This window comes from Rattus norvegicus, chromosome 14 (assembly GCF_036323735.1).
Source record: "Rattus norvegicus strain BN/NHsdMcwi chromosome 14, GRCr8, whole genome shotgun sequence".
Lineage (NCBI taxonomy): Eukaryota > Metazoa > Chordata > Mammalia > Rodentia > Muridae > Rattus > Rattus norvegicus.
This window is the reverse complement of record NC_086032.1, coordinates 24,637,245-24,709,333: the sequence shown is the minus strand read 5'-3', so window position 1 is coordinate 24,709,333 and position 72,089 is coordinate 24,637,245. Positions and strand designations below refer to the sequence as shown.

The 72,089-nt window shown below is 36.7% G+C and overlaps 1 long non-coding RNA gene across 1 annotated transcript; it reads right to left on the bottom strand.

Moving 5' to 3' along the window:
* Window positions 1-16,896: 16,896 nt before the first annotated feature.
* Window positions 16,897-48,509, bottom strand: LOC120096592 (uncharacterized). Its single transcript, XR_005493216.2, has 3 exons — window positions 48,351-48,509; window positions 20,117-20,179; window positions 16,897-17,686 (listed from the first exon to the last, which is right to left on the bottom strand). It is a non-coding gene; the product is annotated as an uncharacterized LOC120096592 (long non-coding RNA).
* Window positions 48,510-72,089: the final 23,580 nt, after the last annotated feature.

Below are 72,089 nucleotides of genomic sequence, written 5' to 3'. Positions count from 1 at the left end.
AGAGTAGCAACACAAATAATATGTGCTATATATAGCAAATAGACCAGTGGATTAGCTCTCAAGTGGCTCACCATGAAATTATAGTCAAATAAGACGAAGAATATATGAATTGTTTGGATTTAATCATATTCCATTGTACACATATATTAAAACATGTCATTACACCTCATGTATAGACATATAAAACTATGATCTACAAAGCTCAACTATATTTAAAGTCTTTTTTCTGTTTATTATTTCTATGTCATATAAAATAACTCTATGTCATATAAAAGCAATTTTTAGCAATTTTTCATAACTCTTAACTGTAGACAATTTCAGAAAAAAATTTAGTCAGACATTATTCCTGCAATCAAAATACTTATACTGCTTTCTGGGACCATCTGACTTAGAGGGCTCACACCATTATTAAGGGCACTTTGTTTCAGTCTCAGGAGTGTCCAATTTTAATGATAATTAATTTCCATAATACACACTTTTCACGGTGTCTCCAGAAGTGACCTACATTCTGTAATAACTTTGTAAAGATAAGTACAATATTTATTTTATTGTTAAATTTTGTTTTTATATAATTTACTCTTTAGGGTAAAATGTTACTAAATTAACAGCATAATTTATTTTCATATTTCTGGGTACATCTAAAATATAATGGTAAGATCAATTAAAGATATGATGTTTAACTTCTTAGTTCCTCTGTTTAGTTCTGTCTCCATGGCCTACTTATTGGCAAGATTTATTGAAATCACTTTCTATCCCTGTGCTAATGTTAATATGTGATTTTAGAGGTAATGTTTTTCTTTCTTTTATGATGTTGGGTGGCCATGTATTTGGTGCATTAATGTTTAGAATTACAGTATCCTCTAGGAGTGTTTTCCCTTTAATGCGTATGTAGTGTCCTTCACTATTCCTTCAAATTAGCTTTTATGTTCTGTCAGAATTAAAATAACAATGCCTGCTTACTTCCTTTTTCCATATGGTTGGAATACTATTTTTAAACTCGTTACTGTAAAATGTTGTTGGTCATTGATGGCAAGTATGTTTCTCAGTTATAGGAGAAAATAGATTATGTGTTCTCTCTTTCTCTAACTGAAATGATTCCATATTATATTTCTGATCATGGTTTCTAGGGTAAAGGGAAATTTTGTTTTCTAATCATTCTGCTAGTGCATGCAGACGCTTGTGAGGATATGGAGAAAGAGAAAGACTATTCTTTGCTGATGGGAGTTCAAATTGGTACAATTACTATGCAGTTCACCATGAAGCTTCTTCAAAAACCTCAAAATAGGTATACCATAATATTCAGGTGTACTAGTCTTGGGCACCTTCCCAAAGGACTTTGCCTCATACTGCAGTGATATTTACTCACCCATTTTCATAGCTGTTCTGTATATAATAACCAAAAGTTTGAAACAGCCCTCCATATCCAAACCCTGCCTGGAGAAAGCTGGTCTCCCAGGAGTGCTAAGACCACAGGCTCAGAGGCTCACAGGCGCACAAGAGGGACAACTCCAGTCAGAGACAGCAAGACCAACTAACAACTGAGATAACCAGATGACAAAAAATGAAAAATATGCTCTACTCATCCATCAGCTCTACTCAAATTGATGAAATGTATCTTTTACTGTCACCCTCTTCCTTTGGTAACGTGGTTTATGAACCGGAGAGCTATCCGATCTTTAAGTAGCAACATGTCATTGTTGAAATGAGATTACATTTTATCCCATGTTTTAAAGCTAAAGAAAATTTAATATAAGAAAAGAAAAACTAAAGAGTGATTCTGGTCATTGATAAAAGAGTGCCAGTCCCATTGCCTTTTGTTGTTAAGGAAATGAGAAACATCAGTCTCCCTCCCCTTATCCTAACAAGAGTATCTTGTGAAGGCATGAATTGGTATTTTGAAGAGAAATCATATATCTTCTGCTTACAAGCGAGGCCACATACTCCTTAAGCATTTGTCATACACATCCGCTGGGAGACTAATCCTTTGGTGAAAGTTGAAACTCACACTCTGATAAGCAGAGTTTGCAGTTTGGGCCTTGTGAAAATAAATTTGACTTCGCAAATAGCACATTAGTAACTTAATTAACTTTTTAATATAGCTGCATATATTAAAATCTATCAAATTCTGCTGAAAATGGTCAAGATTGCTTAATCAGCTTGTTTTGAATAAGTTCTACTTCAAATTTAACTGTTTTTATACTTTTTCTATGTAGGACTAATGCTAAATATAAATGTATGAATACACAGAAACAACAAAAAAAATAACGATTCCATTGATGTGCTTAACATTTCCCTACATCTCTACTGGAGATCATTTTTTTTCCTTTTTTCTTTTTTTTTTTTTTTTTTCGGAGCTGGGGACTGAACCCAGGGCCTTGCACTTGCTAGGCAAGCGCTCTACCACTGAGCTAAATCCCCAACCCCCTCTACTGGAGATCTTATTTAGGTCTCCAAAGCACTAAGTAATCAAGATCATTGTACTTACCCTTCCAGAGATGGGTATATTTGATACGTGAAGACATGGAGCTTTGCCAGAGTATATGAGAGATATAATTCTGATGCCAAAATAAAAGCACCTAATGATTTGCTCATATTTTTTCACTGACTTTCTTAATAAAATGGTATGTTTGTATTTTCCACTAAATATCCTATTGTTTAAATGAATCTCTTTTAGCTTCTCAAATCCAGATTTATATATTAACTCCTGGGTGTGGCTTAGGAATGCCATGTGGATAATTCTGACTTATTAACATGCCAGTACATTGTAGGGGAGTTTAAACAATACAAATAAAATTTATTGTTAATTAAAATCTTGTCAACAGACAGTTTTGTATTCTGTCACTATTACCATAATGATACTTTTGTTTTAAAGAAAATAAATCTTGACCAGGACAATGACAAATAGGTCATGTATGCTTATTGTATTAGAAAACTGAACACTGGAAGTCATGTTCAGAAGGGACTTTTACATGGTTCCATCCCCAAATGATGAACAAATCTAAGGCCTAAATGAACACCAAATACAAGGGCAATGATTGTAATGGAAGTCAGTTGTTCACATTGTTACATAAATTGCATACTAGGTAGAGGTTAAATGTATTTGTGTGACAATAAAAGAAAAGAGAACAAATATACACCAAAATATCAAAATTACTCATATCTGGCCATATCGGTGGACTTATTTTCTGGTCTATAAAGCATTCTGCTTATTGAGAGGAAGTTATCATCATTTTTAATCATGCTTTTTTTTTTGGCCCTTTGTGATGTAATTTGAAGAGCAAGTATTTGGGATTAGAATTATAAATGTGGGGATTGTTTGATAAGTACAATTCTTGCCACAACATTACAAAGAAGTACACATGAGTGGCAATGCCCAATTGTAATGCCAGTAAACGAGATGTGGAAACAGGCAGACCACTGAGGTTTTCCGGCTCGCCACGCTAGTTGAATTAATAAAGTGATAAATTCTATCTCAAATGAGGTAGCTAACAATTACGGAAGACACCAATTACCCAATAATGGCTAGACAGGATACATGAATGTGTGGCCAGCCTCCAAAATGGCACACATACAGCCACACAAACTATAGATACATTTTCATATTTGTGATATTAAAACTTTATGTGAAAAAATAAATGAATCATTCCGTGTGATTTTAATCATGTACGGGATGCTTGGAGCCAAGAAGCATAGGATGTGCTTGGATGTTACTGGAAAAAAAAATGATTTGGGTCCAATTGGTCCCATAGGTATTTGTTAGAGAGAATGAATGGAAGTGAAATGAATGACTGACTAAGGCAAATAATACATCCTGATACTTTTGGAGGCAGGTATCAAATTGAACCTAAAGTTCATTGATTTGGCAAAGCTTACTGGCAAATGAACTTAACGGATTCACCTGTCTCCTCTCCCTGCCTCTATCTCCAAGATGTTCTGGGATTACGGTGCCACCACCAAGCTCAGCCTCAAGATTTGTCTTATTCTCTATTGTTCTTGCATTTTGTTACTGAATTTGCGGGGACTCCCGCGTTCATTTCTGTGCAATGCCTACAAAAAGTCACTCCTCACTTGTGGTAACTCTATTCCATTTAAATAAAGAAGAACGTAGCATAGTGCAACGGATCGCCTAACGCCCAGCTAGGTATTTACTAGCAGATGTCTTTGGCCATGAAACTCCATTTTACCTCTAGGATTTCTCAAATAACCAAATTCTCTTTCCTAGAATTCAAGGAAAAAAATAATAACGAAAAATAAAGATGATTCCATTATCATTAACTTTCTGCAGGGAAACTGAGTAGATTGGAAAGCTATTCCCCAATATACCTCCTCACTGATACTGACAGCACTGAACCCTGTTCCTCTGTGTAGATTCCCTATTAGGGGCTTCACCTTACAACTTAAATTTCTGATAAAATCTTTGCTCAAAATTATTCTTTATTTCTTACATTGAAATTTTGTATAATGCCTGACATAGGCAGGTATGAAAAAAAAGGGTAAATAGAAATATATAGTCTAACAAAAACACAATTCTTGAATTCATGCTGACTTGGTTTTCGTGTGAAAAAAATCTCCGTTTTGAATTTTAATATATATAAGCAACTGTGAATAAATAAAAAAACTTTTGTTTGTTTTCTGCTTATGTACTATATAAACTTTATAAATCACCCGAAACCCCTCTTTTCTGAAATGGGCTGTGTTGAATTTAATTACTGTTATTATTTCCTGATGTTTCTTATCAGAATATTTCATTTTTATGCCAATTAGAGTATAATTATTAGGATAATGGACTCTACAAAAACCAATTATGCAATGAAACTAGATGGGATTTATCTGAAGTAATTGAGTCTTACAATTTAAGATCAAAATAAGTCAACCAAAGTGAAAATGTTGAATCGTTAAAACCCCTGGGCATCAACAATAAGGTTGATTTTCTCCTCTGCCCCAAATTAAGTTAATATTTTACAATGTCACGTCAGTTGAATTATAGACCCAGTTCAAGATGGCAAGAGTATGTTCTTTCACTAACCATTCAGCCTCAGGCACAGAATGTCTATATAACTTCATCAGACTTTGACATTTGATCAAGACTATACACATAAACATGTGGGAGATCCTCAGTAACACTGCTGCTTATAATTCATGTAGTACATCTGAACCACAAGAGAAAAATACATACTTATAACATATATTTATATTTTAAGTAAGAAATAATGGACACATTCTAAATGTGATATTCCTACTCTTCAAATCAAATGACAAAACTTTGAGTAGTCAAAATACTGTTTTACCTAGATTGACTATGAATACAATTATAGTGAAAAAAGATTTTATATTAAATTTCCCAAGAGGAAGGAGAAAAAAATTTCAGGACAAGTCATGACTAGAGCATCTAAAATGACTATATTAGGAGATTTAAAATGTTAACTTTATATACATGCACATACAAATACATTTATATCTCTAAATAACTGATTCTGATGTTGAAAATATTTTTTTAAACAAAGCCTTAAGAATAGGATTTCTAGATCTGCATCTGGAGGTGATCCTGAGCTACAGTTTGCCATAAACAAATCCCACCAGGAGAGTCCTGATCTCCCAGGAGTGGAGACATACCTGAGAGCATCACTTCTGTTCAAATACCTGGCCCAAGAGGGACCTGCCTATAGCCCTCAGGACACAGGAACCAAAGAACAGCCAGAGACATGATCCTTCAGGTTTCCATCTGGGCCCTGGAATAGACCCTGTGCAACAGCTCTCCACACACAATTCTGCCCAGACCGGGATAGTCTTCTAGGAGTACTGACATGCAGGCTTACAGGAGAGACAAGCCATAGCCCGAGACAGCAAGACCAGCTAAGATTAGAAATAATCAGATGGCAAGAAGCAAGAGCAAGAATAGAAGCAACAGAAACCAAGGCTACTTGGCATCATCAGAATCCAGTTCTCTGACCACAGCAAGCACTGGATACCCCAAAGCATTGGAAAAGCAAGATTCAAATTTAACCTCACAGGGCATGATGATGACAGAGGATTTTAAGGGTATAAATAACTCCTTTAAAGACCTGCATGAGAACACAGGTAAACAGGTAGAAACTTTAAAGAGGAGACTCAAAAATCCCTGAAAGATTTGTAGGAAAACACAACCAAACAGGTGAAGGAGTTCAACAAAATCATTCAGAATCTAAAAATGGAAATAGAAACAATAAAGAAATCACAAAAGTAGACAACCCTAGAGATAGAAAACCTGGGAAAGAAATCAGGAGTCACAGATGCAAGCATCACCAAGAGAATAAAAGAGATAGAAGAGAAAATCTCAGGTTCAGAAGATATCATAGAAAACATTGACAAAATAGTCAAAGAAAATGCAAAATGAAAAGACCTCCTAACCGAAAACATCCAGGAAATCAAGGATACAAAGAAAAGAGCAAACCTAAGGAAAATAGGTATACAAGAGAGTGAAGATTACCAAATTGTAGGGTTAATAAACATCTTCAACAAAATTATTGAACAAAACTTTCCTAATATAAAGAGATGCCCATGAACATATTAGAAGATTACAAAACTCCAAATAGATTGGATCAGAAAAAAATTTCTCCTCCCCACAACAGTCAAAACAACAAATGCACACTGACAAAAAAAGGAATATTAAAAGCAGTAATGTGAAAATGTCATGTAACATATAAAGGCAGACCTATTAGAATTCCACCAAACTTCTCACCATAGATTATGAAACCTAGGAGATCCTGGGCAGACATCATACAGACCCTAACAGAACACAAATGCTAGCCCAGGCTACTATAGCCAGCAAAACTCTCAATTAATATAGCTGGAAAAAACAAGATATTCCATGACAAAACCAAATTTACACAGTATCATTTCACAAATCCAGCTCAAGAAAGGATAATAGATGGAAAACTCCAACACATGGAGGGAAACTACACCCTAGTAAATGCAAGAAAGTAATCTTCTTTCAACTTACTCAAAAGAAGAGGGACACACAAACATAATTCCACCTCTAACAAAAAAATAACAGGAAGCAACAATCACTATTCCTTAATATCTCTTAACATCAATGGAATCAATTCCCGAATAAAAAGACAGACTAACAGACTGGATTCTTAAGGCAACCCAGCATCATGCTGCATACAGGAATCACAGCTCAGTGACAAAGACTGAAACCACCTCAGAGTAAAAGGCTGTGTCAATTTTCCCAAGCAAAGGGTCCCAAGAAACAAGCGGGAGTAGCCATTCTAATATCGAATAAAATCGAATCTCAACCAAAAGTTATTAACAAAAATAAGGAAGGACATTTTATATTCATAAAGGAAAAATCAACCAAGATGAATCCTCAATTCTAAGCATTTATGCTCCATTTGCAAGGGAACCTACATTCATAAAAGGAACTTTACCAAAGCTCAAAGCACATATTACACGTCACAAAATACTAATGAGAGATTTCAACATCCCACTCTCAGCAATGGGCTGATGATGGAAACAGAAACTAAACAGAAACATAGTGAAACTAACATGTTATGAATCAAATTGATTTAACAGATAGGTATACAACACTTCATCCTAAAACAAAGGAACATACATTCTTCTTAGCATGTCATGGTACCTTCTCCAAATTAACCCTATAACTGTTTACAAAACAAGCCTCAACAGATGCAAGAAGATTGAAATAATCCCATGCATCAGATCCCCAAGGACTAAGGCTGGCCTCCAAAAACAACAAAAACAACCGAAAGTCCACATACACATGGAAGCTGAACAATGCTCTTCTCAATGATAACTTGATCAAGGAAAAAATAAAGAAATTCAAGACTTTGTAGAATTTAATGAAAATGATGGCATAACATACCCAAACTTATGGGACACAATCAAAGCAGTGCCAAGAGGAAAACACATAGCTCTGAGTGCCTCATAAAAGAAACTGGAGAGATATTACACTAACAGCTTGACAACACACCTAAAAGCTCTAGAACAAAAATAATCAAATACACCCAAGAGGAGTAGATGGCAGGAAATAATCAACCTCAGGCCTGAAATCAATGAAGTAGAAACAAAAAAGATCTATAGAATGTATCAACAAAAGCAGAAGCTGGTTTTTTTTTAAATCAACAAGATAGAAAAACCCGTAGCCACACTAACCAGAGGGCACAGAGAGTGTATCCAAATTAACAAAGTCAGAAATGAAAAGGGAAACGTAACAACAGAATCTGAGGAAATTCAAAAAATCATCAGATCCTACAACAAAAGCCTATATTCAACAAAACTGGAAAATATGGAGGGAATGTACAATTTTCTAGACAGATACCAGATACCAGATACCAGATACCAGATATCAAAATTAAAACAGGATCAGATAAACCATCTAAAGAGTCCCATAACTCCTAGAGAATTAGAAGCTGTTATTAAAAGTTTCCCAATCAAGTAAGTCCAGCACCAGATGGGTTTAGTGCAGAATTCTTTCAGACCCTTAAAGAATGTCTTCAAACAATTCCACAAAATAGAAACAGAACGAACACTACCTAATTTATGCTAAGAAGCCACAATTATGCTCAAACCTAAACCTAGACCCAATAAAGAGAAAGTACTTCAGACCAATTTACTTTATGAATGTCAAGGGAAAAATACTCAATAAAATTCTAGCAAACTGAATTCAAGAACACATCAAAATGATCATCTATTATGATCAAGTAGGCTTCATCCTAGGGATGCAGAGATGTTTAAAATATACAAAAATCCATCAATGTAATCCACCACATAAACAAACTGAAAGAAAAAATAAAACCACATGATCATCTCATAAGATGCTGAAAAATCATGTGACAAAATTCAATACCCCTTCATGGTAAAAGTCCTGCAAAGATCAGGAATTCGAGGCCAATACCTAAACATACTAAAAGCAATACACAGCAAACCAATAGCCAACACCAAACAAAATGGAGAGAAACTTGAAGCAATCCCATTAAAATCAGTGACTAGACAAGGCTACCTACTCTCTCCTTATCTATTCAACACAGTACTTGGAATTCTAGATAGAGCAATTAGACAATGAAAAGATGTCAAAGGGATACAAATTAGAAAGGAAGAAGTCAAAATATCACTATTTGCAGATGATATAATAGTATACATAATGATCCCAAAAATTCCATCAGAGAACTCCTACACCTGATAAACAACTTCAGCAAAGAGGCTGGATATAAAATTAACTCAAACTAATCACTAGCCTTCCTCCACTTAAATGATAAAGAGGCTGAGAAAGAAATTAGGGAAACAACACCCTTCACAATAGTAGCAAATAATATAAGATAAATAATATAAGATACCTTGATGTGACTCTAACCAAGCAAGTAAAGGATCTGTATGACAAGAACTTCAATCTCAGAAGAAAAAAATCAAAGAAGACCTCAGAAGATAGAAAGATCTCCCATGCTCATGAATTGGGAGGATTAATATAGTAAAAATGGCCATCGTGCTAAAACCAATCTACAAGTTCAATGTAATCTCTATGAAAATTCCCACTCAATTATTCATACAGTTAGAAAGAGCGAATGCAAATGCATTTGGAATAACAAAAAATCCAGGATAGTAAAAACTATTCTCAACAATAATAGAACGTTGGAGGAATCACCAGTCCTGACCTCAAGCTGATTGCAGAGCAATAGTAATAAAAAACTACATAGTATTGGTACAAAGATAGACAGGGTGACCAGTGGAATAGAATTGAAGACCCAGAAATGAACCCACACACCTATGGTCACTTGATCTTTGAAAAAGAAGCTAAAACCATCCAGGGAAAAGAGACAGAATTTTCAACAAATGGTGTTGGTTCAATTGGCAGTCACATGTGGGAGAATGCAAAGTTAATCCATTCTTATCTCCCTGTACAAAGCCCAAGTCCAAGTGAATCAAGGACCTCCATATAAAACCAGATACACTGAAACTAATAAGAGAGAAAGTGGGAAAAAGCCTCAAACACATGGGAACAAGGGAAAATATCCTGAACAGAACTTCAATGGCTTATGCTTAAGAATTGACATTGCAATTCTTCTGTAAGGCAAAGGACACTGTCAATAGGACAAAATGGCAAACAGTAGATTGGGAAAAGATCTTTACCAGTCTTACATCCAATAGAGGGCTTATATCCAAAATATGCAAAGAAATCAAGAAGTTTGACGCCAGAGTACCAAATAACCCTATTAAAAAATGGGATACAGAGCTCAACAGAATTCTCAACTGAGAAATACCAAATGGCTGAGAAGCAGCTAAACAAATGTTCGCCCTTAGCCATCAGTTAAATGCATATCAAAATGACCCTCAGATTCCACCTCCCACCAATCAGAATGGTTAAGACCAAAAATTCAGGTGACAACCGATGCTGGCAGGGATGTCGAGAAATGGAGCACTCTTTCATTGCTGGTGGGATTGCAAACTGGTACAACCACTCTGGAAATAAGTCTGGTCATTCCTCAGTAAATTGTAAATAGTATGTTGAACACCCAGATATACCACTCCTGGGCATATTCCCAAAACATGCTCCAACATATAACAAGGACACATGCTCCACTATGTTCATAGCACCCTTATTTACAATAGCCAGAAGCTGGAAACAACTCAGATGTCCCTCAACAGAGGAATGGATACAGAAAACACAGCACATCTACTCAATGAAGTACTACTCAACTATCAAAAACAATGACTTCATGAAATTCACAGGCAAATGGATGGGACTTGAAAATATCATCCCAAGTAAGGTAACCCAATCACAGAAGAACATACATGCCTTTTGCTCACTGATAAGTATATATTAGAGAAAGAACTTGGAATACCCACTATTCAATTTACAGACCACATGAAGCACAATAGGAAGGAAGAACAAAGTATTGATGCTTCAGTACTACTAAGAAGGAGGAACAAAATTATCAAGGGAAGTAGAGGGTGGGAGGGACTTGGGAGGAAGGAGCAGAGGAAAGAGAGAAAGAGGGGACAGGCTCAAGTATGGGAGAAGATGTAGGAACTGTACAGAGGGTCAGTAAATTGAACAGAAGCATGTAGCAATGGAGGTTGGCAACCTGCGGTAGCAACCAGAAAGTCCAAGATGTTAAGAAAGCAAAACCTCCTAGAACCCCACAGGGATGATATTAGCTGAAATACCTCACAAAGGGGCGGGGGTACCTGTCAAGACCACATCCAGAAGTTAGGAATGGCCTCCGGTTGATGGATCGGGCCACCCACCAAACTCCAAATTTTTAACCTAGAATTGCTCCTGTCTGAAGGAAATATAAGATGAGAGACTGACAGAAAGGCCATCCAGAGACTGCCTGCCCAGAGATCCATCCCATCTGCTGACACTAAACCCAGACACTATTGCTGTTGCTAAGAAGTCGTTGCTTACGTGAGCCTGATACAGCTGTGTCCTAAGAGGCTCTGCCAGATCCTGACCAATACAGGTGAGGTGCTGGAAGCCGACCATCGAACTGATCACAGGGACCCTAATGGAGGAGTTAGGGGAAGGAATGAAGGAGCTGAAGGGTTCTTATCTGTTATCAATGGGAGGGGAGACTCTTGGTCCTGTGAAGGCTTGATGCGCCAGTGTAGAGGAATGTTAAGGCAGAGAGGCAAAAGTGGGTAGATGGGTGGGGGAAGCACCCTCTTAGAAGCAGGTTAAGGGGGGATATAATAGGGGGCTTGCAGAGGTATAACCAGGAAAGGGGTTAACATTTGAAATATAAATAAATAAGAAAATCAAATTTAAAAAAATTCGATTTTTAAATTTATTTTCTAATGCATCTCTTATAATAATTAAGGTTGTAAGTTATTACATGCCCAATCTGTGTTTTAGTCAGTTTTGTAATATTACAATGATATAATCAAAATTGCTAAGTTATGAGGAGAAAGTTGAATGTATTTGGCTTTAACGATAGGAAGGTATAATGCCTACATTGGTTTTGTTCTTATCCATGTCACATATGGCAGAGAATAAATACCGTTGTTAAGATCACATGCTGAAACCAGCACATGGTAGTATACCAAATTAGGAGCAGAGAGAGGATACTCTGATAGCTGGCTTTTATGATAAGCTTTTATAGAGATCAGATTTCAGAAGGCAAATCAAATGGCTCAAGAACTTTCTACTCTGCACCACATACTGGTAACTTCTCCAGTACTGTCCAATAGCACTCCTCCGAGTTCCCCTCTACGTGGCTTCAATCATTCCCAACCTCACCAAGCACCACACATATTAAGTAGTTTTTCTCTACTGTGAAAGGAATTCTTATATCCTATAGTCTGGGGTAACTATTTAAACCCAAACCCAGATTCCCATCTCTCCAATGAGTAACTTACAAAGTAATTAAAGTTTCTGATTTGTGAACTATTTATTGTCAAAGTGATTCAAAAGAACTATAATCTATGTATTCTTATAAGGTGGTTTGTGAAGTTTCTAATGAAGCTTAAAATTTGAATCAGTTAAATCCTAAGAAATTAATTGATTGATCGATTATTTCATTTTTAGGTTATAATTACGTTTTTACTTCCAAACCCTGCCATATACCCCTCCATACTGTATTTCAAATTCATGACCTCTGATTTTACTAATGGTTAAATTGTGATTTCATACATATAGATGTATAATATAAGGATATGTAGTTATTGTTGGATTTTGTTTTTGAATCCTTGACAATGAGACCTCATGGATCTAGTCTGATATTTATAGGACACAAAATAACACAACAAAGTTGTTGTTACTCTGATTTGTATACTCTTTCTGCCACCCTCTCCCCAAATGAACCCAGACACTTGCATGCCTGACATACATCATAGATGTATCAGTTGGGACTTGAAATCACACATTGTCTACTTCTCTGCACTTTGATTGGTTGTAGTTTCTGTAATGATCTATGTTACAAAGAGAAGTTCCTTTGACAAAAACTGACCAACACACTCAGCTGTTGATATGAGATTAAATATTAGGTATTGCGCTAGTTTAGTAAAATGCCACTTGTATGATCTTCAATATCTATGACTTCATTAGCCCCAGTTATTTGGATAAGTTTCCGGTACCAGATGTTGTTCTTCTCTTGCTGAGCCAGCCTTTAGTCCAGTTGTAAAGCTGTTGGTCACCTCCAAGGCACACCATTATTGCAACATTAGGGTTACCATGTCATGGAAGTTGTTGTGAATAGGTGTCCTACCTGAGGAGTCGTATTTTTTTTTGCTTTCCTCCCTTGGACACTTCAATGGCCCTTTCTTGTTCTAGGACAAGTCATCATGAAGGGGGCCTTTCAGGTTAGATCCACATCATTTCCTCTCTGTACTGTATCTGAGATGATGATGGCTTTAGCAATAGCAACTTACCTTCTATCTCTGAGAGGCAATCAAGGCAGCAACAACAGTATATCAAATACTGGAGTTTCTTAGACAACCCTACCCAACAATTTTAAAAGGGGTTTCTTGTGTCTGGTATTGGGACTATTTCTCTTTTTTTCTTACTTTTTTTTTTCTTCTCCAACTTCATTAAATTGGGTATTTCTTACTTACATTTCAATTGTTATTCCCTTTCCCAGTTTTCAGGCCAACATCCCCCTAAACCTTCCCTCCCCTTCTATATGGGTGTTCTCCTCCCCATCCCCCCAATTACTGCCCTCCCCCCAACAATCACGTTCACTAGGGGTTCAGTCTTGGCAGAACAAAGGGCTTCCCCTTCCACTGGTGCTCTTACTAGGCTATTCATTGCTACCTATGAGGTCAGAGTCCAGGGTCAGTCCATGTATAGTCTTTGGGTAGTGACTTAGTCCCTGGAAGCTCTGGTTGGTTGGCATTGTTGTTCATATGGGGTCTCAAGCTCCTTCAAGCTCTTTCAGTCTTTTCTCTGAATCCTTCAACGGGGGTCCCGGCTGTGTTTCTCAGGAGAGATCTACATCCAATACCTGCCAGCCTGCACTTCTTTGCTTCATCCATCTTACCTAGTTTGGTGGCTGTATATGTATGGGCCACATGTGCGGCAGGCTCTGAATGGGCGTTCCTTCAGTCTCTGTTCTAAATTTTGCCTCCCTAACCCCTCCCAAGGGTATTCTTGTTCCCCTTTTAAAGAAGGAGTGAAGCATTCACATTTTGGTCATCCTTGAGTTTCATGTGTTCTGTGCATTTAGGGGACTTTGAGCATTTGGGCTAATATACACTTAACCATGAGTGCATACTATGTGTATTTTTCTGTGATTGGGTTACCTCACTCAGGATGATATTTTCCAGTTCCATCCATTTGCCTATGAATTTCATAAGATCACTCTTTTTGATAGCTGAGTAGTATTCCATTGTGTAGATGTACCACATTTTCTGTATCCATTCCTCTGTTGAAGGGCATCTGGGTTCTTTCCAGCTTCTGGCTATTATAAATAAGGCTGCTATGAACATAGTGGAGCATGTGTCTTTGTTAGTGGAGCATAGTGGGGCATCTTTTGGGTATTTGCCCAAGAGAGGTATAGCTGGGTCCTCAGGTAGTTCAATTTCCAATTTTCTGAGGAACTTCCAGACTGATTTCCAGAATGGTTGTACCAGTCTGCAATCCCACCAACAATGAAGGAGCGTTCCTCTTTCTCCACATCCTCTCCAGCATCTGCTGTTGCCGGAGTTTTTGATCTTAGCCATTCTCACTGGTGTGAGGTGAAATCTCAGGGTTGTTTTGATTTGCATTTCCCTTATGGCTAAAGATGTTGAACATTTCTTTAGGTGTTTCTCAGCCATTCGGCATTCCTCAGCTGTGAATTCTTTGTTTAGCTCTGAACCCCATTTTTAATAGGGTTATTTGTCTCCTTGTGGTCTAACTTCATGAGTTCTTTGTATATTATGGATATGAGCCCTCTATCAGTTGTAGGATTGGTAAAGATCTTTCCCCAATCTGTTGGTTGCTGTTTTGTCCTAACCACAGTGTCTTTTCCCTCACAGAAGCTTTGCAGTTTTATGAGATCCCATTTGTCGATCCTTGATCTTAGAGCATAAGTAGTGTGTTGTACATGTTCTAATAGTTTGTGTGTTTTCTATGGTTTTTTTAATTTCTGTTGACATACGGCTTTATTTCATTTGTGGATAGAGAGGATGTAGGATCTAAATTCAAAATTCTTATTTTTCCAGATTTTTGTGTACTGATATATATTCTCTTTTTGAAGAAAATTCCCTCGACTGCTCAGAATAAGTATAGTTTTTAGTGCTTAGTTTAGGGTTTTTTGTTTTTATGGAAGAATTAGCTATAAAATGGTGTCACAGGGGTATATGAATCACCCACTATCACTTTGTTATAGTAAATCTTTGGTTTCACACTTCACAGCAATTTTTTTTAAATAAATTTAAGTTTACCACTAGTTGGTGCATATAGGGTAAGGGTTATAATAACCTCTTGGTATATGTTTTACTTTAATAAGTTTTCTATGTTTTCTATTGGTGTGCTGTGAAGAAACACCATAATAATCATGGCAAATCTTATAAAAGAAAATGTTTATAGTTTCACAAGTTCAGTCCATTGTCACCATTGCTGACCACATGCAGCATGCAGGCAGACATGGTACTTGAGGGGGAAGCGAGAGTTCTTCATCTGGATCAGCAAGTAACAATAAGAGGGCTTCGTTTGAGCATATGAAACCTTTCGAAGCTTGTGCCCAGTGACTTCCCTCAACAAGGCCACACTTACTCCAATTAGGCCACACCTCCTAATAATGCATTTCCTATGAAACTCTTTGGACCAATTTCCTTTCTTTCTTTCTTTCTTTCTTTCTTTCTTTCTTTCTTTCTTTCTTTCTTTCTTTCTTGGTTGTGAATATCACATATTAAAATAGCTACTCTCATAGTTTCATTTGTTTGGAATAATTTTTTTATCCTCTTATTTGCAAGTATTGTAGATCATTGAGTGAGGTTCATTCCTTGGATGCAGCAATAAAATTGATCATGTTCTCTATACCAATCTGTTAGCTATGCCATTTTATTAGAGAATAGGAAAATTAAAAGTCAGAGTTGTTATTGAATTATTGTATATTAATTTTTGTCATTTTTTTATTTAACGTTTTTTCCTTTTCCTCAGATCTTTTCAAAGTGCCTTTCTTTGGATGCTTTGTTTCCAAAGACCACTTAGGTGTGTTTAGCATTCCTTTCATATTAAATTATTCTTCTAGAAGCATCCGTAGAACTGGATTCATAGTCATAAACTTCTTTCATCTTTTTTCATGTTAAGAAATTAATTTTTATAGTCACAGGAGGTAGCAATTTCAGCAAAAATTTGGTGAGTCTAAATTTTTGCAAAAAAACCTAAGAATCTCTCAAATAGCTGATGTATTTTTTCCAATATGAGACCACATATTAAAATATAAGTGTGTATGTGATACTAAGTTTTACTGAGCAGCAAACACATGTAAATATCCACACACACACACACTTATACATACAATATTGAAATGACCTAAATGAATGAAAATTCAGGATTACAACGAACAGATAATATGACATTTTGTGCAATATTCATTTGAATATATAATTTGATTTTGATAATCTATCTTAGTGATAGTTTCATTTACCAGCAATAATTTTTCTTTATTCCCTTGCATTATTGATCATATTCTTACCAACTATTCATTAAACATTGAGGTTATAAAAGTCTATGTTCTAAGCACATCTTATTCATAAATGATTTTCTTTAAAATTGCAAAGAACAAAACAAATATAACTACTGCAAATTTATTTCCTTTTCATTTGAATAGAAAAATCTAAATTTAGCAAAGTTAAGTCATAATAAAGTTGTAGACACAAAGGACACAGCCTACACATAAAGGCTAACATAGATGGCTTTGATTTCTATCTCCACTTTGTTTGGTATTTCAGCTAATGTCATCCCAGTTGGGTCCTGGCAGCCTCTTGCTTTCCTGGCATCTGGGCGTTTCTGGTGGCTACCTCCAGTTCCCCACTATCCATTACTATAGACTTCTGTTCAATTTCCTGACCTACTTTATATCTCCTCATCTCCTCCTCCTTTTTTCCTCCTTCCCCTGTCTTACTCCAAGTCTCTAAATGGGTATTTCTTTGCCTGTCAATTAATTATTCACTTCTTCAATGGGCATCTATTTCGGGAAGCTTAAGATGCCATCTCTAATGTTAGTTTTAATCATTTTATCTTAATTTATCCTTCTACATCTTTTAACAATAGGATATCTTTATTATAATTTCTGTCTTTGAACGAAGACTTTGAAGGTTAAAATATCAGACCTCAATTCTCAGAAGTGTTTGTTTTCTGGGTTTTTGTTTTTGTTGTTGTTGTTGTTTGTTTTGTTCTTTGTTTTTTTGATAAGAGATATTTTAAATACCTAAATAATGCTTTGTTTACCTAGAACCTCTGAACCCTCAAATAACTTAAAATTATTTTTAGGTAAATGGTATAAAGGTTCTTCCTAATTTAGTGTCTTCATAGCCATGACTGACAACATAAAGTTATTACAAATAATCCCCATTTCAGTTTTTGAAAAGTTTTGTGAAAACATACAAAAATTATTTATACTTACTTGCTTTCTCAGTCCTCCCTACATACCTACCTGCCCATTTTATTCTCTTCTTAACGTATCTGAAGGTCAACAATGAACCTAGGCAGCCATGCTGCGCACAATGCAGACTTTTTCTTTGAAATATTTCCCGTCCTAATTTTGGTCTGTAGTAACAAAAACAAGAATCAGAAGGAAGAATTGGAGGAAGGCTGAGTGGAATACTTATTAAGGTCATTTTTCTTATGGTCATTTTCTTCAATGTAACAATATAACACCAGCTCTGATTTATTCCTATACACTTGGCCAAGAGAAAAGCGAGTTTGTGAAAGTTTCTTGCTGTGGGTATTTTTTACTGTAAATGGTTTTGCCCTTTGCCAGTCTTCCAGCTCAGATCACATCTCCAGGATGCACATGTCACACTGTATTCAACATCATTTACTGCACACTGTGCCTGAAGGGATAGATGATTAATTGTGATAGATAACCGATTTTATTGTAAATAACATGGTATTGTTGTACTGACAGCACCATATGTTCTTATTAGTTAAGATTCTCAACTGCCAACAATGTAAATACATTTAATTTTGAAAAGGAAGCTGGAAAACTTTGAGCAAAATGATAATCTCAGGTGTGCTGTAGAGTACATTGAGGCCAACACATGAAGTAATGCTAATTAAGCCAATCAAAGAGGAAAAGCTAATTTTGAAGAAACGAGCAGCATCAAGTACTAAATTATGAAACAAAATAGAGTTTAAAATGAAGGTGACATTGTGGTCCCTTATGGAATATTCATGCTTAAATATGTTTTGAGACAAAAAAAATGTGTGCTTCTTATGTACAATGAAGGAAAGGACACCTGCCAATTAAATCAGATGTAACATACAGTTAAAAGCCTGGATTCTACCCTTCCCCTTACTTGCAATAAGAAACAAAGAACACCTGCTGTGATTAGCATTTGTCATGGAAAACTTTCAGTCCTATTAAGAATTTGACTGAAAAAAAAAGTAATTTTAAAGATTCCAATGCTCCAGTTACTCAGTGCATCATTTGGGCTCCAAACTTACATAGCAGACATTATGATGATGCTTTGAGTAAATATCAGAGGGAAGTCACATTTTTATCTATAGGAAAACAGCCAAATGACACTTCGTAAAATTATGCTATGGGATGCTAGCTTATATACAGATAGTTGTAGAGTTGGACTTTTTAGAACCTACTTTTAATAAGAGTTCTTAAATGCCCTGACCCCGCCCCCTTCTAGCCCACCACTAGGGGAGAAAAGATGTGAGAAGGACAAGGGGATGTGGACCTGCTTAGAAGTAGTTCCTTGGAGCAATTCCACTCTCTGTGTTAGGATACTGGCAGTCTAGTTTTGTCCTGTCAGGATACCAAACACAACTCTGCATCAGTGACATAATGCAGCAGAGATTGCCAGACCTTGGCAGAATCTGTTACAAGTAAGTGAGAACAATCAGGACCATCTGGGATGCCAGGAGACGTTCTCTACTGTGCTGCTCTCATGGAAGAGAAGATCATCGTAAGACCAATGAAGCATTGCAAAGCTAACTATATATTTCATTCAGAGTTTGTATTCATGCACGACCATCATGACCATGAGGTAACTTGGGGATGAAAGGGTTTATTCAGCTTATACTTGCTGTTGCAGAAGCTAAAAAGGGGTACTGCTTACTGGATTGCTTACTGGATTACTGCTTCCCCTGGATTGCTCAGCTTGCTTTCTTATAGAACCAGGACTACCAGCCTGCTTATGGCACCACCCACAATGGGCCCTCCCACCTGTGATCACTAAATGAGAAAATGCCTCACAGCTGCATTTCATGGTGGCATTTCCTCAAGGGAGGCTCTGTGATCACTCTAGCTTGTTCAAGTTGACACACAAAAGCAGCCAGTATACTTCATATGCTCGCAGATAATATCCATTGAGTCCTATTTATTCTCTCCCCCAACATCATTTGTCCTCCCATGGGACTTAAGGAAAACACAATGTAAGTTTACATCACATGACATATCCAGAAAATTGACTTCAGTTAAAACAATACAAAACAATATGTCATGCTCACTATGTGGAGATGACTATTCAGATACAGTTTATTTTCATTTGAAAGTCTTTATTCCAGTCTTTAGGGTCATAAGTATTGACCCAATCACTTAGAACAAGAGACTTTTAGTGGTAAAAACTGCATGCTGGTTTCTTACTCTGTAGCTGCAGAGGGAAGATTTTGTGTAAGCACGCAGCTTAACAGAAGCTAAAATAAGTGGTTAGTTGGATAGGGGCTTTTGTACAAGCAAGATGTTTAACAATAACTAAGAAAAGTTAGCTAGGGTATCTTGATCTTGGGTTATAGAATAGAGATGGGTAATTTCCCTCAGGATTCTCCATCAAGAAGATCAAATTCTAGTAAAACCTGAAATTGCCTCAGCAGGAATAGAAGATGGAGGAACTTCTGTACTGTCTTGCTCTGTCACTTTGGTTAGTTTTTCCTATGAATTAGACAGAAACTACTGTCACCTGTGAAACAAGAACATTAGCTGAAATAATTATTTTCAATCAGATTTTTGTGGCATTTTCTTACCCGTGAGTTGATGATTGAAGTCCTAGGTCTAGTTGGGAAGTCCTTTCATTATGTAGATTAGGACTGGAAGTAGCAGAAGGAGAAGGAGTAGAGGGAGAGGGGGAGGAGGAAAAGGAGAAGGAGAAGAAAAAAGAAAAACTTCACAACTTGCTTTTGGTCCTGGAGTTTATTACAGAGACAAAATAATAAACTTATGTGTGCACTAAGTTAATTGCTTATGTCTCAAGCTTTCTTTAAAATACATTATGTCCTTCAGATTATAATCAGATATTTTATGATGATCTATTAGAAGTCAAATTATACTTTATATATTTTTGATATAAAGTATATTTTACTTTTTAAAAAATTAAATGTAAGAGTATATAATTTATAAGATTTAGTTCATAATGTAGGACATGAGGGAAATCTATTATGTGGTTTCTAGCAACAAGGAACAGGAGATAAATTTGGGTAAGGAAAATAAGAACAGTGGGGTAATGTAAATGTTTCTTAAATCAGGGAGTAATTTTGCTAAAAGCAATTATTAGTTGTGCTATGATGAAATATTGGACATAAATTTACACACATACTACAAAGTGATATAATAAAAAGAAATTTAGACTTTTAAATAATTAATGAACTGATTGAATAATATTCAATTGCTGTGTGTGTGTATTCAGCCATAATGCCACAGGCTGGGTGGCTTAAATTCCAGAAATTAGTATCGCTCCAACATTGGACATTGGACCCTGGGAAGTAGAGGACGTAGGCACCAGCTGATTTATGTTCTGGCGAGGTTCTTGCTCTGGCTTCTAAGTTTCTACGTTTTAAATTTTGTCCTGTCTAGGTAGGTAGGTAGGGAGAGAGAGAGAGAGAGAGAGAGAATATGTTTGCTATTCTTTGCTATTTCTTTTCAAGTACTGCTTGCTACCTTCACAAAGTAAGGTTCAGTTGCTATTACTTCTATCCTCATTTACCTTTTAATATATCATAGTTACAAAGCAATCACAAACATTTGTCAGTGAATCAATTTAGTTCAGAATCATCTCTAACATATCCTCTATGACTTGTCACCTGACTGACAGGCAAATCATTTACTTTTAATTTAATTATTATATATTTGATCCATTATTATTAATTATTATATAAATATAGAAATAGCTTCAATCAACCTGAAAATGATATTACTAATAACATTATAGAAAATGAAAAAATGTTTGATCAAGAAAATTGCAATAATTCTTGAAAGTCTTGCTCTTCTTTTTAGATAGATTTTAAAATTATTTATATTTATGAATGATTTGCCTGCATGCACTTCTGTATGTCATTTGTTTGTTCCTGGTGCTACAGATAATGTAAGAGGCTGTAGGATCCCCTGTGTCTGGAGTTACAGATGGTTGTGAACCCACACAAGGGTGCTGAGACCTGGGTCCTCTGGAAGAACAATGGGGACTCTTAACCTCTTAAGTTATCGTTCCAGTCCCCTAAGTCTTGCTCTTTTTACAGAGAAAATGAAGATTCATCAACCTATCCCATCATAAAAGTGTTAAGTCCTAGGCCACTGACAAAGTGGCCTGAGTTCAGGCTGGACACTGAAGGATAGCAAAAGTTGAATTACAAGTCTTCAAATCAGCATTCCTCAGGTACCAAGGAAGTGTGTTTCTGCTACAAGGAAGTAGAACTTTCTGTATCTCTTTTATCTGTTACTAATGGAGCATCTGGTTACACATCAAAATCACATGTACCTGTAATGAATACCAAAGCCCTAAGATAGTCTCCTGGTTCTTCTTATCCCCCAACTCCCATTACTCCCTCACAGTGCTAATTCCCAGACTGTTCCAGATTATAGGTTTCTCCTTTATCCCATACCTACCTGTTTTCTTTAAAATTTTGAAAACTGTTCACATTTTGCTGCTTTCTGCTCCCACGTGGTAGCTATGGCAGCTTCAAACTCCCCCAAGTGCCTCTGGCTATTCTCTCTCTACCACCAGGTGAGATAGCAACATAGCCCTTTCATATTTATAATAAATCTTATCTTTCCACACACCCGTGGATAGATTTAGTTCAGTGGTTTCATTGGGCCCTCATATATAACAAATAACTAGAAATCATATGCTAAAAAATGAACATTAAGTGTTTTACAGTTTGGCCACAGTAGAGAAGGAGGGCCCAGTTTTCTCTTCCTTTCCTATAGCATTACACTGTTATGATTTGAAGCAAACAAAGAAAAAACCAACCAACCTACAAACAGAAAACTAAGAGATCCTCCCACAACCTCTCTGCCCACCTTCACCAGGCCTGTGGATACCAAACCACACAGATTCCCTTCTTCCACTCATTTCCAGGCACATTGAGTCTTCTGGTGTACCCCAAGCTCTGCTGAGCAGTCTTCTATCCCAAATGGACAACTATTCTCTCACTAACTCTCTGTCCATCATCTTCAGATCTACTGATTAGAGACCATACCACCCAAAGATACCCATGAGGGGCCTACCAAACCAGGACCATCAGATTAGCATCCCTGCCAATACCTACTACAACAGGAACATCAAAGTACTAAAGCCAACTAGATGGGTAAATGTCCTAGAAAGAACACAATCAACAGAAGCCAGTAAAATATGTTAGCTTCAAAGCACAGCTACCCTACTACAACAAACTCTGGATATCCTAACTCAACCAAAGAACAAGAAAATAACATTAAGTCAAATCTCATAAAAATAATAGAAGTCTTTAAGGAGGAAACATATAAATCCCTTAAAGAAATACAAGAAAATACAATTAAGCAAATGAAGGAATTAAACAAAACTATTCAAGACCTGAATATGGAAATAGAAGCAATAAAGAAAATACAAACTGTGAGAATGTTCATGATGGAAAACCTAGGGAAGAGAACACGACAAAAGATGTAAGCATTATTAACAGAACACAAGTGATGGAAGAGAGAATCTCAGGCATAAAAGATGAGAATAGAAATCATTGATACATCAGTCAAAAAAAGAGTAAAATCTAAAAATCCCTCACACAAACCTGGTGTAGTGGCTATTCCTGGTTGGCAACATGACTATAACTGGAATGAACTACAATCGAGAATTGAAAGGCTCATCTTTGATCCTGATTTTTGAGGCTGGGAGATACAAGCTTCTGATCTGGATCTTGGTATGGAGATCTTGAAGCAGAGTGGCTATGAATCCCAGAAGAAGGAAGAGTCTCTCTTTTTGGCCTGCCATCCCTGTGGAACTGAGTCACCACTATATCCTTGTCCTTGGACTTCCATTCACAGCTGCTGCTGCTGATCATTGTTGGGAAGTTGGACTCCAGACTATAAGTCATAAACACATTCTCTTACTATACAGAGACTATCCATAAGTTCTGTGACTCTAGAGAACACTGAGAAGACATCTGTCATACCATGAAAAGACCTAAATTAAAAATAATAGATGTAGTAGAAGGTGAAGAGTCCCAGCTCCAAGAATCCAAAATTATTCTTAACAAAAGTATAAAAGAAAACTTTCGTAACTGGAAGGAAGAGAAGCCGAAAAACATAAAAAGAAGTTTATAGAACACCTATTAGATTGGACAAAAAAAGAAAATTCTCCTAACATAAATATCAAAACACAAAATCTACAGAATATGAAAATAATATTAAAAGCTGAAAGGGAAAAAAGGCCAGGTAACCTATTTAGGCAGGCCTACAGAACTATATCCAACTTCTCGACAAAGACTCTAAATACTAGAAAGGTTTGGGTAAATATCTTGCAAACTCTAAACAAAAAACCGCAGATGTCAATCTAGACTGCTGTACCCAGCAAAATTCTCAATCACCATAGATGGAGAAAGCAAGTTATTGCAAGACAAAGCCAATTTAAATAATATCCAAAACTCCAGCACTTTAAAAATAGAGAGGGAAATAGCAACCCACGACAGATAACTACATCCAAGAAAACACAGGAAATACTTAAGTGTATGCCATCAAATACAAGGGAAGCACAGACAAACATGCACACAGCAACAACAACAAAATAACCGGAAGTAGCAATCACTGCTCATTAATATCTCTCAACATGAATGGACTAAAATCCCCAATAAAGAAACAGGCTAGCAGAATGAAGGTGAAAATGGGACCCATCATTTTGCTGCATACAAGAAACATACCTCAGCAATAAAGATAGACACTACCCTAGAGTAAAAGTGGAGAACAAATTTCTGAAGCAAATAGACCTAAGAAGCAAGCTAGAGTAGCCATTCTGATATCTAATAAAACAGATTTTAACCAAAATTAATCAAAAGAGGCAGGGAAGGATACTTCATACTCATAAAAGGAATAATCTACCAAGACGATATATTCTGAATTCCTATACTCCAAATACAAGGGCACCCACACTTGTAAGGGAAACACTGTTAAAACTTAAATCACATGCATTAAATGTGAGAGTCTTCAACAGCCCTCACCAGTGGACAGGTCATCCAGACCAAAACTAAACAGAGAAATAGTGAAACTAAGAGACATTATTGAACAAATGGACCTAAAAGACATCTACAGAATATTTCATCCAAACACAAAAAAATATACCTTCTCAGCATCACACGTTTCGTTTTCCAAAGCTAACCATATAGTCTGTCAGAAAGCAAGCCTCAACAGATACAAGAAAATTGAAATAACACCTTGTATCTTATTAGACCACCATGAATTAAAGCTGTAATTCAACACCAACAGAAGCATCAGAAAATCTACACACTCATGGAAATTGAACAACTCTCTACTAAATTATCTCTTTGGGAAGAAATAAAGAAAGAAATTAAAGACTTTCTAGAATTCAATGAAAATGAGGTTACAGCAAACCTAAATTCATGGGACACATGGAGACAGTGTTAAAGAAAGTTTGTAGAACCAAATGCCTCAGCAGAGAAATTAGAAAGCTCTCATACTAATAATGTAAAACTACACCTGAAAGCTCTAGAGGGAAAAAAAGAATCTAGCACACCAAAGAGGAGCAGAAGGAAGGAAGTTATCAAAATCAGGGCTGAAGTCAATCAAAGAAAACCATACAAATAATCAACAAATCCAAGAGCGAGTGCTTTGAGAAACTCAACAAAATAGACAAACCCTTAGCCAAACTAACCAAAATACAGAGAGACAGTATCCAAATAAACAAAATCAGAAATGGAAAGGGAGACATAACGTCAGACATCGAGGAAATTCAAAGAATCATTAGATCTTACTGCAAAAGCCTGTATGTCACAAAACTGGGAAATCTTAACGAAATGGGATGAATTTTCCAGACAGATACAACTTAGAAACATTAAATTAAGATCTTGTAAACTATTTAAACAGCCCTAAGAAAATAGAAGCATACATTAAAAGACTACAAACAACAACAACAACAACAATAAAAACAGCAACAACAAAGCCTAGGGCCAGATGGTTTTAGCACAAAGTTCTACCAGACTTTCAAAAAGAGTTAACACCAATATTCCTCAAACAATCCCACAAACTAGAAAGAAATGAAACACTGTGAAACTAATTCTATGAAGCCACAGTCTTAACCACACAAAGACTCTACAAAGAAAGAGAAATTCAGACCATCTCTCTTATAAACATTGATGCAAAAATAATAAATACTTGCAGACAGTATCCAGGAACATATCAAAAGTATCATCCACCATCATCAAGTAGACTTCAACCCAGTAATGCAGAGATGGCTCAATTTACAAATCCCCTCAATGAAATCTACCATATAATTCTAGGAAAGAACTCCTAAAGCTGATAAAAATCTTCAGCAAATTGGTTGGATACAAAATTAATTAAAAAATCGTCTGTCCTATGTGGGAGAGGATCTGTCTAGATTGGCAGTCATTTAATATACCAGGGTCGGGGGATACCAGGACTTGCCAGAGACCTGGTATAGGGAAGTCACTCAAGAATCAATGGGGAGTGGGTATCAGAGTCTTACAGCATTGGGGTATTGAACCTAACTGGGTTATCTCATGCTCATGTAGTCAAGTGGGAACCCCAGTGGAGCAGTAGAGACACCAATTCATCTACAACAATGAAGGGACAAGGGATAGAGCAGAGACTTAGAAAATAGTCAAACAATAACTGTCCCAACAAGAAATGCATCCCATGTGCAAGCAGGAATCCCTGATGCTATTAATTATACTCTGTTATGTTTGCAGGCAGGATTCCATCATGGCTGTCCACGGAAAGGCTCCACTCAGCAGCTGACTTATATGAATACACAGACCCACAGGCTAACTGTGAGTGTGGCTTGAGGACATTGATGGGATAGTTTCCAGAGGTATTGAGGGTCCCAAAGGGAATAAAAATTCCATAAGAAGACTGATAAAATCAATTAACCTGGACCCTTGGTGTTTGCAGAGACTAAACCACCCAAAAGCATACATGGGCTGTACCTATGCCCCCCCCCCCCCCGCCGTACGCCCAGTGTACTTATGTAGCAAATGATGCCTTTGATTTTAATCAGTGAATAATGTTCCACTGTGTAGATGTCCACATTTTCTTTATACATTCTTCAGTTCTGGGACATCTAGATTATCTCCAGTCTCTGAATATTATAAATAAAGCTGTTTCCTAACAGTTGAGCAAATATCCCTGAGGTACAGTGGATAATCTTTTGGGTATGGTCAGGAGTGGTGTAGCTGGGTCTTGAGATACAACTATTCCAGGTTTTATGAGAAACTGCCAAATTGATTTCTAAAGTGTTCGCACACATTAGCATTCCCACCAGCAATGGAGGTGTATTCCCTTTGCTCCCCATCCTCACTTGGACCTAGGCCTTCGTGCACATTTATAGCAGATGTGCAAATTGGCCTTCATGAGTGCCCCAAACAACTGGAACAGGGGCTACCCCAAAAGCTGAGCCTGTGTGACTGCTTTGTCTGTCCTAAGTAGGAAAGGATTCGTTGTCCATCCAGTCTAACAGACACTTGATGTACCAGGGTTGGGGGAAGGGGAGGGCCTTCACCTTCTCAAAGGAGAAGGGAGGTGGGGAGGGGAGAAGGATTGTAGGGGTGGGTGAAGGGGATATAAATTGAATAAATAAAAATAAAAATAAATAAACCAGGAAATATGCATGTTAATTTAAGCTGTTCTACTGGGAAGCAAGTTCCTTTCCTTTCTCCTTGCAGGGGATTCCAGGAGGTTTTAATCCAGTTATGTCTTTTGTCTCCAAAGTGTGATGCTCAAAGTAAAGAGCAGAAAATTTTGTTTTCAGAACATCTCTCCTGATGCAATAGTGATTATACATACTTCCTCTTCTTCCATTTCAGTGAAATGAGAATCTTTCTGCCAGATTTATATAGTTAAAGCCAAAAGGTGTTTCCATATGGTCCCAGCATAAAAGGATGTTCTTTGAGTTACGCTTGCCTCCTGTTCTTACTAAGTGCTGATGACATCAGCCTCAAGCCTAACTACAGAAGATCCAGCACTCCCACTCTTCCAGGCAGAGATGATCCAAGTACTAGCAGCACTGCTTCAGTTGGAGTACTTTGAAAATATTCAATTCCTGAATTCCATTGTTCCTGACCATGGCATGAAAGTTCTGTATTAGCAGAGTCAAGTGAAGGAGACTTGTAGCTGGTGTATGGCACCTCTACCTATTATTAGCTTACTACAGTAATAGGGCAGCTTTGGGGAGGCTGGTCCCCATTTTTGGCCACAGCATCAGGTTTGCAATGGTGAAAAACAAACCAAATGTCTTTGAAGTAGGTATCATTTGCAAGTAGAGAGTTGAGTTCAAGTGTTGTCACTCACAGAACAGGGAGATTGTGATAAAAGACAAACAGAATAAGAATCGCAGTTCCTTGGAGATGGAACTAAGCTATGGAAACTCCTTTAAATAGAATTACAATAAAAAGGCAGTCTACAGAACCATTTATGGTTCATGCAATTGCTGAAAACATTAAACCAATCAGCTAATGATCAGTTTAACAACTAAGAATGGACAGAGGAAGGCATGTTCAAGAATATGTTATACAAACCATTTTCATTATCCCTGGACTGTGAGCAAACCCCTGTAAGGGCTGATCAATGACAGGTATTTGCCCTTTTTAATATATATTAATCTCAGAAGCATAACACAGAATGAAGAAGAAAGAATACACACGAAGTCAGAAAACTAACAACTACCTTGGTGAATGGAGTCAAGTTAAATTAAGCAGAAATAAGGTAGCTTTATGAGGGAGTTGCATGGAAGACAAAATAAATTTATTTCTACTAATAAATTTATTTCTGTTAAATGTATACACACACACACACACACACACAGATTGTATAAGTTTTTCTACTCTTTGGGTTTGAAATTTTTCCAATTAAGAAAAGGTGGAACTGTTAAAATGATTATTAGTAAGCAATAAGCATAGTTGAAATCATATTAATTGTGCATAAAATAAAACAATGAACAAATAATTTGATACATGCTAGGCATTGAAATCATTATTTCTTTTCCAAAAATCAACGAAGTAACTCTCCTGATGAAAGTTTAAAATTTGCTTATTACTAAAAAGGACTAAGAAAGAGAAGCATATGAGTAAGGTTTAGAAAATTCCAGTCACACATTTTCAATGTATCAAAGCTCAGATTGCTCATTTGAGTGTAAATGATATTTATTAGGAGCTTGTAATTTTATGGCACAAATTGACACCTATGTATTTAGCATTTTAGCAATTCTCCTGATAGGTATAAACTCTGGGCATATTCTGAGAAATACTGCTATGTTTGTTTCTGACACTTTCAAAAAGATTTTCCCTCTTTAAGGTTGAATCGATTTAAAAGTTAGGATTTTATACATACCTGCTTCCTGCTAATTTTGCTGCTCCTAAGTGTGTTTGAACATCTACTGCCTCTGACACTGTCATTCTGAGTTGTAAATGCTGACAGCAGCGAAGCTGCTACAGATCGATACATCTCTGTAACAATTCTATAAATGCCAACTGGGTCTGAAGTTCAAAGGTATATTTCGGGTGTTAACTAGCAGGTTCTTCCATGGAGGATTATGATGTCTTCCTAGGCTTACCTATTTGAATTGTAACAAAATAATTAAGAATGAGCAACCAAGAGATTTCAAATATTGTACCTATTAGAGAGTATTGGATAGAGGAATAACTAACATAATTTTTCTATCTACACTGGTTGATGAATTAAAAAATAAAGACAAAGAAAAGCACCACCACCACCGTCAACAACAGCAGCAACAACAACAAAACAACAACAACAACAATAAAACTATGCTTCAAATAAACAGAGATCTCCATTCCTAGATAGGCTTTGATTCTGTTCAGTTCATCTAGAGCACAGAGTAATATTAATATTTTGGTTATGAAAGATGCAAAGGAAACAACTGTTGGATCAGAGATTACTTTCTTTTTAGATGAAAATACTGGTCCTAACAGGCTTAAAGATGATCAGTTAGCAACCAGGCATCTCCTCTGTCTGACTCAGGGACCCAAAGAAAGTAGGCTATGTCACCAATAGCTCCGAAGATGTGACACATTCCCACTGCTTTGAGTTGAATATCCTTCCCCTTGTGCATGTCCTTATAAAAGGCCACTCCCATCTCTCCTTCCCTCTTCTTCCCCTCCCTAGTACACAGAGGCAGCCTCTGTATATGCCTCTCCCAATAAGCTCCCGGTGTGAGATCAGTTTCACGGTGTGACTTTATGTTATCTGTCCTTTAGATCATCATCTTTCTGTTCAAATTAAGATAGAAATGACAAAGAAAAAGTGAGATTTTTTTTAAAGTTATATTTTCTTAAATGTTCCTTTGCATATACTAGTTTATTTGGAATCAAAATTACATTTTAGATGGAAACAAAAATAATCTAATATACTGTTAATTACATACATTCTTAGATGGTTTATTCATGGGTTTTTTTGTTTGTTTGTTTTTTGTTTTGTTTTTCTTTTGGCAGATACTTTTTCAATCTTATTATGAGTCATTTATTTTAGAAAAAATAATGTTTGATGAAAAACCTTCTGAATCTTAACATATTTCCATTCCAATCTCAGAAGGCTAAGTGGTATTGTTAAAAGAAAGGAGCGTGGTGCCCTACACTTTGTCCTAATGTGTGGTGAATTTAGAGGCCTATAGGAGGACAGGTATGCTTCTCAGGCATCAGTAAGTTCCTGAAGTTCAAACAGTATATTGTTTTACAATAAAATTTAAGTTTAACAAGTAATTTAATAGATGCAGTCTATCCTCTTTATTGAAAAAAAAACACATACTGAAAGATAATCTACTTCGTAGAATTGTAGTTACCACTTTAAACCTATTAATGTATCAAATGTTTCACTTTACTGTCTAAATCTATTGCAAACTTTCAAACTTTCCCTCTCATAACTGAAAAGGGGGAAAAATCTCTTCTTGACCTGTTACTTCTTAATCAATCTTGGCGGGTTATATAGGTTTTGCTATAATGATATTTTATCTATGATGCTTCTTGAGCATATTCATCTATAATGAAAGGTGAGCATACATATACTGACAACACACTTAGCTTTGTGTTTTAAACAGTCAACATACTGAGAGTATACATACTCTCTCTTAATGTCCATAGATGAAGTAAGTCATGTTCTCATTCTGATCTTATCAAGTCCAGGACAAAGAGTCACCAAGTTCTGGGAAAGGCAGAACAATGTCTTGTAGCAGTGCATGGCAGAGGTGAGATAAAGTAAGGGTGACAAGCTTGTTAGGATCTAGAAGTTCAGTTGTGTTTCCCTTGGTTGCTTCATAGAGGGGGCAATCAAAAACAAAACAAAACAAACAAACCAACAAAAAAACCCACAATTGAAAATCCCAGTGTGCAAAATTACATGCATAGTATGTATTAACAGATAGGTAGATATTAGCCAAAAAGTTCAGAATATCCATGATACAACTCACAGACTGTAGGAAGCTTAACAAGAATGATGGCCCAAGTGTGGATATTTTAATTACATTTAGAAGGGGGAACAAAATAATTATGGGAAGCAGAGAGAGGAAGGAACCTAGGTGGGAGAGGGAGGAGGAGAGGAAAAGGGTGCAATATCAGGTATGTGGGGTAGATAGGAAAGAAACACAGAGGGTCGGGAGAATTAATGAATACATGTAGCAGTGTGGGGTGGGGTAATGGGGGGTAAACTCTAGAAAGTGTCAGAAACCTGGAATGTGAGAGACTACCAGGGCTCAGTAAGGATGACCTTAACTGAAATGCTCAACAGTGGGGAGATAGAACCTGAAAAGACCACCTCCAGTAGATAGACACAACCCCCATTTGAGGTATGGGCCACCCACCCATCTTCAACTTTTTTGACCCGGAATTGTTCCTGTCTAAATGAAATACAGGAACAAAAATGGAGCAGAGACTGAAGGAACAGTCATCCATTGATTGGCCCAATTTAGGATCCATCCCACAGGCAGGTACCAAACCCTGACAATATTACTGATGCCATGCTGTGCTTGCAGACAGGAAGGAATCTAGCATGGCTGTCCTATGAGAGACTCTGGCAGCAGCTGACTGAGACAGCCAACCATTGCACTAATGTCGGAACTTCATAGAAAGAACAACTATATCAACGGGACCCCTCAGAACTCCTAGAGTCTAAGCCCCTAGCCAAAAGGCATACATTGGCTGGTCCTTGACCCTGAGTACAAATGTAGCAGCAGAGTGCATTGTCTGGCCTCAGTGGGAGAGGATGTGCTTAATTTTGTAGAAACTTGATGTCTGAGGGAAGAAGGATACTGGTGGGAGTCAGGTGGAGTTGGGGATTGGGTGAAGTGGATGTGTAGGGGGGTGAGGTAGAGAGAGGGAGTACCCTCTCAGATGCTAAGGGGAGGGAGGATGAAGTGAAGAACTTTGGAAAGGGTTCCAAAAAGGGCACAACATTTGGAATACACATAAATAAAATAATTTAATAAAAAAATCCAGATCTAAAGGTACCCAACAGGCATAGGAAGAAAAGATTCTCTTATCTCTTCCTTGGTGATTAGATTATGAGGGCTACATGTACTGTTCACAAATGAGATGAAGTCTAATCGGTTAGAGGATAACAGAAAGACTAAGTACTTGACCAGAAAGACAGAAAGTTGATCTTTGAAAGGGAATTCTCTGTATCCTTTGCTTTTAGAAAGTTAAGAAGTTGGGCAGTATGTTGCTGTGGCATTGAGAGTGAAGGTGTACATAATATATCATCTGCATATTGAGTTAAACTCCGGGGAGACAGGTAGAATGAGGAGGTCAGTGTCCAGTAGCTAGCCAGACAAAAAAGGGGCAGCTGTCTCAGACCCCATGGTGGAGGATGTTTAAGTAAGAGGGATGCTGCTCCAGTGTCCATGGCTTTTCTAGTGAAGACAACAGAGAGGTCATGTAAGTCTAAGTGTAAAGGGATTTTAAAGGAGGGAGGGAGAGAGAGAGAGAGAGAGAGAGAGAGAGAGAGAGAGAGAGAGAGAGAGAGAGAGAGAATGATGTCATTATGCAACTGAAGGCAGATAAGATAAAACAAGACCTGTCATTGGACAAGAAGGAAGGGAGGCAGGAACAGAAGTTTTAGAAGGAGAGGGAGAAGCAGGAGAGAAGGAGCAAGGAGAAACAAGATGGAGACAGAGAAAGATGACCCAGATCTGGGTTGTCTTGAACTGCCAAGGTAGTTGGAATGGATTTCTGTAGGCAAATTTTATCTTAACTACGTGGGCTGTTTATATCCTTATCAATTGGTTGTGAGTCCATTGTGAGGATGTATTGTGGATTGGGAATTTAATATATAAATCTGATTGATAAATGCCAGTTTATTGAATCATGATTTCATTGGGCTATTGGGAATGCGAGCAGAATCCACATCAGGGAGCTGTGATAGGCCAGCCCATGCTGGATTTATAGAGCCAGGATTTTACTGGGTAGCTAGAACCAGAGAGCTCGAGGCTAGCTGAGAGCAGCTGGGAGAGATACTAACTAGAGATAAACTATGGTTAGTTCCATTTGGCCCCATAGGTTCTGGAACTAACTCTAGGGACCAGTGTGGTGGACTGCCCAGGTCAGAGAGTATCTGGGGGACAGCATGGAGCAGCTGAGAGAAATTGTCTCTAGTTCTTATGGCCAGACGGAGCCGGAACTAGCAAGAGAGCAACTGCCCATCAGAGGAAGTCCAGGAGAGAAGCCTGGAGCAAGGGAACAGGTAGCACTGCCCTTTTTACCCCAGTAGAGGGGGGGAGGTGGGAGAGAGGTGGAAGAGTGAATCTAAGAGAATAACAAGAGGTTTAGGGAGCACTGCATGTATAGGAATGACAGATGTAAGGTGCCCTGAACCTGGAGTTATATGTAGTTGTCAGCTGCTGAACAGCTCACATTTGCCTGAATTTCTACCTTTTCTGTTCAGAATAGTAAGTTCTGGAAACATAATTCTGCAATAGCAATATGCCCTCTTAATTGCTGATCTATCTACCCATTTTTTTGGTTTAACACTTTCCTATTATGAGCATGTAAGGCATTGTATATTCCTCAGATCCTTATTCTAAGGTAAAGCTGGGCTTTCTGGTGCTTTAAAATGTATACCATATGAAACTCATGAAGAAGGAAAATCAAAAGGTGGATGCATCAGTACTTCTTAGAAGGGGGAACAAAATACTCACTGGAGGGACTTGGGAGAAAGAGAGGAGGGGAGGGGAAAGGTGGGGGGGGCAGAATCAGGTATAGGAGGAATTCGAACAGAGGCATGTAACAATGGGGGATGGGGAACTGGGGGTAGCCACCAGCAAATTCCAGATGCCAAGAAAACAAGAGGCTCCCAGGACCCAACAGGAATGAGATTAGCTGAAATGACCAACAAAGGGAATGGAGAACCTATAGAAACCTTATCCAGAGGTTAGGCAAGGCCCCTGGTTGGGGATCGACCACCCACTCATCTCCAAGTTCTTAACACAGAGGAGCTCCTATCTAAAGGAAATATGGAGACGTGTAGAGCAAAGATTGAAGGAAAGGCCATCCAGAGACTGCTCCACCACCCTAAATGCATTCACCAAACCCAGACACTATTTTTGATGGCAAGAAGTGGTTGCTGACAGGAGCCCGTTAGAGCTGTCTCCTAAGAGGCTCTGTCAGAGCCTGATATATACAGAGGCATATGCTCTCAGCCAACCACCGGACTGAAAACAGGGTCCCCAATAAAGGGGTTAGAGAAAGGACTGGAGGAGCTGAAAGTGTTCGCAACCCCATAGGAAGAACAATAATAACAACCAACAAGACTTCCACCAGCTCTGAGGGACTAAACCACCAACCAAAGAGTATACATGAAGGGACCCTTGGCTCCAGCTGCTTATGTAGCGGAGGATAGCATTGTCTGGCATCAGAGAAGTCCTTAGTCCTGTGAAGGCTTGATTTCTCCAGTGTAGGGGAATGCCAGAGAGGTGAGGTAGGAGTGGGAAGGTGGGTGGGTGGGTGAGCACCCTCATAGAAGCAGGGGGAAAGGGGATGGGAGAGGGGTGTTCTGGAAGAGAAACAGGGAAATGAAATAACATTTGAAATGTAAATATATAAAATATCCAATAAAAATGTATTTAGGTAAATCACAGTGACAAGGATTATTTTTAGCATAGATTTATAGGCAATGTAATAAATCAATATGTATAGATTTTACATACTAATAGTAGAGTTGGCTAATAGATTTTATTTGCGTGCCATGTCTGGGCAATTATTAGAAGCTTCTTCATAAACTGTGAGGAGGAGAAGAATTGACACTGTAAGAGCCATTTAAGAAGGAAATCTATCATAGTTAATTATGGATGTCAACGAGATATGCAAAAAATGAATATTGACGTTACTGCCACATATATGTCATTACCATACTAAATAATTATTTAGGAGAGAGAAAAACTGTAATCCAATAAATCTAGGAAACAAGACCACAAGAAGTAGAAAATTACACAAACAGCACTTTAAAACATATAAACATAACAAATATATAGATATAACAAGCAGTCATAAAATTATAATTACTACATTAGCACTTATTTATTAAAAATCCCAATTCTGCTAAATCTGATTTTTAAAATTGATTAAAATTAACCATTATAATTTTAAAGGTTTTATTTTCTAAAGCACAATAAGATATTAAATTTCTCCATAAATGTTATCAGTATTGGATTTAAGTGTTCAGTATTCAAAGAGAGTACAGATAAAATAGACATTATGAAGCTCTCAAGGAAACTTTTTTAATGGAAATAATTATTCAGCTGCTGAGAATTCAGTTATGAAGTATGTATTTATTTTTAAGGTTTAGATTATTTTGTTTTATAAACTATTTTTATAAATATTAACTATATGTGCAAGATTTACTAAAATATATCCCATATTATTACCACATGTAAATTCCTCATATTTCATTGTTGAAGCTTATATAATTGAGCATTGAGAAATTACAAGTATTTAGTAACTATCATTATATCTTTATATTACATACTATATTATATATAATTTATCCTTTTATCTATTAATATTTTGTTATTGTCAAATTCATTTTAGTTCTTACCGTGAATCATAAGTGACATTTATTTCCAAATCAGTGCTTTCTTATCACTAGTTTACAAGGAGCAAGTTCCATTGTTTTACCAATAATTTTATATAAATACCACTTTAGAAGTAATCAAATGTAGCTTTGGCAAACTTTATCTATACAACTGTATACACGTGAGTAATATTGGTGATCCCTTGAATATAGCAGCTTACTTGTTGAAGCAATTGAAAAACAAAGACTCTGGGGCCTGGGCATAGACAGAGAGTGTTGGATAAAGCAAAACTTGAAAATTCTCAGACCATTTTCAAGTTTAACATGTCATAGTGCGCAATAATATTGGGGTAATTCCATTTATAATAAATCACTACTCAATGGCTATTTCTTTGCAAGCAGTGTGCTTGCAAGCTTTGGAGTCTACCTACGGACATGAAGCCTACCTCCCCTGCATCTTCTAGAAACTTGTAATCCCCTTAACTAAAAACTTACCTTTTTCAAATGATTTTCATGCCATCGTTCCACTAGGTGGCAGTGTAGGGTTATTACAAAAAGTACCCCTTATGCATATTTTAAAAAGGAAAACACTTTTTGCACATATATGGAGAATTATTTTAATTTAGTTAGATAGGAAGGATCTTGAGGTTAAACAAACTGAGCGAGTATTAGACATCATAACTTCGACAAGCAAAACAAAATGAGGTTGTTTTAGATGATTAAATGAAACAAGCTGAGTTATATTAAACGGTATTTCACTATCATGAAGAGAAATAAGAAGGAAATTTCATGCATAGGTAATAATTTATTATTGTCTTACAAAGACATCATTTAAAGCAATTATGTATCACAATGTAGAGTAGTCTAATAAGCATAAGCAAATTAAAAGTGGAAGTATAAGCATGTATATGTATTTTTAAGCGACATACAAGAGAGTCGCATATATTTATTGCAAAATCACACATTTGAAAGCTGTGAGGATTTCAATTCATAAAGTTCTTGGTTTGGGAAAATAATTTACAATACTCTATTTTGTTGTTAGGTAGAAAAGGGGTTTGCAGTCATGTTATGTATTAATGGCCAAAAAAAAAAAATACTGAAGAATAATTATTTTCTTAACAAAGAAATCACCCCGTAATGAATATGTGAGATAATAAAAACAGTCTATTAGGTATTGCTTTTTTGGGGTTCTTTTGATATTTTTTTCTTAGATTTTTGTCTTCTACTTTAGTATGGTAAGAGTGGATATAATAATGCATGAGTCATATCAAAGTCTCCTGAATTTTGTTCAATCTCAGCCAAGCTGTCCTCCATTCTTTAAGCACATATATGGAGAATTATTTTAATTTGTTTCTTCCCCATATGGCCTCTGTAGTTCAGAGGAGAAATCCTGTTGTAGTGCTTTGCTACCAAAGCTAGAATGATCAGCCATGTTTGCCCTGGTTAGTTAAAAAAAAAAAAAAAAAACAGTGAAAATAAGAGTACACTCATTAATATCCAATCTAGTTCAGTCACGATCATTTCCTGAAACGTACTACATCTTTGAAGGTGGATAGACAATATTTAATTATTAGCAGGAAAGGAGGTTAGCCTAGTGAAGAGAGGAGAGAAAGGTGGGGGAGGAGTTAGAGAATAAAACTGCAAAACTTAATTTGCAATTTTCGCTCTGAATCACTGATCTGATTATTCTTGTTCATCTCCTCCTGATTTTGTGGGGTGCCCCAGGAATACTGCCACGCAGTATATTCTCACTCATTTACTATGACTTTCTGTGGCTGGGTACACAATGAATTCTTAGCAAAAACTATTTTTAACACAACTATTAACGGGTAAAATCTTTTACACAATTTTTAAGATGATTATTCAAATACTTTCTTGATTGTTTGAAGGCATAGATATAGACATTAAAACATGATGCATCTAGATTCTAAAGATTACTATGAAATATGTTTTAGGTCCTTCAAAGATACTAAATTTAGTAACATAAATGTATCTCTAAAGAAAATGTTGAATTATTTTTTATCATTTTTATTTAATAAAAGTTTATATTATGTTTGGCTCAGCATTTAGTTATACATTCTTCTGAAGCATTACTACTCTCTCCTCATCAAAAGTAAAACCCAGGAATCAGAAAAAGAATCAATAATTGATCCAAAAGGAAAGTCAAAAGCAAGAATATCCAAATGCGGTACAGTGAAAGCAAACTCAGAATGCTGGGCAAGATGATCACCGGAATAAAAACAAAAGAATGGTGACAGATTCACGAGTAGAATTGACGGGAAAGTATTCAAAGGTAGGAAGTGACAGGAATAATTAAACTATAGGAATAAGGACGTTTTTAAAAGGAATATGCTGAATTGATTACATGTCTTGCTTTTCTGATATGAGGACCTGAGAAAAAACAACTTAATACTCAACAAAAGCAACTTAAGGGGCTGTGCTTAGGCTCACAGTTAGGGACACTACCCATCATGGCAGGGAATCACAGGGCCAGGATCCTGAACAGCTGGGCTCTTCAGATACACCAGGAGGACTAGAGAGATGTGAGTGCTGGTGCTAATCCTGCTTTGTTTTTTTTTTTTTTTTTTTGATTCAGCTGAGGACTCATAGATTGTTACCACATGCATATAAAGGTAGGTCAGTCCACTCCAATTAGTCTATTCTAGGCAATCTCTTATAGATACACCCAGATATTTGTTGCCATGGTGATTCTAAATCTCATCAAGCTGACCATCAAGATTCACCATATCTGTGCTGTGCTAGTCAGTTCTTTTAGGTGGCATGTTCTTTAGCTGTGGCCCGTTTTGCTTTTAAACTCATTTGTTTTGCCTTCTTGCATCCTTTTTTTTCTAATGTATCTTGATCATTCTCCACAGCAAATAAACTAGAGGGTGTTAGTTACCCTAAAATTATGATAATGGTATGGGAATGCAGCTTAAAGAAAATTAAATTAACGATAGTTGCCAAGGTAATTAAATAAGCATAAGGAATAACGGAGAGGAATGAAGAGTGCTTCTATGCTTTGAATGATGAGGTCTGTGTTATGGGTAACAGGAAAGTAACAGCTGTGCTCTCGTTACTGATTTTTCAAGAACAACTCCGACTCTGAAAACTGTCAAAAAAGGACAAAAACTTAATCATAGAACAGTTTTGAACTACCGTTCAAGTCAGTACTATCAGAGCTTACTGCCAATTAAAGAAAAGCAAGGAGATAAAAATTCCATCAAACTATGGAAGATTAATTTTGTCACCTGCGTGAAAGATAAATGCATGTGGCCCATATTAGGGGGGCAATCATAATGAAGTAAAAACAATTCTTAAACTTTCCCAGTGCATTCTCCTTATTTTCATTAAGTAAATGTATTGAGCCAGAGAACGTAGTTGATTTCAGCTTGATTATGCTCCACATAGTGAATTTCAATTGCAACTATTCAGAAAACCTCATCAGTAATATTTTTCTTTCAGTTCAAGCCATTTGTAGCATGCTCCCTTTGAATTTCTTTAGTGAGTATGGGTGTCCTCTGATTCCCACAACACTCCTTATTAACTATTAATTATAAATTTAAAAACAGAACACATGATTTTACTTCATAATGTCCGGTTTTACCATTGTGGCGGGTTCTCTAAATAATCACAGTATCACTGTACTGGAGACACAACAGTGACACACGTCCCACCCCAAGGAAAAGATAAACGTATTTTGAAGGTTTATGGTATGACTTGAATTCAGCACCCTAAATACTAAGGGAAAAATGAAAAATCATGGAGAAGACTCTTTAATTCTATGTGTTATTGCTAAATGGATATTTAATAATGAAGATGGGGCAGCAAAAATACCTAAACATCATGGGGATAGTTTTTAAGTATTTGCATTAATAGTTATTCTTTGAGGATTCCATAGTAGTAGACTGATTGTTTTCATCAAGTACAACCGCTGGTCTTTACCTGTACCTCCTCCCACATCCGGCCTCATATCCCATCCTGCTCCAGCTTCGCACACTCTTGTGTGAGTTAAGCATTAATTCTAGCTGCTCCTGATAGTAGGAATGGAAGGGAAGGAGGGGGTGACTGGAAAGTGCTTTTCTCTAGGTAGCAATAAGTGCACACAACCTCTTCCCAGGCACAGTGAGATAGCGACTTGGAAATCCTTCCCCAGTGGCCTCTGAAACCATTTTGTAAAGATACACATGAAAAGCATTTCAGCAGAAGCAATTCAAAACAAAGTTTTATTATTTTCAACACTTACATGGCTTGTATAACAAGCATTAAATTCATAGGTATGACAAAGTTAAAGAAAGAACAAAGGAAATTAATTTAAATAACTTTTAGATGTACTAAAAATCCATATAATATCTTTATCTCCACAAAGAATGTGTGTGCTAATACATTTTTTCATGAATACAGATTATTCTACTATATAAAATTAATAATAATATTATTGGAAATATATCAAAAACACTGACTGGCATAATGACTTCCAGTTAGGAACTTATTCTTAATTGAAAATATTGATCACATAGTCATATAATAATTATAACTATTCTAGTTGGTGATGCATTTTAAATACAACATTAAGGTACGAGATCTGGAAAGGCAGTATTTCTGGAAGTATAGGTTGTTAATAATCTTCTCTAGACTGTACTCATTTTGGACATTATAAACCCTTGCTACAAACATAGTTGAAACAAGTTATTTAAAGGGAATATTTTAGATAATAGTCAAATAATATACCCATATACCAATATAATGCCCATATATAACCTGCTATAGTTTTGATGTTGAATGCCATAATGAAAACTGCCAAGTGTGGAAAGATTGGTCCTCAGCAAATGATGTTGAAAGAATAGGGCCTTTATGAAGTAGGACCTTATGGTTGCTCTATGGGTCATCAGGATGACTCTTGGAAAGCATTTTGGTACCTAGTGTCTTTCTCTTCTTAAGGCTCTGGATTGGGATACAGCAATTTTGCTCTACTGCAGACTTCAACCATGAGGTGCTCCATTGGCAAAACACAAGGCACAGCAGGCAACTGATGATGCTCTGGAGTCTACACTGAGCCAAAATAAACCATTCTAACATTGAGTGCGTGTGTGTGTGTGTGTGTGTGTGTGTGTGTGTGTGTGAGTGTTTGTGTGTGATATGAAAGTGATCACCATGGTAAACCTAATTTTTTAAAGTATTTTTGTTAAAAGTTACTTTAATTAACCATTCATTTAAACAAATTAAACTGCATAAAACCAATAATATATTGCCTATATATATCAGTAATTGTTCTTGGAAGTGGATAAAATAACAGTACAACATCTTCTTGTTGAAAATTCATGTTGAAACCTTCTTAAAACAGGAATAGTGTTGTCATTCCACAGTATATAAAACTTTAAATAAATGCCATGGATGTAAATACTTTTGTAGAAATTGATATGTATTGTTTTAAAAACATTAAATATTTTCTCTGTCAACTTTAGCTACTATTTTTTAAGTGGTGCAAAGTTTATTATGAGTTCCATTATTACATTTTCATAGGTTAGAAACTATTAAAATTGGAAGCTTTGAATTATGTCAGATTTTAATATATGATCAAAAGCTAGGAGTGGTAGTTTGTAGTCTTAGTTGAGGTTGCGAGAGATCAAAAAAACAAAAGACAATGTCAATATCCAGGCAAGTCTGAGAGACATCTAGAGATCATCAACATAAAAAATCAAAACATAAAAATAAAAATATAACTGCCTTTTTAAAAATTCTCTACATTTTTAGTTAGACAGCAAATTTGTTTATTAAGGAAAAACATCCCATATGAAAATATTTGTTCACTTTCATTAACAAATAATTAGGTATTGATTATTTTAATGCATTCATACTTGCTGGAATGTTGCATAGTAAAATAAGTTCATAACACTCTCCATATTCATAAAAGGGTATTCTACTCATTAATTATCTTCAAGTTCATCTGCTTTAAAAGGCCTGACTCTATTTCCTTTTGTGCGTTTATCGTGACTCTTAGTAAACAATTCCTAGTAAATTTTGAAGTTCTGTTCATAAATGTCTTGAGTGGCGCTTCTGAGACGACCTAGAGAGAGTTTCCACCTCTCTGAGAAAGGTGGGGCCAAAGGAAAAAGGTATAAATCCGATTGTAGGGTGGAAGTGCTTCTTTTTATCAAAGTAATGAATTTCTTGAGGTTCGTTTTAACGTTTTAGGAAATGACAGATTGGTATTGATAATTCAGTATCCGAGTTCCAGTTCAATAAGATGAGTTGACTGTGCTCTTCTGTCAGACTTTTGTTATGACAACAGTTTAGACAAAGCAGCTTAGTCCTAGCTTCATTTGAGGACACACCACACCACGGATGTAGTTGCTGGAAAGATTCTAAAAAGAAATTAAATTAAGGAAAACTTGCATTGCATAGCAATGATTTATAGTCTCCTTACTGTAAACCACTGAGAAGTGTGAAACCCAAGACTTTGTGAGTATAATTTCAATAGTAGAATGTGAAAAAAAATTAATATGTTCAAAAGGGAAAAAAAGACTCATTAAATCAAGACAAAAGCTTTAACCACCTATTTCTTCGCAGTAGCATTTTAATAATTTTGTTTCTGATTCTAGTGAATGAAAATCTATTTTCCCTATTACAGTAGCCTATCTGTATTCTCTCTGAGTGGTGGAGTGTAATTTTAACCTTATGTATATGCACATTATTTGTATACTGATGAGGTATTTTCCCCTCCTCTGTCCCTATTTCAAAGCCCTGATTACTTAAATTTCTTTCTGCTTCTTACCCCGTGAAATTAGTCCTTGGTCCTTGAATCAGGATAGAATGTGTTCTCATATATCTAACCTCAATTAGATTGGGTTATCTCATCTCAACACTGCATGCTAAACTATAACTATATTAAATACATAAATCAAAAGATGGTTAACTGTAAATTGCAACATTTTCAGGCTCAAGGCTTATTTAACAGACTGTTGGAGTTAACTTTCCTGCTTTCCATTGAAGGAATTTTAAAAGAAAATATCTCACAAAGTGTTGGAATAATAAATAATTTCATAATAAGTTAATACAATTAGGGATTACTTTTCTCATTCTTAGTATGCAAATCTGTATTCCTCAGTCATCAAGGTGATCTCCCTGTCTCCAGGTATCCCTTCAGGTTTTCCCTACCTACTCTCCTTTACAGGGACCGCCCCCACCCCTTTTATTTCTATCTTGTCTTCTTTTTATTTCTCTAGATCCAAATTCCAGCAATGTCTCCTGTGAAGGAGTCAGAGTCCCAGTCATGTCAGGCAAAGGCAGCATTAGTATTTTTAAGTGTTCCTGAAGCACAGTATCTCTGACAACGTGAAGAAAACTTTGCAGACTCAGAAGGGAAAATGGAGCATGAAGACAGAAACTTCTTGCGGTTAAAAGAAGTGAAGAAACGTTTCTCTAAATTTCTACGTAGATAGCTGAGTAACTAATTCATGAATTCCATCTTATAAAAAGAGAAAACAGTTAAGGGCTGAGAATGCTAGTTTATATAATTTAAAGTGGAGTTTGACATTTTCAGGGGTGGGGGGAAACGGCAGTATTGTATAGACAATAGGATGATCCTCTCCAAATTGTTTTAACTTGAAATACTCTGTGACTTCCAACTTGCCGAATTGCATGCATATTGTGTAAAATCATGAGATAAAAGGGATGCCATCTGCTATTCAACTGCTCATCCAAAATCTGTTACTGAACAAATACTATGGATCCAGCATTGTTTGACACAACAAGGAGTGTAATCATGGGGGGGAAACCAAACAGGAGAGCAGCTGTTCTCAGAGGCTGGCACCAGGGAGTCATTCTATCCACTTACTATACAATCTCAAAAATGAAGCCTTTCGACGTTAATGTCTGTCTCAAAGAATATCCTACCACATAAGTATGACTAATAGACACTGTCATCTACACACAATATGCCAGCAGTGCTTAGCAGTTCGCAAGTTTCCACTCACTTAATTATAAGTATTAAATGGGATGCATAGGACATGAACATTTTAATGTAGGAAGTACAAATATTTACCAGTCTTCCAAAGAATAATAATGTATAATTTTCAGAAGAGTAAATGACCTTTAGATATCTTTGTGTATACACTGAAGTAGCACATTGAACTTTTTTTTTCCCATTAATTCAGGATTTTGGCATTTAAGTAAATTACTAGAATACTTTCTATATTCATTGTTATGTTTCAGTATTACAAATGCATAAGGTAGCAGGTTAAAGATTTAGAGAGAAATTAATTAAAATGTTATAATGTTAATTTTAATTTGATAGTTATATATGATTTAAATATTACATAAATATAATTTATTTATGTTAATAAAAGATAATTATAGAAGCAACTATAAGTGTATACATTAAAATCATAAAATATAAGGCTTTTGTTTTATCTTTAACGTTTTCTCTTTATTTTCTTATTTATTTATTTACTATTATTTTTTATTTATTTATTTCACTTTACATTCCTCTCATTGCCCCCTTCCCTGCCATCCCCTTCTATAATCCTTTTCTCTTTCCCTTTCTCCTCTGAGTGGGTGGGGTTCCCCCTGGATATCTGCCTTTCCTATCCTGGCACATCAAGTGTCTATGAGGTAGGTGCATCCTCTTTCACTGAGGCCAGACCAGGAAGCGCAGCTGAAAGAACATATTTCATGGACAGGGAACAGCTTTGGGGATAGTCCCTGCTCGAGTTGTTCAGAGTCAAGATGAAGACTAAGCCATATATGTGCTACCCATGTGCGAGGAAGCCTACGGGTCCAGGCTGGGTATGTTCTTTGATTGGTGGTTCAGTCTCTGGCAGCGTTAAGGGTCCAGGTTAGTTGAATTCTGTTAGTTTTCCTGGAGTTCCTATCCCCATAGGGGCTGTCAATCTTTCCTCCTCCTTTTACAAGAGTCTTCAAGCTCCATTCACTGTTTGACTATGGGTGCCTGAATCTGTCTGAGTCAAGTGCTGTGAATATCCTCTCAGAGGCAGCCATGCTATACTCCTGTCTGCAAGCATAGCAATCATTAACAGTGTCAAAAACTGGTGCTTGCTTATGGGATGAGTCTCAAATTGGGCCGGTTATGAGTCGGCCGTTTCCTCAGTCTTTGCTCAATCCTCTGTTCCTGCATTTCTTGTAGACGGGATAAATTTTGGGTCAAAAGTTTTAGGGTTGAGTTGGTGTCAATATCGCTGCATTGGGGTTCCTGCCTGGCTACAAGAAGCAGCCTCTTCAGGTTCCACATTGCCACTGCTGTGAGTCACAGCTGAACGGAGTTTCTATTCTCATCGCTGGGGATCATTTCCCCTGCTTCCCCTGTCACCTGCAGGGCCCCTTCCAAGTACTTTCCTTGGTGAAAGAATTGTTAGGTTAGATTTTGGTTTTGATTTCCAGGCAGTGTGTGGGATAACAGGATGTTGGCAGACTGGCTAAGTAATTTTAAGCATTTACCTTCTATTAAATATGAAAGAAGTATCTGTGGTGATATGATATTTTTCTAAAATGTATGCTGAAGTCTTGACTTTTTCCAGTCACATTTACGATGAGATGTATCATTCAGAAGAAGAACCATATTATGTCTCGTAGCCTTTCTGATAGACAGAGGCTTTTTCTACCTTTTCAAGTAGGGTTTTTCATTCTCTTTTTAAAATTTAATTGGGTCAGTACTGAGGAAAAGAAGGAAGTTCTGAACTGGATTAGTGATTGCACCATGTAGACAGGATTTAAGTTGATCATCATTCAGCAGTGCATTCCCTTTAAGGGAATGCTCCAGTGTTAACTTAATTTTCCCATTTTCCTGAGGAGGTAAAAGAGATCTAGAGTTAATTACCACTTGAAACAGTTTCTCAGAGATACATTTTCTCCATCATCTTGTGTTTATTATTATTGTTATTATTATTATTATTATTACTACTACTACTACTACTACTACTACTACTACTACTACTACTACTACTACTATTTTTTTTACAGTCCAGTTGTTATCTCCCTCCCGACAGACCTGGAGAAATAAGGCATTCAAAAATCACACTATTATTTCAACTAGATAAACTCCCATATTTTCACCAAGTAGCCTCAGAGGAGTTTATGGTATTTTGAAATAATGCCAATCTGAATCCGCAGGATAATCTTTCTTGTTTTAATACTAAATGAACTATAATATACTAATGTATTATAACTATAGAATGCCAGTTTATTAATAGTAACAGTGAATGCTTCTAAAATAGTCATTCTACCCTGATGCTGTTCGACTATGTGTGAATGTGTGTCTTACATACATACACACACACACACACACACACACACACACACACACCACAGACACACGTCAGTCAGAAGTTCTGGGAATCTAACCAAGATAAGGAATTGCCAAGCCAATTATGGAACAGGTGAGCCCTCAAGGCGAAGATACACTTCCTCCCTACCATTTGCCCATCTGTGGTTCTTACTCACCTCCTTCATCCACATGCAATATGGCTGTGAACTACTTTGTGGCTTTATTCCCATTATGAAAACAATAAAGTGCTTCAAGGATGGGATCACAGGGAAGAAGCCATCGATTTTGTTAAAAGTGTGAAACATGTAGAGACGAGACTTGGATTCAACTCTCATGAGTTCTTTGTGAAATGAATAGTACATTTATGAAATTGATCCAGGAAAAATGTGCTCTCTTCAGTTGTCGGAAATATGGACTCGTAAGTATAAAAACCAATATATAGATATTATAATTAGTACATCTATATTTCCTACAACCATGGATTCATGAAGCCATACATCATATACGGTAGCAGGGAATGTTACCACTGAACACATGGACTTTCTTATTTCCAGGAAGAGCATAGCATGAAAAATGTTTACATATAGTTTACATTCCACTCAAGATTCCAAGCAATCTATTGGGTTAAGGTATATGAGAGCATATGGATATGCTGCTATCAGATACTACCCAGTTTTGTATAAAGGACATGGTAACTTGCAGTTTTTGTAGCATTGAAATATAAAGTCCTAAAGGAAATTTTCGTAGATGCTTGGAGAAACCTGCAGTAAAATAGTTTTGTGTTGTTTAAACAAATACTAGGAATCTAGTATAAAATAAATGTTTTTATACTTTGTGTTGTTTATATAAATGTCAGGAATCTAATATACAATAATATTTTTATATTTTGTGGTATTTATGCAAATACCAGGAATCTGCTATTAAAATGTCTATTACAGATATAAATAGGTATCTATTTTATATTGGCTATGTTATAGGTATATTATAGACATGAATTCAATATCTATTTCATACTAGATTCCTAATATTTGTATAAACTGCAGTTTTTAGATTTTATCATTATATTGCTACTGTCATTATATAGATATTAAGTAGAGGTTTTAAGTTTGTATTTTATTCAGAGATAAGCCATTACCCCTAAAGTCATTTTGTCAATCTTTAGAAGGTAAACTTTAAAAATGTGCTTAAATTTTTCAATATTTAAAAAATGTATGGAAAGTTGTGTGAAGAAATTTTAATCCAGCAACAGGATTGCTTTGTCAAAGAATCATATACATGATCCGGCTGGTATGCAGACCTGTCCAGGATTGCAGCATGATCTGACTGGAGTACAAACATTCCCTTAGTAAACACCTTTAGCCTCTAACAATGAAGATATAGTTAGCTATTTCTGAAATTGGCTTCTAATGAGCAGCAGACAAAGTGATGAATCAGAAAACGATTTAATAGAATTAGTCAGAGATAGGATACTCCCAACTCCTACAAAACAGTATAGGAAAAGAGGCTACTTAAGGTCTACAAGAGAGGAAAAAGTGATGGTGTGGTGTGTGGTGACTGTGTACAGGAATTTTACTGGGTCAGTTTTACAGAGAGAAAAAACTAGACATAGAAGAAAACAGATGGACCCACAAAATGAGAAGGAGCCAGAAAATTAGAATTTATCATCAAATTTATTATGAGGACAGGCAGAGCAATTAAGTCAGAAGCTGGGAGAAGCTTGTTAGAATCAGTCATTTTGGAAGATTAGATTGTATGGAGGTTATCAGCTTCAATGACTAGCCCTAGAGATAGTTAGACCAGTGAAAGAAATGCTCTGGGCTCAGCCCAAGTCACATATTCACAAAACTTGTGTATAGCTCTCATCTCATCACTTCATCCGAGGAAAGAAAAGTGACATTTACAACATTGTGATCCAGTACAGGATCTAAGGGACAGTCCATTTCTTGACCACTTCTGTGTTCTGGGAACCATCCATTTCCTCTGACATATGGCTCCCTTATCTACCTTTTGCTCTGCATTTTTGTGTCTTACACCCGTGGCAATGTTATGTCCACATTGATAATTGAAAATATCATTTACAAGTTGTCTATACAGTAATTTTAGTTCTCTCCTGAAAGATATTAATCTATTTATAGCTGTCCTGGGTTAGGATGTTGACATGGTTTTAATATCTGCTCTTTTGCCTAGCTCAGATTCCCAATCGAAACTAATCTTTCATGTGCCTAAACCGAGAAGTAATTACCATAGGAACATCTTCTTCTGTAACGATTGCTTATCATTGAACCTTGAGTCATTTTATAGTATTGTCACCAATATTTGCTTTACTCTTTACGTCAGGAATCTGAACATATCTCATTTCTTCATGTTACTTTTAGGCTCTGACATGCACAGAAACAAGATAAGGATTCTAATTTGGAGGTACTTAATTTTCCAACAAAATTACTTCTTATAAAGCTTAAAATAAAGACATTATCTTTACTTACTTCAGGGAACGCAGTTGGTTATGTGACAGTTCTTGACAATCTGTGCGTGCCGTGATGGCTCACCAGCAATCTATAGCAAGCGAGAGGACCGCAGCTGGTACAACGGAACAATCGGCAGAGATCATTTATTCTGAAGTAGCACTCTTCACGACTTCGTCGCAAAACTGGGCAGATTCCGTATGTGATATCCTGGTTGTAGGAGGCAGTGAGAAGGAGAAACTGGCTTGCTGATACCCACTTCTCCTCCTGCTGTCTGTGTTATCACCCATGTACTCCCACAGAGATTATCCCTAATTTTAGTAGTTGAATTAAGAGGCAAACTCATGTGTGCATGGAGAGAGTCCAGATGGAAGGAAACCTGAGAGGGGAACCAAGCCCGTGCCACAGTAAATCCTTCGTCTAAATGGATATCCTCACACGAATGACACTGCTGAGATAGGCCCAGCTACACACTGAGCTACATTGACAGAGAAAGTGAATTATTCTACTGGATTGGTGAGGCCGTATTCTGTGCTCACACGACGCAGTGGTTTGCTTGCTACCTTTTCCTGAAGAGTCTGCATGTGCAATTACGTTTAAAATCAAATGGGATAATTGTTCTCAGTGTTAATCTAAGATACGTGTGATATTCAATACCTTCCAGATATAAAATTTCACCACCGAAATATACTTACTAAGTATTTGTTTACTACAAGTTTCAAAACTACTTTGTACATTGTGACATACTTATAATTAGCTCAAAACAAAGAATATTAGGACTTTTAGGGAGCAAATGATGACTTTTGGATTTCTTTCCCTTTCTCACTGTAGAGTGAGATTTTTGTTTAAAAAATATATGGAAATAAAACAAAATAATATAAATATAATAAATACCAAATGGAGCAACTATCGTTTGTTGTTACTTTTCTTTTTGTTCCAAAGGAAGGAGGAACAAAAAGAGGTGGGAAAGCACAAACTCACAGTTCGTGAATGTGAGTACCCAAGAGCTGTTCAAAGACAAGCTGGAGAATTCCAGTATGGAGAGCCAAGGTAAGCGTGACATTTCCATCACTGCTAGTTAAGGAGCTATAGACATAGATAGAAAGCTCATGGAGGGGCAGTCAGTACATGGTCAGCACAGATTGGACTTCACTTCTTTTCCTGTTGTTGTTTAGAGAACACAGTTTGGGAAGTTGTGAATGGGGTATGAATCCGTGGCGTGGGTAGGGGAATGAATATACCCAAAAGGTGATGCATAAAATCTTCAGAAAACTAATGAAAATGAGAAATGAAAGAGAACTCTTTGACTTTATTCTGCTTTGCCACGCAACATTGACAAGGACTGGTTCTTTGGTACTTCACAGCTATTTACGTACCTGGTTTAACCTTGGCAGAGTGTGTTCTGAGAGCTGCTTGATTCACAGCTATATACAGAGCCAGATTAATGAAAATGACTATTTTCTCTTAAAATTGTGATCTCTGATTTCTTTATTGCTTCCACACAAATGTTTACACAAGAACAAAAAAAAAATCCAAGTCATTTTTCTCTCCAGTTTTTTCAATAAGAGTAGCATAGTTTTTCATTTTACCTGTTGGTTACTGTTTTATGTAGAAATTCTGGTTCCAACAGTGAAGAAGATGGGTTAGTCTGTGTGGACCAGCTACCTCCAGACAAAATAGAGGACATTGGACATTCAGAATTCTGTCACGCAGCACAATGTGTAGACTCCCCTTATTTCTTAAGAGCTCTCACCATTCTAAGCATAGCATGTGGAGGACTGTATCTTATGTTAATGACATCTAAATTGACAATGCAAGATTGGAGCTGGACAGGCAGCTCAGTGATTAAAAACGCTAACTGATCTTCCAGAACATATGGCACAATAGAGATGGACCTAACTGGGGTGACGGGGAATTATATAAAAAGACAGACTCATCAAAAAACAAAACAAAACAAAACAAAAGTAGCATCAAATGGACTGTAGGCACAGATGCAGACACCAAAAGCAAGCTGGAAACAGTACACTTATGATTAGCATATACAAGCTGTCAGCAGTTTAGCCAATCTTGATAGGTCTTAGGCTACAACTGTCCCTGAGAAAGCTGCCATTCATAGTTTCTGCATATATTGGTGGTAGAAAAAGATCAATTGTTTGTATCCATCCTTACTAGGGATAGCAAAGATTTCCCCTTCTCAAAGAACCATTCCCATGAGTCTGACCCAGTGAAGGCTTTCCTGTTCCCATTGTCCGAGGCATTGTGGTCTTTGGCATGGCTGTGCTCCTGCCAATCATGTATACTTCCTCAGGATTTCACAGAGTGAAATTCTACAGAGACTCAAATTTCCACCAACTGTGTTGAGCAGCTCATAAGTATATACCTATAATATATAACGATTACATATTTATTACATAATACATTATTTATAAAAGTATTTTTATAAAACTCACACTCATCAAAAGTCTGGGAACACCCCCTCAGCTCTTTATAAAATAAAATAAAAACAGATGTTTCAATGACAGTTTTACGAAGGAACAACATCTTAAGCAAAAGCTCTTGCACCAAGTTATAAAACCTGAAACAAAGGTTATCCAAGCTAGTTTGCAAAATAAATACCATTTTCTCCTACTAAGTTAATTTCTTGTGACACATGACCTTAGAGGAAACACAAGTGGGATACTAACTGCTTACTATGCATTTGAAGAGAGACTATGGCCAAAAGTTCACCATATTTATAATTAGCAGTCTGAGAAAGAATCCACAAGCCTCTAAGAAATAAACAGTTGTGACATTTTCAGTCACTGAACTACCAAGGCAACAAGCAATATTTGATATATTATTAAGAAACAGCTCTTACAGTTATATATGTAGTGTGAGGTTTGTCTAATAAGAAGCCATGAGGCTCTTCTATACAGGAAATGAAGAAAGAAAAGAAGAAAGGTTCATTTTGAGGTCACTAAAATATCATAGTATGGATTTCTCTAGCTTCATCAGTGAAACAGACATGACCAAAGAGCTGCAAGGGCAAACTGACACACTGCAATCTAAATGTGCCCGGAGATGATGCTTCGAGAGTCTAAAATAACAGGCAGGCATAGAGTTCTTACAGTTTGTTCTTGTCCTGATATGAATTCCATTTTCCCCTTGAAGGTTTCCTTCTTGGCTCTAAACACAGACACATTTGCCAACCCAGTGCACTCCAGTCCTCAAAAATTCCATTACTTCTTTCCGTTTCCCATCCAGAGGCTAGACATTCTAACAGAGATAAGTAGAGGGTTGAGAAAGAAACTGCAAACACGACCACCCTCCATGTTGCCTCTTAATCAGGAAAGTACAAAGAGCTTCAAATTTAATTCCACTCGAGTCAGTCTTCCCTGACCTGGGTGCAGAATCTGAGCTTCTTTTAATTTGTGATTTTTTTTCCACAATATGACTATATATATGAAAGAAATACATTTTAATTTTCTTTATTACTAACGTTTTATGTATGCATAGCATGAAGTATGATTGTTTCAAAATGGTTTTTTTTATTTTTAAATGAATTAAATTGGTCATTTATAAGTCGTTAAAATAACAATATATTAGCAGTTCCCTTATTTAATAATTTCTTCTGTTATCCTGATATATATATATATATATATATATATATATATATATATATATATATTTCAGCATCTAGGCTTCAATAGTAAGCATCCACTCAATATGTTAAATGCTGATTACATGTATTCACCCTCTCTCCTTTTTAAGTCAAAGAACAGCTGTGATACCCAGATAAGTAACCTAATCTTGACCATGCTCAATATCCTTATCTATTAAATGGAGAAAACACTATCTAAATCTCAAAGACGTTTTGTGAAAAGCCAATCAGAGTACCTAGAAAGAGATAAACACCAAGGAAGAATTAATTGTGCTAGCCAAAATGGACTCTGACACCACCCTATACCTCAATTGGAGAAGGAAAAGCTATCACGAGTCAAAGTGTGCAAACTTCTGCCGCAGAGGTTGTCCTTCCCAATGGACCTCGCATTTTAATAAAAATGTGTGTATTGTATTAAATGCATTCTCTATTTCTCCCCATTTCATGTTTTGTCTGAAGTGTTTCAGGAGCCAGGCCTTATCTTTCTAGTGTGGTACTCGGGGAAGACAAATGATTAATAGGACTGTTTATGTTCAGAGGCACTAATTAGATCAGGATTCCTAAGGTAAGGTCTCATTCTTTACGAATGACATTTACCCATATGTAGTTCTCTTTGTTCTAATTGTACACGTCTAGACTTCAGAGAGCTTAAAATGACTGAAACATTGGCCCTTGCTTGTTTTTATTTTCAAAATTTTGTGTTTTCCATATAATCAGTGCTTAGAGGTGCAAATGTTTTAAGGAATTTGGTCCCAGGCGTTTTTAAGATTATTACTCACAGCACATTGAGAGCAGGTTCAGAAAGATTTACCTCCATATGTCCAATCCCATATATAGAAAGCCTCACCAGCTATCCACGTATACCATTTCATAGTGCAGCTCCTTTTTCTTAACCATCAATAAACTCACATTGAGATGTTAGAACTTCCTTAGGTCTACCCATTATGTCACAATTGATACAGCATGCCTGAAAAAAACTTGTGAGTTTGGGCATACGGAAGCTAGCAGTAAATATATGAATTTCTCTGCTCTAAATATCCTGTGTGTTCTACTCAGGTATGTCCTCTTCTGAACCCTTGTAAGTACTAATACCTTGCACTGCAGTCCCAGTTTTGCCAGAGCATTGAATAAATGAACCAACATGTAGCATTGTTAAATTTGCTCTTTCCAACAATATGAATTTGTTTTCTCCATGCCCAATTACGGCTGATAGTTTATGTGTTTTAATTGTTGAATAATGTCCCATTGTTAAATGGGCCATAATTTATTTGTGTTGTCTGCTGAGAAGTATTTTTATGGCTTCAAAACTTTTTGCTGTGTGAATTTTAAAATGTATATGTTTTAAATCCATTTGAGTAATGATATCTATTTTTTCTTTTTAAATATATATATGTGTGTGTGTGTGTGTGTGTGTATGTGTGTGTGTGTGTGTGTGTTATTGGATAGTTTACATATTTACGTTTACACTTTGTATTTCTTTTTTTCTTTTTCTTTCTTTTTTTTTTCCAGAGCTGAGGACCGAACCCAGGGCCTTGGGCTTGCTAGGCAAGCGCTCTACCACTGAGCTAAATCCCCAACCCCTACACTTTGTATTTAACATTTCAAATGTTATCCCATTTCTCAGTTTCCCCCTCTCCCATCCCCCCTTCCCCTGCTTGAATAATGATATCTAAAATTACTGTATCATAACATGTTTTGTTTTGAAAGAATCTGTTGAATCGTGGTCTATGCTGGCTACTCATTTTATATGGAAATCTGTTAGTGAGAAGTGGTGTTTGGGAGACTTTAGGCAATTTATTTGATTTTATTACCTTTATTTTTATGTGATTATAACAATTGATACCATTTCTCCCTTTCTTTTCTTCCTTCTAAAGTCTGAGATAAACAAGCAATAACCTCTGGGAATGGAGAGGATTGGAACGTGTTAACTGCCATTGGCCAGAATATTTCCTGTTCTGCTTTTCCGTTTCTGCAGTATGTTCTCAGGACACGGTACTGCAGACACATGAGTGAGTGTGGGTGAGCCCTAAAGCGTACAGGGTTTGCAGAAACCAATCGAGGATGCTATGTCCGCAGATGAAAGTTTGCAAGTTGCCCTATTAGTCATCTTTTGAAATGCAGATGTAGTCACGTTAGGAATTAAAATTTTCCAACTGGCAAACGGAAGCAGTGATATCGGGAAAGGAACACTCTGAGACCTGTGATGACAAATTGATGTAATTAGACTTTAAAATACCTCATTATTCATATGTGTTAATATGAAAATTATATACTAATATATGTATTTCCTATGATCATGTCCCGCTTGGACAATTTTGGAAAAATATAAAATATGCAGTGTACTGAGTGTACTTTGACATAGTTCTGTTTATTTCAAAAGTCCTGCTTTATTGAGTTTTAAAATGATTTTAGAAAGTGATTTCCTTCTTGTTTCTCTCTTTGGCTACATTAAAATCGTGCATTTTTCCATATTAAATAAAGAAACTTCTGTAGGACATTGATAATCTTAGTATAGAGTTTTAAGCCTAAAGAATAAAGAATTGATGTTTTTAACGTATGACCAAGTGGGACAAACTCAGTCTAAGGATTAATCACCACATAGTCTCTTATCCAAGAGGTCTGCTCTAGACAAATGGTTTGTAAAATGAACCCAAAATAAAATAAAGTATCGTCCTTTGATAGAAAGTGTCCAATCCTCAAGGAACTAGCATGCACGAGATTCTTACATTCTGCTGCTCTTGGAACTCAATTTAAGCCCAAGGCACTCCTTGGGCCAACTCCAATGTGACACTCCGTTTTCCTCCAGATGACTGCTTACCTGAATTTCAAGTGGAACCCACAGAAAATGCTCACAGTTTCATTTACAGTGCAAAGGCATTCTCCTGCAACTAAATTCTCTTTTCGAAAGCCTGAATTATTTCCTCCTGCCTTTTTGCTCTGTGCTTTCTGAACACTGCTTCTGTATGAGAAGTCAAACCTATCATAAAATCCTTTGTTTACGCCCATTAAAATACACACTCCAGGAGAGGCCATAACCTTGGCGCGCGTGCTCCTTTTTGATACAGAATTGTGTCTTCAACTCAGGTTTTTATGTGTTCCCCTAAGGATCGACCATCGTTTATCCCCCTCTCCCCACTCCGAGCCTGTTGTTTAGAACTTGATTCTTAAGGTTTTGCTGTTGGACCAGCGCCGCTGGATGGGACTTTGTTTACTGTACATGGGAAGAGTGTGGTGCAGCCTTCCTTTTAAAAGGTAAGATAATGAAGAGTTCAGTAACTTCCGCAGTTGCAGTCTGGCTGTGGGATTTCATCTTTAATTGACACTGTTTTCCCGTGACTTTTCAGTGTCTTCTCTGTTATCACTAACTTATGACCTTAGCCTATCGGTCATTCTGCCACTCTTGCAAGGTTCTGTTTATACAATTTGGAGAGAGAACACTATCACCTGCTCGTGTGAGAATTTATATTTACACTGTCTGTCAACTCTCCCACTCCCTAGCTACTTGTCTTTCTACAATTGTTGGTATGTAAACAGTTTCACCACAATGGCTTATTTCTTGGGCCCAGATATTGTACTAATATTTTTATTTGTTTTTCTACAATAATATTCAAGGGTTAATCATTTCCTCAGTGTCTTGAAGCTTCCAAATTCCTCTGAGAATATATAACGATGCACATTTCAGAAGAGTCAAGGTTGACTTGTAGCGATTTTGAACAACTAATTTAGTTTCTCTTGCTTCTGACTCCATGTCCATCAACTGTCCATCAAATAGTCTAAACACATTTAACACAGTGAGTGACAATAATTCAAGCTGAATGTGACTCAAACCTAAGACTTTAATGACAAATGTCCTTTTTGGTTTTATTTGAAAAAACATTCAGAAACTGACCAAAGTAATCAGTTGGTGGAAGCCCTAGTTAGATGAATATTTTCTAGCTAATAATGAGCCACAAACACACAAACATAGGGAAAGTCTACCGTGTTAATCAATTTAAATGAGTTTAGAGTCTTAATTTTAATGATGCTTATTAACTTCAAATACTGAAAAAAGTAAGAAAAATCAATAAGACAGTTTTGCATTCACTTGCTCTTTAGCTCTGTAACAACCTCACTAATAACTTATTGCATATTTATTTTTATTATAATTATAAAGTTTGATTTTAATGTAAACTATGAAGGCATCTAGAAAGCATTTGCAATCTCACCAAATGTCACTGAATATTTATGACAGGAAATTAGAAGACACATTAATTTCTGCCTCTGTGCTGATTCTATCTACAATGATAATATGAATAATTTTCATGAACTGAATTATTTTATTAACTCTTAGAATAATGACAAGAAATAACTAGTTCGATTGAGATTTTCTATGTATCATTGAATTGAGTATATGTTCATCTTTTTAATTGATTAATTAGTCAGATGATCATTGAACTCTGATCATAAACTAAACACAGAGTATTAGAATATGAATATATATTTCATATAGAAAAAAATATATATACACATTTGAATAGCATACTGTGGTGAGTGCTCCAATAAAATATCCTACTTACTTTATAATATCACTCAAATAAAGTTTGCAAAAAATGTTGAAATCTATGCTGAACTTCAATACTAGGGTAGAATGAAGGAACCCAGACACAAAAGAAATATATGGTATGTACTCACTGATAAGTGGATATTAGCCCCAAAACTCACAATGCCCATGATAGAACCCACAGACCCTACCGAGCTTAGGAAGAAACTGGGGAGGAAGGAAGACCAGAGTGTGGATGCTTCAGTACTGGATAGAAGCGGGGAACAGGGTGATTGTGGGAGGTGGGGGGGTGGCAGGAGAAGAGGGAGAAGGAAATATAGGGGGGTCAGTATCAGATACTGGAGGGGACAGGAAAGAAGTACAGAGGGTCAGGAATTCAAATAAAAATATGCAGCAGAGAGAGATGAGAAACTGGGGATAGCCACTGGAGGGTTCCAAATGCTAGGGAAACGAGAGGCTCCCAAGACCCAACATGGATTATTTTAGCTGAGAAGTGGAGCTAGAACCAGTAGAGACCACCTGTAGATAGGCACGGCCCCCAGTCACTACTGGGGATGGGGCCACACACCCATCACAAAGTTTTTAACCCAGAAATATTCCTGTCCAAAGGAAGAACAGGGACAAAAAATGGAGCAGACTGAAGGAAGGGCCGTCTGAGGTTTGCCCTACCTGAGGTTCCAGCCTGTCTGCAGATTGCAAACACAACACTGTTGCTGTTGCCAAGAGATGCTTGGTGAACCTGGTGTGGGTGCTCCTTGGGAGGTTCAACCAGCAACTGACCAATACAGATTTGGATGCTGGGAGCTGACCATCAGACTGAGCTCAAGGACACTGGATGGGGAGCTGGCAGGAGGACTAGAGGAGCTGAGTGGGGTTGTAACACCATAAGAAGAATAACATCATCTGGCCAGACCACACAGTGCTCTCAGGGACTAGACCACCAACCAACAAGAGTGCACAGGAAGAGATCTGTGGCTCCAGAAACACATGTAGCAGAAGATGGCCTTGTTTGACATCGATGGGAGGGGAGGCCCTTGGTCCTGTGGAGGTTTGATGCTCTACCACAGGGGGATGCTCGAGGGGTGGGGTGAGAAAGGGTGGGTGGGTGGGTAAAGGAGTACCCTCATAGAGGCAAAGTGGAGGAAGGAGAGGGAGGTTGTAGAATGGGGGGCTTGAGGAGGGAAAACTTGGAAGTGGGATATCATTTGAGATGGAAAGGAATAGAAGGATTACCAAAAATAAATAAATGAGATGTAATTTGTAAAAAAAAAAAGAAGAAGAAGAAAGGAAGATAAAAGAAAAAAAGAAAAGAAAAGGAGAGGAAAAAGTAGAACTTGACCAGAGAGAAAAGATTAACACTCAAAGCACTGTTTCAGCAGTTCCGGGCATCTAGCGAGCTTGAGTGCTGTAGGAGTAAGCCTCTGTACTTGTGAAGTGTAAGAGTCGTAGAGAATTTTAGCGAACGGCATGGATGGAAAAGTTTGAGATATTGTCATTCAAATAATCATGCTTTAAAAATGTATGCTCTCATTTTCAAAAATACTGTCTATAGAACACTGTCAGGTTCTCAAAAACCTCTTAGATACACTTATGATCTGGTTACCAGAATTTCCTTAGTTTAAGTTTCAGGAACATTAATGCGTCAGCTGTGTCTTAGGCATATTTAACTGCTTCCAACTCTCTGGCACCCTTTGATCTTTGGCTTCTTACTGCAGTAATTTCATGGTGCCCTCTTTCCTTTCCTTTACACAGTTTACACAAGCTATTTCCACCTCCTCATCTGATTCTAATACACAGTTATCAGATCCTGTAAAGTGTTCTACCAATAGCCAAGTGCCTATCAGAATCATATTTTGTCCGTTTGTCATATTCCTCACTTTCTCTTAGAAAGCAGTAGAGCTGAGGACAAGTATGGCAGCTGCTTGGTTGGCAGTAAGACCTTGGAGAGCAGAGAAACCTAAAATAGCATTTGAATTAACATCTCACCATGAGCACGTTGTAGACTATGGATACCATGCATCCTTGGTAGGATGTTCAGAGAAGGCTCATTACCTGCATATTCTTAATGAACATTCAGTACCCAATCTAATTACACAACAGCATTAAGGGAACTCAATAGAGACCAACTCTGTAAACTCATCTTACAAGTGTCAAGGTCATGAAATGTAAGAAGAAATTGACAAACTGTGGTAGAATGGAGACAAATAGGGAATCCTAACATATACATTGTGGAGTCCTTAGTTAGGTCCTAGAACATAAAATTGAACATATTAATACCAAAGGTGGTAAAAATCTGAATTGTCTCTAGTCAATGGCAGTATATCAATATTAATTTATTTGTTGCAATAACTGCATTATAGTTATGTAAGATTATGACATAATAAAAATTAGCAAAAGGTCATACTGTAAGAAAGTCAAAAATGAAAAGATTAGGATAATTTAAGTCTTAAACTGTATTTTTCTACTATGCTACTAAATAGTAGCAATGAATATTTACTCTAAATCATTCACCAAGTAAGGCACCTGGATCTCTTTTAATAAAATAGAAATAATAACCAATAAGCCTGAATTTTCCTGTGCATATAAAATTTTCCATATAATTAAACTTAGCATATGCATTATGTAAAGCTATGTGTACATATGTGTAGAAGATGGATCGATAGATATAGATGGGTCTAGATAGATACAGATAGATATAGATTTAGATACAGAGTCCTGCCCTATACATCTTTTGCAGTGACATTTTAATGTTCATATGCCACACATGTGGTCTCGAGTATCAAATTAATAAATGTTATATAACCCTAGGTAGCAAGGTAGGTGCTTTAGTATTATACAAAAATCCCATTTCTCATAGGAAAGCTATATTGTATGGGTTTCAGAGATCAAAGGATACATTTTCTCATAAATGTCAACCATGAAAGTCCTTCACAAACACATTCAGTATAATCAAACCATTGTGTGAAAGTCAAACCTGAGACACGCTTTCTGTCTTCAAGAAATTGCTTTTTAAGCAATGGCTACAAGTATTTTACAAGAACACAGAAGTTTTGAAAACAGCCCTCCAGAGGGAGGAAGCAGAAAAACAATATGTTGCAATATTCACTAAATCAAAGCTCCAGAATCAAAACCAGTCTTGTACCATGTCTGTAAACATTGTAAAGTTCAGATTTATTACTGATTCCCTCTTATGCTAGGCCACTAGACCAGCGCGGGCTGCGACTCAAGCACATGTAACCCAGTTTGCGGAAGATAAAGGTCATAGTGTTGTTTCACTTTCACAGGCTTACTGACAAATAGAACATTGTGAACAGATTTAAATATTAAATATTCTGTTAGTCGTGTCAGGGGAAAAAGGTTAACACCAGCCTTTTTAGAAGCTAAAGGGAGGTTGAAATTACCAAGATTCTTTGCATATGTTATAAATGATAAAGAGCTTGCATATGCTCTCTCACAGTTTCTAAGCCTCATGGTGTCTTCTGTTTCTCTGTCTCTCCTAACCTTTTCATATAAAATTGAATATTTGTCTCTAATATAAAATTATTTAATGTCTTTTGGTTAGAAGGGAGAAATTGGGAGAAAAGACTTCCATCTATAGATGCTGACTCCCTGTCTCTTTTCTGTGTGCCTTTCTATACAAACAGGAACCCCACCAAACCAAAATGTGGGATAATCACTGGAGGTCACATCTTCTCATCTGGATATCTGACCACATCTTTCTCTTTCGTTCATATCCTTTTCTGCCATTTTTACCTAATTTAATTTCTGTAAGCTATAGCTGTTTTGTTTAATATACCCAATCCTTTTTTCTACACATTTTGCTGTATGTTTTAATTGGGGGAAGCTAGCTTAGAACTTGGCTCTACTACTTTTAAAATCATTATCCTGAAACTTCACTCTTTAGTGATTTATGTTTATTTAGAAGGGTCATAATTTCACCTTTTAAAAATAAGGTTTAATGAAGCATTCATGAATTTTAGGAACTGAATTTATAGATATTCTTGCTATAAATGAAAAGTGGTTTCTTTAGAAATAATAAATTCTAAAACCCTTATTTGTGATATAGTTCTCCAAATGTAAGGTTTTGTAAAATTTGTAGCTGAGCTTCAAATTCATTTCTAGATGGATTGTAAACATTACCGTTTAGTCTATGATAAGGAAAATGAATTACATAAAACTTAAAAGTGAGAAGTATGTAATCTTGGTTCTTTACATGTCATATGCAAGACAGTGGGTTCAATTCCTAACACTCCAAAAAGAAGAAAACGTTATGTAATCATTAACTGACGTTTTGTTTATATTTTACATTTTCTCTTCTTGTAATACACACCTGAAATCCCAGCTTTTGAGTGGCGAAGGAATGGGAGCCTGGGTTACCCCATGAGTATGTACGTATTCAAAATCACAGTATTTGCCTAGCCCACCCTGAGCACTGGGTTCAAAGGTCAATTATAAAATAAAAGATAGCAATACTTTTATAGTACTTACCCTTCCTATTTACTCATATTTCTTCAAGATTTGGTATAAAATCTTAGCTACATTTAGAAATGAGCAAAACCAATATGACAGAGTCTTTCTACAATAAGAGATGAAAAGTAATGGCTCACACTTGAGAAATCAAGCAGAGAAAAGGAAACTGGATTTTTACTGCCTCTGCACGAATGTTCTTATGTGCAATCCACTAAAAATTATTGAATATATACTTTATTTTAAAATTAATTTTTATTATGTTTAGATATCACTGTATATATATGACATATAATGAAATGTAAAATGCATGACACATGTATGAGTTGATGAGGAGATCGGAATTTCACATGCTTGTGATTCTCAAGGTGTAGGTGCTGGGAACAAAATTCAGGTCTTCTGGAATAACAGCAAGCACTCTTAACTACTGAGCTATCTCTTCATACTCAGGGAGGGAGGGAGGAAGAGAGAGAGAGAGAGAGGGAGAGAGAATATAATCATTAAGAAAAACTATCTCTAAGCACTGTGTAGCAGTAGAAGATGGCCCACAGAATCAACTAAGTGATCTCACAGAGACTGAAGAGGCAAGAACAGAGTCTGGAGGGAACGGTTCTGGGTCTTCTGTATATGTCATGTCTGTTAGGTTGGTGTTTTTGTGAAAGTACAAAGAGAGAGAGAGTGGGGGTGTCTCTGAATCTTTCACCTGCTCTTGGGATCCTTTTCCTCCTACTTGGTTGCCTTGCCCAGCCGTGAATGAAGGTTTGTACCTAATCTTCTTGTATGTTGTTATGTTGTGTTGGGTTCACATCCCTGGGAGGCTTGCACTTTTCTGAAAGGATAAGGAAGCGGAGTGGTTTGGGGAGAGAAGGGAGGTCTGTATGTGGGGAACAGGAAAGATGAGGTGGAAGGGAAACTGTGGTTGAGAAGAGAGCACAAAAACAAAACAAACAAGAATCATATGGTAGTGATCTTAGAGGGTAAACAATGTAAATACACTATGCTGGTATACATGACTTTTTAGAAGTAATAAAAATTTACAGTAAATTTGGAACTATGGAGATTCTGTTGTTCTCTTTGATTTTAGAAGGGTTGACCTCTTTTAAGTGTATGTATATATGCAAGTCTTATGTTAATAAATTCAAAATGATATAAACGAACAGTAATACCATGATTCTACAGAATAAGAAAGACCTCTGCATTTCACTGAGAAGAATGCTTGGATCCCGCAGACGCTGAGCCATCTCCATGGATTTATTTAGGCCTCAGCACTGAACGAAACAGTGTACAGCTCTACAAATATCAACATGTCATTGGACCCTGAGGTTGCTCTCTTCCTGGGTTTTCTACCTGTGTTACATTTTTCATCTTTCAGAAAACGGCACGGGGATTCACAGTTGGAAACACATGGAATAAAAGAGAATCGTGTTGATCCCCTGGTTTCTGTTTTTCTAATTGTCCAATTGAAAGCAAAGGGGTGCCATTATCTCCATTATCTGGGGCAGGTTTTCTACAGTGGGTGTAATAAACATGAGAGAAGGGATAGAATCTCATAAATTCTCAGTGCCCAGGCACAGGTGCACTTGCACACGTGTGTACGCACATGCACGCACACACACACACACACACACACGTGCACGCACACACACACACACACACACACACACACACACACACACACACGGAACCAATAAGACAAGAGTTTTAAATATAAAAAAGTGATCTTGTAGATTTCCACATCTTTCCAAGAAGAACTGATGTATGCTTGTTGTGAAGGTGGGATAATGGGCTAGTTTTGATTAGAAAGCTAATATTTCATGTCTGCTCTTTTAAAAATCTCATATACTGGTAAAAAAGAGTAAGTATGCTGTACTTACAGACTATGTACTTTGAAGCTTACAAATATCAAAAAGAGAAAACTTAAAATAACACAGATGTACATTTGGAATAAAATCAGTCTTATTTAATTCTTTCTGTCTCCCTTCTTTCTCCCTCCTCCCATCCCCTTTGTGTGTGTGTGTGTGTGTGTGTGTGTGTGTGTGTGTGTGCATCCCTATGTGAAAGCAGGCATGTGAAAAGAACCTATGGAAGTCAGAAAAGCCCAGGTTGTCCACTGTAACTTTGCACCTTGTCTGAGCCAAGGTTTCCTGCTTCACCAGGCTACTTGACCTGACAGTTTCTTTTGCCTCTGCTCTTCAGCCAATCATAAGTGTGAGAATTACTAGTATATGCCATTATGACCTGATTTTGTGGTTCTGATATCTAAAAGAACTTAGGTTGTTATGTTTATATAACAAGCACATTACACATTCAGCCATCCTCCTAGGCTGAAGTTACTTTTACTTAGAGTAACTACCTTGGCAAAATAGCCACAAAAACTACACTTCATCTTTTTTCTTCGTTGAGTTGAATTACTTTCAACTTTCAGTGCCAGAAATTTATAAAGCTCTTTCACTGTAAAAGAGGCTTTAGGTCAAAACAGCATCTGATTAAAACTTCAAAGTTTAGAGGTATTCATATCACTGAATATTTCAATAACTTTGTTCTATTTTTTTAGGTGAACAAGGAGGACAACACCATGTAACAGACAATATAAATATGTCTCTCTCTTCTTGGATTTGTCTTCTGCCTTAGTGTGGGTTGTGCTATTTGTCATACAAGTTAACCTTCCATATCTGACACCTTGCACATAAGAAATACTGCAACTTCAATGAAGTGTGAGAGAGAACTACTGTCCAGCCCCTTAACTAGGTCATGGAACACAGTTGGCTGGTTGCTGCAGGTTTTGACAGCTGCTCCTGGCTGAAGCTCTGCTGTGAGCATTGGGGCTGCACCTCCCTCCAGATGCCAAGGGTGCTGATAGCAGTTAGAGTTGTGACAGGCAGCCAGCCTTGTGTGTTTCCCCAATTGGAAGCACACTGCCTTCAAAAGTTAGCTTTGGGTCCTGCTTTCTCTTATGTTTACAAGAAAACCACAGCCAAATGATTTTCCTGCCCATCTGCACCATATTAGACATCTGGACAATTCTGGCCTTGTATACACATCAATGTGATGGACTGCAGATCTAGTCTGTTAGCTTTCGCAGACTACTCTCTCAAGATATTGGTCTCCTTGAAAAATCTCTGTACCTCTACTTCTGAGAGAAGCCTTTCATCTTGGAGTGTATGAGGCAGGATGTAGAAACATTACAAGGGTTTAAACAGCAGGTTTATAGCAGGGACCTGGAGGAAAATCAATTATTCATCCCGAAGATTCCCTCAGTTTCAAAATCTAGTGATACATAAGTTTTTTATTATATGTTTTTAATTTACATTTCAAATTTTATCTTCCTTTTCAGTTTCACATCCATAAACCTCCTATCTCATCCCCCATCCCCTTCTTGTATGAGGGTGTTCCCCCACCCAAACACTTACCCCTCCCACCCCCCTGCCCTGACATTCCCTTACACTGGGGGGTCGAGCCCTGGTAAAACCAAGGGCTTTTTCCTCCCATTGGTGCCCAACAAGGCCATCTTCTGCTACATATGCAGCTGGAGCCATGGGTCCCTCCAAGTGTACTCTTTGGGTAGTAGTTTAGTCCCTGGGAGCTCTGGCTTGTTGGTATTGTTGTTCTTATGGCGTTGCATAAAACCAGATACATAAGTTTTTCCTTGTTGTTGACTCATTGGCTGTTGTGAACAGTATAATAAACTCATTTTCCATAACTGCATATTAATTATAAAAATTTCAGATCCATATTTTTGATAATGACTCTTCTATACTAAGGTCATTGATAAAAGCCGACTTAGAAGCACTTAAAAGCAAAATTCACGCAAGTATGGCATTAGCCAAGGTTCTGGCATCTTGAGAAAATACCTGAGATAAGTGATTTAAACAGGGACAGAAGTTTGAGTCCATAGAGCCATAGAGCCATAGAGCCACAGAGCCTTAGTACTTCAATGCCCGTGCATGGGGATTCAGAAGATTCTGAAGGAATAAGACAGAACACCCTGGCCCCCATCACACGCACAGGATTCACAAGCTGCATGCACAGCCTTATTTCTGCTTTCATTCAGTCTGGTCCTCTGGCCTGTTGTACAGTGGTTCCCCCATTCAGGATGGGTCCACTTTTCCCCACTGAAATCATATATGACCGTCATCTCTGGAAATTATCTCATAGCATATTCCGAAATAGTGAACTTTACAGAAGGGAAAATCTCTTGTGCAAAGTATAGAAGCATCACCTGTCCAAAGTTGGAGGTGGGGATAAAATTATGGCCAATGAGCTGACTTAGGATTAGAAGGTGGGACATCATCTGGTAGAGCGATTGGAACTCTGGTATTCCCCAGTACTAAGAAGACAGTCACCGGAAACAGAGAAGTAACGAGTCACGTGGTAGGGCTTCGAATAGAATAAATGGGTAAAGGGGTGGTAAGCTAGTCAGAGAACAAGCCAAAATTTTTGACCTAGGCGTTTATTCATGAAATATTAAGTCTCAGAGTTGGTGTTTCTTGGAACAGAGAAGCCATGTAGAAAAGCCCACAGTTACACTTTATTAATCTTCAAAGCATTTTTTCAACAGTCAGGTCAACAAGTTTAACCACTATAGATACTTTATGTAGCTTTTTCTACATCTATGCTGAATTTGTACCTGTCTTACCCCTTTACCCTTTTATCCTATTATCCTGCAACCACATGGCCACCATGGCTCTGATCCGTGCATTCATGCCACGTTGTCTCTGTCTGAAAGACTAGCAAAGATTCCCTTCTTAAACAGTTATTCCTTCCACACGTCTTACCGCACCTTAAATGGCTGACTCGTATGCTTCCACATCGTTGTAAGCCTCCTCTGCCGGCTCCCTCTCTTCCACCTGACACATAAAGCTTGGCATTTTTTGATATTCTTTCTCCATCTGCTTTTACCATCTTGCTCTATTCTTGGCTGTTACTTGTCCCTGTCACTGCATAATTATTCTCTAAGACTTACACAATTTGAATTCTTGCATCAGTGAACGACTTCCAGAGCTTATGGTGCATACACCACAGCTCACTCGGTGTTTAACTATAACTTTATGCAACCTTTTGGCAAATAAAATGTATAAAGTATATAGTTCATTAAGTATTACTTCTTAAAAATTAATTTCTATGTCATTTTAATATTTCTGCCACTAAAACAAAGAGTTATAATTTTAATCATGATTCATTTAAAATAAAATATATTTAATGCTTTCAACTATATAAAAGTTTATAATGGATATTGTGGACTCAAGTCAAGATTAGAGAAAGTAACATTTCTTTCTCAGTGGCCTAAGGGAGAATTTGTTCTTAATTCTTTTCTGATTCAAGAGTTGGACTCGAATCATTCATCTTTCTCCTATCTCCATCTTTTAGGTCAGTCAGATAGCTCATGTCGTCTTCACATACAATCACTCTGACTTGCCTCTTTCCCTTTCTCTCTCAAATTCTAGCCATTTTATGATAAACATTGGCACACCTACATAATCTAGGGATTAAATATTGGGTTACAGAATGTAGTTCTGCAGGAATTTATTCTACTTATTGTAATTTTTATTTTAACATTTCATGTATGTATATACAGTCATAATGTAGTGTGGGGGTGCGTGTGTGTGTGTTTGTGTGTGTGTGTGTGTGTGTGTTTGTGTGAATGTGTGTGAGTTTGGAAACCTAGTTAGAGAGAGAGTGTTTGAGACAGAGGTCACACTGCTATAGCGCACATGTTGAGGGGAGAGGGTAAATTAAGATGTTGGTCCTTTCTTTTCACATCGTGAGAGTGTCTCTTTGCTGTTAAATGCTGCATACAGCAGGATTGATTGCCTTGGAGTTTCCACAGATTCCTCACCTCTGCCACACATTATACTTTAGAAACATTGGAATTATAGATGTTTCTTATTATGTCAGCGTTCTAGGCATCCAAAGGCATACCCTCAAGCTTCCAAGGAAAGCCCTCACGAGCTTATCCATGTTACTAGCAGTCTCTAGTATTTACTAGCCTCCTTGTCACAAATATCACTTAGTCCAGCATTTTCTTCCTCTAATTCCTGAAAATCTGCTGTAACCAAATTGAATAATTCATAAAAAGAGCTCTACTGAAATATGTAAGTTTTCAACCCTATTATATTGAATTAGCATAGATAATGATCCATGAGTGATGTGAAAGAAGTTATTAAAAGTGAAGTTTAAAGGGGATAGAGGGGCGGGGAAGAGGAGAGGGAGATAGATGGTAAAGAAAACTAAAGAATATGAGAAGCAGCATCATAAAAATCCAAAGTCACTGATCTAATTTAGATTATGCATGCATGTGTGTGATTTAATATATATTGTATACACAATATAATATATATTATACAATGTCCATAATGAGTTTGAACAGAAGTAGCCTGCTTGAGTAGACTATGCTTCTACCAGAATATATGGGTTACAACATGAAGGTCTCAGTGTACAGAATGGCAGGCCTCCCTAAAACTTATTGGTCAGGGAGGTCACAGAAAAACCCACTAAAAACGGGTATATATAGCCATTAGTCTTAGTTGTTTAAATCATCATTAGGTAACAATCCCAATTGATGAAGATAGTATCTTGTATATAGGGATAGAGAGATCAAAATAGAATTGACTGTGAGATAGCTAGCATATCATGCCAGAAGACACTTGATCAGGTGACAAGGAAGTATTAATTTCAACAGTCTTACCTAGAACATGGCCTCAGATGCAACAACATTTATATGTAGTCATGATGTACACTTTTCTGCAAGAGTGGCTTTAAGGTTATCAGGATAACCAACTACTTTGGGATTGAATATGAGGCCTGCTTTTAAAAAAAGATTTCATGTGTGAGACTGTTGAGCTTTTCAATAAATAGCCTATGAATATGGTGGTCACCGTCCACATGAGGGAACCTACTGTTGAATTGCTAAATGGTCATAATGTTAAACTGTACTCTAGATCTTTTTTATATATGTCTACTTCTCTTTACTCTGGTTCTAGAAGCTGACTTTTACCCTGTGCTTTAGTTAATACAGAGTTCACAAAGGGATGGCACTGTGGGTATAATTAACTTAGCTCTGCTGTGGGTAGGTCACACCTGCTACTCAGGGAACTTTGAGAAACAAAAGAAAGAATGTAGGTATAGTAAATGGGAAAGGGAGCTGTGAAGCTCTGACTTCTGGATATAACAAGACTCTTGTAAGCATTAATTCACTGTAGCTGTGCTCATTTCCATCATGCCTGCACAAGATGAAGCCAATCATAATTCCAGCATGGATGGGGGATTCCATTGGAAGACGCCAGTTCTTGAGGCCCTACTCTTACTAAGAAGCCATAGAAATTTTTACCTCTGAGGGAGGATGAATCATTCTCTCTCTCCTTCTCTCTCTCTCTCTCTCTCTCTCTCTCTCTCTCTCTCTCTCTCTCTGTGTTTGTGTTTGTGTGTTTGTATGTGAATATGATTGTTGGTGTGTTGTTCATTCTCAAATGGATGTCCACACATCTACATGTATATATATGGACAATAGAAACTGAACTTGAAAATATGTAAATTACACAATTTTTTTTTAGATGGAAGGAGATGAATCTTGGAGAAAATGTGGAAAGCAGCTATGGGAAGTTGTTGGAAAGTAGGAGTGAATTGATACACAATGTATGAGTGTATGAATCCTTCAAACATTAAATATTATCTTGGTGATTTTAGAAGCTCTAACTCAGTATCCTAGAATTAAGAAGAATTTGTTTGAGAAGAACAAGTTTCATCCATGTAATGTTCTAAATCTTATGTAGAACTTTTGATGGAAATAAATATAAAATAAAGCAAATTCTAATTCAAAGACTTGTGTAAACTGCTGATGATATAAAATTAACAAAGCAATTATCAGCAAAACAAAAGTGTCTGAGTTCATGACCTACACAGGAACTTCCTGTTCTTTCCTCATGGATATTACGTTCATATTAAATCATTCCGCGTTAATATCCTAGAATTAGATTTTGAACTAAGAGAGTTTAACTCACCCCACACAAGCAAAATTAAACTCTTGGTATCTCTCCTAAACTCCTTTCCAATTTTATCTAATGCTAACTTTTTCTTTTGTTTTCTTCCTTTTCTTTTCTTGTTGTTTTGCTTTATTTTGTTTTTATTTTGTAAATCACAAGAGACAAAATTGGAATCCTTCTTGTTGTTTTTTCTCTCTGAAATAATACCTATTGCTTTGTTTAAATGGTGTTGCATAGGTCTCATTTGATCAATAGCTACGCTGACTAGCCTAGTTGCAATTTCTTGTGTGTATTAGTGTTCTTACCCATTTTATACTTATGCCTTTGCCTCTTCTTAACATAGCACCCAAGTTTCTGCTCAAAATTAATATTTTGAAATTTGATATTTGCACATTAACTATTTCTTCCCCTTTATTCCATATTAGTCATATTTCTTTATTTACATATTTTAGTTTATTTTTATTAGCATAGGTTAGAAAGTAGGAAGAAACTCATGAGGACCCAGTTCTCCCTGAGGATTTATAGGTACTTAACAGCCATTGAGGTAGGAAGAAACACGTTTCCAGTATTTCTGCCACTGGTGATGTGACCACCCATCTGTAATTAACCACCCATGCTGCTATAACCCGCACTAATGAAATTCATGAGGTTACTACAAAAATTAAGATAAGAAGTAGAAGGGACAATAATTTGCAAGAGAAATGATAGCAGAAACAGATGAAAAACAAAGAGACATGGGAAGAACGCAATCCAAATGCCGTTCCAAGCCACTTTACCATCTTTCTCTTCAAATATTTCAGTGGTCTTTTCTTAAAAGAGAATTAAAATTTGGAATCCTAACTCTGATTTTCAGTGTTTTGCTTAATACCTGAATTCTACCTGCTCAAGCCACACTAATTTCCTGCTGCTCAGTCCCACCAGTGAGTCTCTGAAGGTCCTTTGCATTTTCTTTCTATTTTTTATAGAATTTCCTGATGCCTTCCAAAGATTGGTGTCAATGTTCTGCCCACCCTAGTTTCTTCTTTATAAACCACTGTATTTGTGACAACAAGAAAGTATAGGTGACTTAGTTGTAACACAACTGTTAGCTTCCAAAAGATCTTTTATAATCAACTGCAAAGATGCTGACACGTGTGCTGTACGTCACTATTGCCTACTATTTCTTCCTTTCTTGTATTTGGTATGAGAAATTAAGAGCTATCGGAATATAATGGTGAAAAACAACTGCTTAGGAAATAATGCACCCTTGCTTCAAGTCCTTGGCTTTCTACTGAGAAGCTGTTCAGACCTTAAACTCAAATTTTACTCATATACATCAACTTTTTGTATACGAATAAATTGAGATACTTTATAAAATCACTGGAGGAGAAGCAAGGTGGCTTGTGCAACCTCTTGTGTAATCTACACTTTCCCAGATTGTAACCAACTAGGGAATAAATTACTATAAGGCAAATGTGGACTGTGAATCAGATTGTGTGGCTTCAAGAAGATTTAAATTTGGGGAGGTTTCCATATTCTAAAGGGAGTTCAACTTCATCCTCTGCTGCCTCATGAAGTCATTGACTTTGCAAGAACACTTTGGAAATGATCATATTTCCAAGGGGAAAATTCCACTTTGATGAATAGGCATTTTTTCACTTTTGGAACATTTGAAATGATTAATGTAGGGTCTATACATACGGTTTCCACAATCAGTGACCACTGCAAATTATTTTCAAATAATAAAAACTTTTCTTAGTGGTATAGATTAACCTGAAGATATAACATAAATCCTCTTTGACAATCACAAAGTTGTCCCTCAATCCTTAAATGATCTCATTTAAAAGAAATTGACAATTTCAAAGTGTCGTCCTTAACATTCTGCTTATGAAATTATTCTTTCTGTATTTTTATTATCAAAGCACTGCATTAGTTTTCAATATTTCCACAATTGCTTTAGTATTTTATCAAAGAACTTATTAGAAAACTGACAAGTTGTAACCATAATTTGGGGATTATCTAGCTCTGTTTGACTGTTGCCAAGGGAAACAGTGGCAAAAGATCAAAGCTATACAGTTCACAATTGAGTGTATCAAATCAATTGAAATCAATTGAGAATACCAGAGTGAAATCAGCAGCCCGAACTTCTTTGACAGTTAACACCACAAGCTATAAAATTGCAATTCAAATCATGAGCAAAATATATTATATAATCAATCAAGCTTTCCAACATGATTATGAAAATACACACCTCGTCAGAAACAAGTACAATATTTATTGCAATAGAATTAGTCAGCTTCCAGTGGTTACTTGTAATTTCTTCTTTCCCCATTTCAAGACAATGCTTCTACCTTTACCTTTCAATTTAACAATACACATTTCATGGGTAAATAATTTTGTTATTGAAGAATAATCTAAAAATAACAATATTATGAATTATGTATAATGTGTTCTCTAATTCTGCAGGACTTGTGGCCTCATAAATATTACAGAAAAACCTACAACTGCCACTTTAGTAAACCAACATGAACCCTAAACAATTGACCTCATACCCACAGATAACTGTAGTCCTCACTTTTGATCAAGGTAAGAAAGATAAGTTTCCTCTGTACTTTGATTGGTTGTATGCAGTGTTGTATAGCCTAGTCCCAAAGGATGTACGTACAATGTAATTCCTGTACATAAAGCCTCACGTGACATGCTGGAAGATTGGCCAAAAGATCTTAAGAGACAGACTACAGAGAGTTTACAGTTGGATTATGTCTTCATGGAATGTCAAAATTATACCATTAAAGTCTTATCAGCATGACTGCCCTAATACTAGATGAAATAGGACAACAGAAGACATGTCAAAAGTAAATGGAGGAAAACCTACAAGGTCTTAAATTGTCACGAAGAACCACAGGTAAATAAGGAATGCTGAAAGGAGGACTGTCTTCTCCAGAGAGGAGAAACCAAATGGTTATACCAAATGTCCAGCCCTGAAAAAAATATAAAATGTGAGCATTTAGAAATATGTGTGTGTGGTCTGCATGAATATAAAAAATTAATAGAAAAATAGGTCATGAATTTGAAGCAGAACAAGAAAGAATACATAGGAAGGTATGGACAGAGGAAAGCAAGGGGTGAAATGATAGAATTATTTTATAATATCA